The 72,089-nt window shown below is 32.3% G+C and overlaps 7 protein-coding genes across 7 annotated transcripts in view; 3 read left to right on the top strand and 4 right to left on the bottom strand.

Moving 5' to 3' along the window:
- Window positions 1–13,681: 13,681 nt before the first annotated feature.
- HELRODRAFT_158318 (hypothetical protein) lies at window positions 13,682–20,142 on the bottom strand (the record flags this gene model as incomplete). The annotated part of the gene is made up of 4 exons (XM_009010426.1): window positions 13,682–13,753; window positions 16,350–16,691; window positions 18,532–18,666; window positions 20,098–20,142. The coding sequence occupies 4 exons, from the start codon at window positions 20,140–20,142 to the stop codon at window positions 13,682–13,684; spliced, it is 594 nt and encodes a 197-aa protein (XP_009008674.1).
- A 19,483-nt stretch (window positions 20,143–39,625) lies between these two features.
- HELRODRAFT_158317 (hypothetical protein) lies at window positions 39,626–41,930 on the bottom strand (the record flags this gene model as incomplete). Its single annotated transcript, XM_009010425.1, has 3 exons — window positions 39,626–39,888; window positions 40,399–40,447; window positions 41,250–41,930. 3 exons carry the CDS (start codon window positions 41,928–41,930, stop codon window positions 39,626–39,628), a joined length of 993 nt encoding a protein of 330 aa, XP_009008673.1.
- Window positions 41,931–48,515: 6,585 nt separating this feature from the next.
- On the top strand, window positions 48,516–49,577 carry HELRODRAFT_158316 (hypothetical protein; the record flags this gene model as incomplete). Its single annotated transcript, XM_009010424.1, has 3 exons — window positions 48,516–48,692; window positions 48,763–48,930; window positions 49,035–49,577. 3 exons carry the CDS (start codon window positions 48,516–48,518, stop codon window positions 49,575–49,577), a joined length of 888 nt encoding a protein of 295 aa, XP_009008672.1.
- Window positions 49,578–53,709: 4,132 nt separating this feature from the next.
- On the bottom strand, window positions 53,710–58,240 carry HELRODRAFT_158315 (hypothetical protein; the record flags this gene model as incomplete). The annotated part of the gene is made up of 5 exons (XM_009010423.1): window positions 53,710–56,515; window positions 56,733–56,767; window positions 57,105–57,137; window positions 58,139–58,140; window positions 58,198–58,240. The coding sequence occupies 5 exons, from the start codon at window positions 58,238–58,240 to the stop codon at window positions 53,710–53,712; spliced, it is 2,919 nt and encodes a 972-aa protein (XP_009008671.1).
- A 2,513-nt stretch (window positions 58,241–60,753) lies between these two features.
- On the bottom strand, window positions 60,754–62,594 carry HELRODRAFT_158314 (hypothetical protein; the record flags this gene model as incomplete). Its single annotated transcript, XM_009010422.1, has 2 exons — window positions 60,754–61,326; window positions 61,494–62,594. 2 exons carry the CDS (start codon window positions 62,592–62,594, stop codon window positions 60,754–60,756), a joined length of 1,674 nt encoding a protein of 557 aa, XP_009008670.1.
- A 2,878-nt stretch (window positions 62,595–65,472) lies between these two features.
- HELRODRAFT_158313 (hypothetical protein) lies at window positions 65,473–66,772 on the top strand (the record flags this gene model as incomplete). The annotated part of the gene is made up of 2 exons (XM_009010421.1): window positions 65,473–65,551; window positions 65,691–66,772. The coding sequence occupies 2 exons, from the start codon at window positions 65,473–65,475 to the stop codon at window positions 66,770–66,772; spliced, it is 1,161 nt and encodes a 386-aa protein (XP_009008669.1).
- Window positions 66,773–68,892: 2,120 nt separating this feature from the next.
- Window positions 68,893–72,089, top strand: part of HELRODRAFT_62692 (hypothetical protein) — a gene marked incomplete at both ends in the record, with an annotated part of 14,366 nt that continues 11,169 nt past the window's right edge. The window contains 6 exons of the mRNA XM_009010420.1: window positions 68,893–68,994; window positions 69,340–69,534; window positions 69,675–69,761; window positions 70,765–70,862; window positions 71,369–71,495; window positions 71,739–71,819. Of these exons, the coding sequence (XP_009008668.1) occupies window positions 68,893–68,994; window positions 69,340–69,534; window positions 69,675–69,761; window positions 70,765–70,862; window positions 71,369–71,495; window positions 71,739–71,819 (690 nt within the window). The remainder of the gene's footprint in view (window positions 68,995–69,339; window positions 69,535–69,674; window positions 69,762–70,764; window positions 70,863–71,368; window positions 71,496–71,738; window positions 71,820–72,089) is intronic.

The following is a 72,089-nucleotide window of genomic DNA, read 5'->3' as shown; positions in this document are numbered from 1 at the left end:
AAGACTTCCAGACGAACATGTGGACCGAATTTACTGTCATTTGAAAAGTCTCATGCCAACGTGATTACTCATCAAGCTACTTCTTAAGCAATGCACATAAACGCGGTATATAATGCTCCTCTTTACACCGACACACGTTCACCAATCTTAATCTCACACACATATAAACACATATACACACATGTTCACACATATACACAAAAGTGGAAATAATATATATTTACGCAAATGTGAATACACAGCTCATGTGATCAGATCGCACATACATTAGCTGAACGAATGAAGGAATCAACTACTCAGAAACTCAGAAGGAAGATTCATTTTGGAAAATGATCAAGTTGTCGCACGATGATTGGACTGAACCTTAAATGATCAAATTTGCATCTTCAATAAACATACGCTTTTCAAATTAACACAATTAGTAATTCATGAAAGCTCTCTCATATCCATAAAAACGAAGGCAGAATAATTATCATTGGAATAAATTTATAAACTCATCATGCTTACTTAATTGTACAACCATTTAAAAGCATTCTAAATATTTGAATACAAAAATAATTGAGGCAAACAAAACAAAAACAACTATACAGATACACAGTAAAAATATGCAAGGGAGTCATAGAAGAACAAACTCAGAAGAAGTCAGAAGAAGTGAAGCGTACAGTCGGTGGTTCACGTGCCTGGCTAGGATTAATACATAATCATCTGCTACAAGTTTCTCTGCTTGTACATCTAATCCAGAAAGATATGAAATATGGAGTTTTGCTGGAGTCGACGACTTTTTTAACATTCAAGTCATAGGATCTTGCATTAATTTATGGATCCATGCAAATGTCCAACTCTGAGAGGCATCAGATATTCGAGCGTTTGCAGGCAGGCATCAAATATTCCGAGAGCGTCGACGCCACGTTCTTCGCGCTATTTGTATTCGATGCGTAAAGAGGTCTGCATGTCGTCTGCTCGAAGGCCGGCTCATGCTCTCATTCGCGTCGTTTAAACTTGAGGTGAACTTTTCTGTTCAGCATTTCAAGTTTTAAGAAGCACACAATTTATACAATGCTACAGTGCAAGCAATAATTATTTCATTTAACAAACTGAAAAATGTCACCAATGTGCAATTTTGTTGTTTGTAATATTAAACTGCGGCGTGTTCAGCTTTGAAATGTAATAATCAGTCACACGTCTGAATCATTGTTATTTTTACGTACATGTATTATATTATGCATGTGGTTAAAAGAACACAAAACCACAACGCAATCACGTGCACAAATATAATGATATATAAGAGTTCAGACCATTTATACATGAGTACAAGAGTTTCCCTCTGCGTATGTGTGTGCGTGTACCTGCGTGTAGGTATGATGTGGTGGTGTGTGTGTGTGTGTGTGTGTGTGTGTGTGTGTGAAGGTAGGTAGGTAAGAAGAACATGTGTGTGCGTATGCATGCGTAAATAAACACGAGCAGGATTTGATGGAAAGGAATCGACCGTAATATTGGCGAAAAAATAAAATAAAGAAATGAATAGTGGGAATGAGGTGAAGACCATGTGTGTGTACTGAGAATGTGCAACATTAAACTCAAATTCGTTGATTTTACAAAGGGTAGTATGACATGAATCTTAAGACATTTATAATGTCAAGTAATATGAAGTTTTGATTGAAATTAAATGCAAAATAACGTATTTGCAACGTTATTTGCTGTGGTGGTTCCAGAATTTCGGGTGGGTGATGATTACAAAATTCTCAGTTGGTGGCCATTTTTTGCTTAATTTCTTTGTTTATGTTATTACTACATTAAGCGCAGAATATTTATTTTTTTCTTTCACTGTCTGGGTGGGAGGCATTCCCGTATCCCCCCTGAATCTGCCAACGATTAGTTAAACAATCTATTGAATACATAATACTAAAAATATGATGTATAAACTTATAAATATCTTGCTACATATTGCTTTGCATTTGTTACATTTCAATGATCATTTTCAATATTGAGAGTCTGAGGATTTCATTTTCATGTCCTTTCATTCACCAATGGAAGTATTGAAGTAAAAACAAAACAGCCATTCAGTTGAAACAAATTTTTAAAAAATTTCTAGGATAGAATGCAATAGACAAAAAATTTTGGCAAGAGAGAGAGAGAGATGAAAAAATATATTTTATTTGACGTTGGGGCATTGAGAAATGGAGGAAGGAGCATGGAAGAAGTTGCTTGATGTCCTAATATCTGTTATCTGCATCTCCTGGAACATCAATTGCTTCGGCAGCATAATAATTTGAATCCACCTGTCAAACGAACGCACAAATTTGCCGGAACATTTGTAAGTAAAGTTGGCAATGAAGAACACAAAACAGCAATTTAAGCATTAAAAAAATTTACGTTTTTCAACGATAAAAGAACATTTTGTGATGTGTCAATATTCATATGAAATGTGCTTGTTGACAGTCGTGTTTTGTGTCTCTCAGTTTATGCTAGGCGACCGAAAATAAAGTTTTTTTATTATTTATGTACTTGCTGTACTATTATTAAATAAAAAAAATTGTTCACGATATCAGGTTATCAACACTTCATATTTTTTTTAATTCTCAGGACTCTTACTATTTGCTCTTAATCAAGCCAAACCAAGCGTATGAAATAAAGTCAATTCTTTAAAGCGCCTTCAGTTCATGTACATTTAAGCATAAGTAAGACTGAACATTTTTATATAAAATCAAACAAGAAGCGTTCACACACACACACACACACATCACATAGAAACACACACAGGCCAGGCACAAACCCCAAAACACAACACACACACCGTACACACGCGCACACACATCAATATACTTAAACACATGTGCAGAAGATAGTTGTCCTGAGAAATAAAAGATAAGAGACGATTAGCAAGTGAGCAGCATACAGCAATGAAAGCTGTTCAAGCAAGAAATGAGATGTTGTTACGTTAAATTACGGAGGGATCATCAACCGCAACACTCATACAACGACAAGCAGCATTCAACATCAATAGATCGTACCAATCTGCAAAACTGCAAAAAATACAAGAAACGAGAAAGACAGACAAAATAATGAATAAACAGATTTACAGACAGACAAAAAAATAAACAGAGAGACAGAGACTAGCAGACAAATAAACAGAAAAAATAGGCAGACAGATAAACAGACAGACAGACAGACAGACAAGACAAGACTCATTGACGACTTGAGTTTATAACGTTTATTATGATTACACAGACAGTCAGTCGTTTGTCGTGTTCTATAAAATCTCATCGCTCCTCAGATGAGGACATCATAAATTAAGATTACTTTCTGAACATGTAGATAGATAGCTCTTCTACGCTTGTGTACTCTCTGAACATGAACGTCTGACTGAACGTGAACCTCAGTGCTACATGAACATAGTTTAATGAGCGAGTGCTTCTTGCAAACTTATACATATACATGTGTATAAAAGAATGCCTATCTCTCTCTCTCTCTCTCTCTCTATATATATATATATATATATAATATATATATATGTATTTATATATTATAAATATTTATTAATTTATTTCGTTATTTAATTCTTATATTTTTGCATCATAAACGAATGAATGAGTAATTTATCCAGTATATCAGTATTTCCCGCGTAGACAAATTGCAGACGTGTGTGTAAAGTTCTAGGAATGTTACATATGCATGCATGTTATCTCGTTGCACGCACACACACACGCTCACACGCACACACACACACACACACAGACATTATGCATACGTGAAATGGTGGAATAGCAAGAAAGGAGCACTAGGAAGGCATGTTATGATGACTTTGCAAGAAATCCAGCAGACCATGTTATGCAGTTATGTGGGCTTTGGGAATTGGTTGTGTATGTATATGATTGTATGTGCATGTCTTATTGCATGTGCATATGTTTATGTGATTGTATGTGCATGCGTGTATATTATTGTATGTGCATACATGTATATCGTTGTATGTGAATGAATGTATATGATTGTATGCAGATTTGGTGTGCATGAGTAAATGATTGTATGTGCATGAATGTATGTGATTGTATGTGCATGTTTGTGTGCATTGTGTTCAGACATATCTCCGCATGTAAACATACATTCACACATGCATCTGTGCCTGCAATGTTTGTTTTCAGATGTTTATCCACATATGCGAATACTTGTTAGTGTGAGTTTGCATAATGTTGATATTATATTCGCATAATGATTGTAAAATGGTTGCGTGTCGTTCGTACAATGCGTATCAAAGTTATTTTGTGTGATGTTTGTGTGGTGTTTGTAGGATATTTGTGTGACATTTGTATGATGTTTGCGTGATGTTTGCGTGATATTTGTGTGATGTTTGTGTGATGTTTGTACGGTGTTTGTGTGATGTTTGTATGATGTTTGTATGATGTTTGTATGATGTTTGCGTGATGTTTGTGTGATGTTTGTATGATGTTTGTACGGTGTTTGTGTGATGTTTGTATGATGTATGTGTGGTGTTTGTATGATGTTTGTATGATGTTTGTGTGATGTTTGTATGATTCTGTATCCTCTCCACGGGATTTCACGTTCCATGACTTTCAGATCTTTTATTTACATTTCAAGTGCAAAACACATCTCAGATGACTTCTTATTTTATTCAAATTGTCGTTGTTAGCGCTTGAGAGATGTCTTCCACGGAATGATGAAATACATTTCTTACGTCAGAGAATCAGGTGATGGTCCACCCAATGGCACTCCGGATGGCTCACCCAATGGCACTCCCGATTTAAAATTTTAAATCAGAACCGACCAACACTCGGCAAACACTCATTAATAATAATAGAACACTAATCTAATTTTTGTCCAACTTTTAATATTTAATAATTAATATTTTAATATTAACATTTTCTCTAATATTATCGCCAATTGTAGAGGTTTCCTTTGAAGTCACATGAAGTGAGTCTGATTCGCTTACAATAGTATTCAACGTTGTCCCATTACATCAACACAATTTTAAATTTTAAACTCAGCATCTCACCGCATTACCTTTTTTAAAAATTTATTCTTTATGGTTCAATTTTGTATTAATTCTTCCTCGAAAGTGTACGCTTTGGCATAAATATACAGCAAATGAAAATGTTTGTTTCTCTGTAATTTAGTGGCATATTTTTTGTTTCCTTTATATTAAAGTTTTCAGAATTTATTTCAATTTTTACTTTCGTGCTTTGTTGTTTTTTTTATTTACATTCAATATTTTTGTTTTACTTTTTACAAAAATTTTGTATTGAAATAATTTAAACTTTAGAATTCTACTTGACTTCTTGAGTCCAGAAAATTTTTTTTTTAAATGATATTATTTCATATTAATGTTTTGTTAGCAAACTTTACTGAAATATTTTTCTCAGCTGATTCTAAAATTGATAAACAGAACTAACAACAACTCGATAAGTATCAACATCAACAACATCCGGATAAAAAATGAAGTTCTGTCATCCAATCCGTGTCAATCCAACTTTACAGCAATACACTTAACGGCGTCTTACTAGATATGAATGGAAATGGCAATTGATCGCAAAGACTTCTGTCAATACCGCCACTCCCGATGTATGTCACGGTGTTTGTTACGTCATATTTTTGTTCATGTTTCTGTTAAGTTTCTGTTAGCTTATTTGTCCTATAAGTATAAGCTGTTTGATTTATTTTCACTCATTTTCCTTAAAAAATTGCATCTCATGAAAGTGTAATACAAAATTTTACTTTCCAACCTCCCTATTGTGAATATGCGAAACTAACATCTTTGTTGCAAATTTTCTTCCTGGAAAATTTTAATGAACTTCATTTAATTTCAACATCAAACACTTTAATACTTTAATTTTAACTTTAATAAACTTCAACCAACAAAACTACACAACACATGCAAACCAGCACCTAACAATCATAATAACATGTAGCGCCTCATATTACAAAATTGAAACAGAAAGAAGAACCAACACGTTCAAACAATTGTTTTAATATATAATTAAACATAATCAATACATCGTCAGTTGAGGGTGGAAAATACAATAATGCACACAAACATGTGCTTATTGTAGGCACTAATTCACATTCATTGGCACACGCATGCAAACAAACACACACACACACAAATCTATGTTACAAATGAAAAAAAAATCAACGCTCAAGCTATTAAACACACACACACAGAGACACTCACACACACGCACACACACGCACACACACGTATCTTTTGCTTTGTACAATCAAGCACAAAACAGTTTCGTTGCGCAAGACGATTGTGCTTGTGATGTGCCAGCACGTGTGTGCAGTGCGCTCATCTCGCTGGACATCTGCTCAGGAGCCCACCAACATATTAAACTGCCAATATTCATTTCTGAAGATCAAATTTTCCGCAAGTTTCAAATAAATCAAAAGATTCGTGTATATTTTATTTAGACCATGTTTGAATTTGTATGCAAATTAATATCTACCTAAATCAACAAGGGGATCAAACATGAGAGATGTATATTTATTGAAAATATTCATTATTCATGTTTCAATCCGGGCACACACATATATGTTACATTTTTATTTTGCAAAAAAATATATGCAAATATGAAAAATACATTCAAGAATGTACGTGTGTGAGTTTGTGTGCGTGCGTGTGTGTGTATGTGTGCGTGTGTGTGTGTGTATAATTTGCTTCAGAAGGAGATTTCCGACAGTGCACATTATGCATCATAAATCATTGTTTAAATGGATGAGGTCAGGAGCAGACTGATTCAGTGGTGGTGGTGATGTGCGTGTGTGTTCAACAAATCAGGTGGTGGAAAGGTGTTGCAAAATATATTCAGTGATAATGACAGCCTGTAAATAGCACAAAGTGTACATACCCTATGAAATTATGTATAACAGAATGTAGAGCAAAGAAAATTGACAAAATGTGTTCTTTCATGCCAAACTCAAGTTACTAAAGATGATAAAATTTGCCCTTTACACGTATCAGAATGCTCACCAAGTAGTCAAAATATATGCTATACAACTTTAATATGTAACCAAAAGGTATTAGATTACTTAACAAAACATGCAAAACAATATATAATACTTTTAATTTTAAAATCCCGAAAAAGCATGTAGCTACTATTATGACAAAGTAGGTAAGCTGTTACAAATTGCAATAAATTTGGTATCGGATGTAACTTCTCCATCACATTTCGATGAATTACAACCGCCAGGAATATAATACAAGTCCTTGTCCGTAAGAAATATCAATCCATTGTGTCTTTAATGTGCCACATCTGCTTACAATACATGCAGACATAGAAAAAAAACACGAACAACCACTCAAACAAACAAACACAAACAGACAAACATACAAATGAATTCAAATGCAGACACATTAACAACAGCATCGATCTACAGACAACAAAGAAACAAACCACAAAAAACAAAGCAACAATTAGTGATACAAATGTTTGAAAAGTTTTTTTTTTGTTGAACCGATATCCAAAATAAGCAACTCAAAACACAACAATAGTTTTCTAACATTTTTTTCTATTCATCTTAAATTTTGAACAAATGTTATCTCTAATGAACGTTTAAAATAATATAAGTTATCTGTGCGTGTATTCAATGGATCACTTTTAAAGCAACCATTTGACATGCTTGTAACGACAAAAGATAAAAACGAATAATTAGAAACATAATACATTTGAATGAAATTTGTAACATTCATTAAAGTTTTGCACTATCTTCATATCACTTGCCATATATTTACATAAACCTCTTCCTTATGCTCTTTGTGATTGTTGTATAAAAATGTTGAAATCGTTCAAAACGTATTTGTCAGTTGTGTCCTATCATTAAAAACTTTCTTTTTCAGTTTCATTGAATATAATTTAACTGCTGTGCAAAGCATATTCACAATAATTTCTTATATTATAACTTATGTCCAATGTATTTATTAATTGGATATTTAATTTTCATTTAAACAAATATTTTAGTTATTAATAACAACTATTTGTTTATTGTCCTTGATGTTGTTTTGTTATCACGTTCGTTCATTTTGGGCATAGTTTAACGCAACTTTTAGAGCGACAAAATTATTTGATGCATCTTTTACAAATTCCTAAACTCGTACATTCACGTGTAAGTTAGCATAACTTCCAAAATCAAACGCCTGAGCTAACTTGTGCCTATGTGCGTGTGCATGTGAGAGGTGTATGTGTGAAGAAAGTGATGAGCGAGCAATGAGGGTAGTCATTTGTAGGAAGGAAGAGCATCAATTTGTTTGACAGAACGTGTTATTACCGTAATGTGTGTCTCTCTGCTTGTGTGTGTGTGTGTGTACGTGCATGGTTGCACGTGCGTGTAAGTGTGTACGTCTGTACGTGTGCGTATGTTCATGTCTCTGTGCGTGGTGCATGTCTGCAAATCTACATTCGTAAGTTAAGTTTGTTAAAATGTTGGCAAATGTTAAAACGCGCTTATGAATGCATATAAATATGTGTATAGGTTCGTTCTCTTTAAAAATTATAAATTTTGCGATATTAGATGAGTTTCGTTAACTTGAAAATAAAAAAACCAAATGAAATAATAAACAACATTTTATTAGCAGCTGTACTCAACTCTACGTGCCCTGTTTTTTTTAGACCTGGGCTTCCCCAAACTCACAAAACTACTGAAAATTTTTGATACTGATAAACAATATTTATTGTTTTTCTTTTTTTCAAACCCGACAAAACAATACAATAATTTCAAGTTTACACTCCCGTCCAATCGAAATCGATTTTTTAGTTTAGCGCCGAATGACTTTGGTGCTGTTTTTATTAATGCTTTTTTAAATGTTAATAATATAAAAAACAATTTGCGTTTCGAAACAGTGAAGCTCTGGATGAATTGGGACTGAAGAGGTACTGCTGCAGAAGAATGCTGCTCAGCCACGTCGACCTCATCGAGAAGTTGCTCAATTATGCCCCACTGGATCCATGAATTCCACATTACTCCATTCATTTTTTTTATTCTCTTTCAACTTTGTGATTGAAAGTTTTTCTAAATAAATATGTTTTGAAGTTGATTTTAGTCTCACTCTCAAAACAATGTTTTGAATTAATTTCAAACACAAATTACTATACCAACAAAGACCGAAATGTGATATAAATAATGTACACGGAAACAAATTTATTTTATAATCCCACCAGACGTCTAAAGCTAAATGATTTTCAAATTAAAAGTAATTCCACACATTTGACTCAAAAATATTTTCTGATTGCATCATTCAACCACGGCATATTTTAACAACTTCATAAAAACTAAATGGATGGAAAACGACAAGCCTGATGAGAAATGAGACAAACTTGCAGTACATTTTTTTTTCTAGAAACACATCACCACTTGGATGCAACTTGAAAGTACATTAGTTTCCTCAGTATGTAGTTTACAAACATTCCGTGTCGGTTCTACATTTCTGTATTATTCATTCTGTGAATAATCTTAAATTTGCTAGTAAACTAAATCATAAAATAAAAAATAAACGCGAAAGAAAAAGAAGACACTAGATTGCAGACCAACAGAGAATGGAGTAAAGTGGAGAAAGGTTTCACCCGTTGTTACCAACACTACAGATACAGAACGGGACTAGATGACGATATATGTTTACATACATCTGTCTAGTATATATACATATATGTGTATGTTTGTGTGTGCGTGTATGTGTGTGTATGTGTGTTTGTGTGTGTGCTTGTGTGCAAGTATGTGTGTGTACGTGTGTTCATCTGAACGTTAATGCCTCATACAAGCTGTCACTGATCTTCTGATGGAAAATTATTGGGGAAATGTAATAGTGAGAATGACAATTATGAGGCATGATAATGAAAATGATTGAGCCAGCGACGTTCTTCCTATAGATCTGATGAGGAAAATTAGTGAAAGATTGTAGATGATGAGGATGAGTGAGAGATTGTGAATGATGAAGATGAGTGAGTGATTGTCGATGATGAAGATGAGTGAGTGATTGTCGATGATGAAGATGAGTGAGTGATTGTCGATGATGAAGATGAGTGAGTGATTGTCGATGATAATTATGATCAAATTTATTTAAAATAAATTTCAAGAGTTTTTGTAGTTCATATAACCAAAAAGCAGAATTCCTTTTATTTTCCGGTCGTGATTGTTGACAAATATAATGAAATATAAATAAAATTATTGAATTAATTAATTAAAAGAAAATTAAAAAATGCATTTTTTACGTATTGACCTTACATTTTAACAAAAATATTATTAAAAATTAAAGTTTGAATTCACTCTTATACTCTAACAGACGTAAAATGAAAGAAAAACTTAAAGAGTCAATAAACAGACTTTGATTACATTGGAAAAAAAAGGATCATTAATGATTGACATTAATAACATCATCATCAACAACAACATCATCATCATCATCTTAATAAGAATAATAATCACCATCAAATGTTTTATCATCATCGTCATAATCATAAACTTAGTCGTCGTGATCATCACTGAAAATTATCAAAATCATCATCATTACTCCGAAATTTCATCATCATTATCACCACCACCATCATTGCCATCATCATCATCACCCCAAACAACTGATGACCACTTTATTGAATCTCTCACAACATTTCATCTAATATGTCTGCACACACTCATTCATTCATTCAATGATTCATTCATTCAATCAAACTTTTATGTATTCAGCGATTCGTTCGTTCGTTCGTTCGTTCACTCGTTCATTCATTCATTCATTCATTCATTCATTCATTCATTCATTCATTCATTCATTCATTCATCCACTCACTCACTCACTTACACACTCACACACTCATTCACTCACTCACTCACTCATTCACTCACTCACTCACTCACTCACCCACTCATTCATTCATTCATTTTCTATTTTAATAATTAATTTAATTAATTATTATATTAGTTTATTTTAATTATGTTAACTTCTGTTTTACATGTTTTATCTATCTCTGACCTAACGACTCAATTCAGTTGCATTTTAAAGTTCATCAATGAGGAAATTTTCAATTCTGTATGAAAAATTTTAAAAGTCGTAAATTTACGATGCCTTGCAATGATATATGTGTAATATGCCTGTGTGAATGTTTGTTTGTGCTGTTGGTGACAAGAAAGGTTTTCATGCAACTCATTTGTTTTGTATGTTGTGTATTGCATGTTTTATGTTTGTTTGCTGTGTGTTTGTATGTTGCTCAGTGCATGATGTATGTGTGAATTTTGTATATTTGAAATTAGTATGTTTGCATGTTTTCTGTTTGAATGTTTTCGGTTTGCATGCCGTACGTTAGTATGTTGTACGTTGTTGTATGTTGTGTAGTGCATGTTGTACATTTGTATGTTGTATATTATGATATTGTATGATTGCATTTTGTATGTCTGTTGCATGTTATTTTTATGTTGTATGTTTGTATGTTGTATATTTGTATGTTATTTGTTAATTTGTTGGTTTGTATGTTTAATGATTGTATGTTGTGTGTTTGTATGTTGTACGTTTTGGCATATTGTATGTTTGTATGTTGGTGTGTTGTATGTGTGTACGTAGTATATTGTACGATGTATGTATGCTGTTATGTATGTAAACTGACGTGGCATTGAAGTGTTCATCTCATTTGAAATGTTCGTCAAACAATCAATCCATCATAGAAGCAAAAATCTAATCTTCCACGCTCTCCACCCACCGCACATGTTAACAATTTCCACTACAACATCTCATTTCTGCTGCTGAATTTATTCATATAATAAACAACTTTAAAGATGTTTGTGTTTTTTAACAAAAATTATTTACCTTCATGACTAAGTACATGTTTGTTGGCTTTATCTCATAAGTGTTGTAATAGCATTTCTGTAGTGACTGCTTCTATCCACAAACAGAGGTTTTTTTTGTATTGTACATTTATTGTACATTGTAATTTTGAAAGATTTCATGGATAAATATTCAATCAATACTGCAATAAATTATTTTATAACCATTCATGCAGAAATAATTCATCAAATAGGACCTTTTATATATTACCTGAAAGATATTAGGCAACAAATTTCAAGTTATTCATCAGGCGAGGTACGTGTGACACTCAAAGACAAACAATTCCATGCAACATCAATCCTAAATGCAGAATTATTATTCTACTAATTTGCAGCTCGAATTATCGCCAGCAGGCAAATTGTCATCGGCAATATTAGTGCATTAGTGGAGTTGCTAACAACAAATGGCTTCGTCTTATTTTTTGCTGGTAAGAGTTTTTCTCTGGTCTGAAATTGCGGAAAATCATTTGAATGCAATTATGTGACGCTGCTTACGTTGGCAATGTGTGTGTGTGTATGTGTGTGTGTATGTGTGTGTATGTGTGTGTGTGTGTGTGTGTGGTGTGGTGTGTGTGTGTGTGGTGTGTGTGGCGTTTGGTGTAAGTTTTAGTATAGGCCTCGTACGCAATGTTTTATCAATTTTTATAAACATTTTATTGATTTATATGTGATGAGTTTGACTGAACTTGGAAATTTTGGAAGGTGTAATAAACAGTTATTTTATTGTTTAAATGTTTTTTTATAGTTGTGAGAAAATTTGAAAATACATACAAGAAAGCTAGAACATTACAATTTAATGTGTAATGGACCATTGAAGTTTCAGTAATAACTGGTCAGCATTTGCTTTGTGAAGTGCCTGTAAGTTAATTTGGGATTGCAGATGTTTGCAGACAGCTGTTTGCAGGTTCACAAACTTGTTTGTCGAACAAACGTTCTTCAACGTTCATAGAATCTGTTCAAATATTTGAATGTTTGTTAGCGTGAATCAGGGTATGTGCATTTCAAGTTTTTCCTGCTCACAAAATATATTTGCTTTATAAATCAATATTATTTGCACTTCACTTGGAAATAATTTCAAAAATAAATACAAAAATGAACAAATAACAATAAAAAAAATAAAAAAATCGTAAAACCGAATGAAAAATTAAAACAAGCGGCAAAACGGGATGACCGATTGGATGAGCCTTCCTTGTTTGTACTTGCTCCACCACTCAAAGTTTTCATCTTTTCATTTTTTTTAGGATTTTTTTTTCTTCTTCTCATCACATCATGATTTTTATTTACATGTATTCTTTACCGGTCTTTTAATCTCCACCATCATCATTACAATCATCCTGTTCGTCATTTGTCTCTTCAGGCTCCCCAACATTCCTTTTATTACTTTCAACCACTTCATCATCATCATCATCACCATCATCATCACCACCATCATCATTTTCTTTATCATCATCACCACCATCATCATACTCTTCATCATCATCGCCACCAGCAGCCCCATTTATCACATGTGTTCTGCTTCATTGGCCGCTTAGCTCCTTTTTTCCATCTTTGAATTTCTTTAAACTGATGTCTGCCAGTATATGCAAATGTAACATACGTGTATGCATACATACAAACAAACATACATACATACAAACAAACAAACATACATGCATACATACATATAAACATATATACATACATTAGAAACATAAATACCTACAAGTACAAACACAAATGTCTGTGTGGTGTTGATGTTTTCCCACTGGGATACCATGGTTATACTCTAATGCAGGTTAGATTTTGGCAGACAGGCACGGCATTTGGCAATGAAAGATCACTTTTTTGGATTGTTTCAAAAATCCAATACACCAGCCGCAAAATGCCTTCAGACATGATTCCGGAATGTGATGCCAAACCCGACGAGTATATTCTCATCCCTTAGTCTAAGGGTCGATGCCTGACGTAGGACGTGACATTCCACACATGTTGGCTAAAAGGTAAATTGGTTATACATTGGTAGAACCCAGCTCCGCCGTGACAAAGGCAGCCGATTCGATCAATTCCTAGTACACCATGCACGATGACGGCACATAGCTTTCTGTTCCGGTTTGCGTCGAAACATTTCGTCAAATTGGTAAAGTCGCACAACATTTCTTTGACAATTCAAATACTAAAATAATTGACATCTCAGGTTACTCTAACGATAAAATCTATAAAACAAATTATCTCACTAGTGCTACAGAAATTTAATTTTTTTGTGTCTTATAAAATAATGCTAAATGCCCGGTCGTGCAAGATCCTGAAACTAAGATTAATTAGCGAATCGGGACCAAATGTTAGTTTTTATGGCTAGTGATTTTAACCATGGACTCGCACGTACATACACCACATACAGCACACACACACATACACATATATATACATACGTACATTCATACAAACATACACACGCACACACATACATACATACATTCATACATACATATAATGTTGTTAAATGTTTGTCTGGGGTCAATATATGGATACAGAACAACGGTTTACAACTAAACCAAAACAAGACTGTTCTTTTACCAATGGGAACATGGATAAATATAAATTCGATAACTATTAATAATTAGGTCATCCCATTTTGTCAGATAGCATCTAAACTCGGTTTCCCGATTGATTCAAGTTAGTCGATGAAACGACACATCCGAATGCATGTTTCAAATCAGGAAAATCAGCCAAATCCGACGATCCTTAGACGCATCCGCATTACAGACGCTGGTTCATGCATTTGTGCATTCATGCGTCAATTATTGCAACAGTTGGTTTAATGATTTGCCTGATCGCTTCATGGCGGTACTACAATCAATACAGAATCGAGCGGCAAAAGTTGTTGTTGGAGTTCTAAAATATAATCATGTGCCTCCATTATTAAAGATCCCCACTGGCTAACCGTCGACAAAAGAGTATTGTTCAAAGCTTCTACACTTGTCTACAAGTTCATCAACGGTCCAGTTCCATCATATTTGCCTGATAAGTTCAAAAAAAGATCTACAAAAGCACATTTGAGATCCAATGTTTCAAACCTGCTGTTGATTGCAACAACGAGTCTCCGTATAGGCTCTCGTCACATTGCTGTCTCTGGACCCACTGTTTGGAACAAGCTGCCTACTTCTCTCAGAAATTTTGACCTAGACATGCTAGATTTTAAGTAAAAACTGGAAACTTTTTTATTTTCATTATAATGCATTAATGATCAATTCTTTTTGTTTAATTGACATGTTCTAAATATTATTTTATTTACGCTATAACGCATCTACTACTTTTTCTGTTCACTAGAAAATTTTAATTTTATTTCTGTGCAACACATTGACATTCTTTCATCTGTTATTTCAATTATGTTATGTTAAGCACAGTTTTGTTAGATAACGCTTTGGAGATTCGTTTAATTAGCGCTTCATAAATATTCCATAATAATAATAATACATGCATACATATATGCATACACGCATGCATACATACATACATACATACATACAAACCTACATACATACATACATATATACATACAAATCAATCAAAGTGTTAATCCATTTGTTACTTGATGTTTGACGGTTCAGTGTCACTCATCATGTTTTGGTTTTAACATACATACATACATACATACATACATACATACATACATACATACATACATACATACATACATACATACATACATACATTAATTCAAAATATGCGGCTCTTGCAGAAAGCAAAATTTTTCAGCCAGTCTGCATTGAGACCTTTGGTCCAACCGATGCTCAGACTCAGAGTTTTCTGAATGAACTCTGTAGCAGGATTGTAGAAGTATCGGGTGACCCATTAGATAAGAGTTATGTAAAGCAATCCTTTTCTATTTTACTTCAAAAATATAATTCTTTCTGTATTTTGGAGGGAGCGTTAAAATACCTGTCTGTGCGAAGCGTTTAACATAGATTAAAGCTGAACCCGGATATGATTATTACTTCCCTATTGTTCTAATCAATTATGGGTTCATACATACATACATACATACATACATACATACATACATACATACATACATACATACATACATACATACATACATACATACATACATACATACATACATACATACATACATACATACATACATACATACATACATACATACATACATACATAAATATAAGTGCATACATAAAAATCCTTCGTACGTGAAAGAATAGAAAGAGAAAAACATATTGTTTGCATGTGTTGGATGTTTAGGAGCCGGTCTACAGAGAGTTGTACTGTTGTTCAGCCTGCATACAGCAAACAACAATGATTTCGTTCGTTCCTCTCCAAACATTCTTCACTATTGCATCAGTGCGTGCATTAGTGTGTATGCTTGTCTGTGTGTTTGTATTTATGCCTGTATGAATGTATGTATGTATGTATGTTAAAACCAAAACATGATGAGTGACACTGAACCGTCAAACATCAAGTAACAAATGGATTAACACTTTGATTTGTCGTTAATTGCACATGTCGGCATTCAGTTGGATATTTTCAAGCACACAGACACGCAGGAACCGCTGCAACAAGCACGAAATGTTGTTAGTTGCGAAAAACAGTTCCCTGCTTTCGCCTGATCTGACGCTGATCGTTTTGCATATTTCCTTAAGAAATTTAAGGGTGCTGGGGTCCATCGGGCCAAGAACCTCGATGCATATTGGCAAGAATTCCATCGAGGGGAGGGCGTTCTCATATTTTTTCATTTTCTCGTCCGCTGCCCTGGCCGCGGCCAAACCGCATTCTTTACTTGTCAGGTTTGTCATCGTTCGGCGAGGGTGCCAGGAACCATAACATCCCACGCCAAACATCTGCCGGCTCTCCAAGATATTAGCGTGCATCCGTCCGGGCGCCTACCATCATGCGCAGAAATGCCGGATGGTTCCTTGAGAACCGGGATTGAAGCCTTGGAGAAGAGCCGACAAATGTAATCGTTTAGCGCTGAGTGACGTAGTTGACGGCCCCCACCCAGGCGAAAAACCAAACCGTGGTGCCCCAACTCGTCCGCCCCTGCGCCACATCGGCACGTGTATTTATTCTGAATGACCAGGCCAAGTCTGAAGCCAATGGCAAATCTCACAGACTCGTCGTCAAGCCTGGTGCCCACAGAGGTGTTAGGCCACGATCTCAACCACCCACAGCTGGCAACGCTGGACATGGCCAACAAACGAGCGGTGGAAAAGTCGTCGCCGCATGAAGACAACAAATTTTGAAAGATTTTTTTATATTCTTCGTTCAAAATTTGGACGTGCGTACGGTCCCCCGGGGCGGACACTGGGGGAAGAATATCGCGGCAACGAAAAAACCGTTGGAGCAGGGAAGACTGCAGGTCGAGAGTGGCAGCGGCAGAAGAATTTTAAACAACGGGAGCCAGCTGAACCACGCTAAGCAACCCCAGTCCACCAAATCGCACCGACAGCTGAGCCTGGGACCAACCACTGTCAGTCACTTGAACATTGCAAATCGACGACAGGGCGGTGCGCAGGGCTCCGTCAAATTTTTGTATGTATGTATGTATCTTTATTTGTTTGTATGTATGTTAGTATGTATGTTTGTATGTATGTTTATATGTATGTTTGTTTGTATGTATGCATGTATGTTTATATGTATAAATGTTTGTATGTATGTTTGTATGTAAGTTTGTATGTACGTTCATGTGAATGTTTTCATATCAATGTTTTGCAAAATTTTTCATATTTGGTTTTTCAAAATTTTCAATTTTGATCATTCTAATATCTACTTGTTTGTTTTTTCCGTGAGGTTTGCGTTCGAACTAATCCAGCATCTTCTCTTTTGTTTCGAAACATCTTTTCATCGTCTGCATATTTTTTACCGCTGTTACGATTAAATTTTACTGCTAGCAAAGGTACTTAAACTGTAATATAAAAACTTCAAATTCTATAACGTATAGTTATACTTTTTATTATTATTATTATTATTTTTATTATAACATGATTGTTTTGTTGCTATTATTAAACATTTTATCCTTGATGATAATGATGAATGAATGGATGAATGATTACAATATTGATAGCAAAAGATTACTAAATTGTGGTAAAAATTTGTTTGTGATGATGATGGTGATGACGACGACGATGACAATGATGATAGTGACGTCATGCATCAAGAACCAGTGTCGACTGAAGAACATGGTGTGAAGAATTGTAGCTATGAGGGCAGCAGGTAGAGGAACAGAGGCTCCCTCCAACATGCATCAAAATATCCCGACTTGTGCACTTGCTAGGAAATCCTTCTCATTCATCAGTTTCGAAATGATTGTTAATTTAACTTTCGACAAATAAGAACAGTTTCATTTTTTTATTATCATTTTCTCATCATCAGTGCATTATCGCCATCCTTCGTTCATGCCATGCCATTCATCATCATCCACGTTTATGTGATACGTGAATTTTAAGTGGTTTATACTCATAATTTAGTCAGTCTATGTAATGCATGTACAATACTTTTACAGAAGTTATAATTAAGTAAATATAAACTTGGACACGTACGACACAAACACACACACACACATACAAGCACCCACACACAAACACACACAAACACAATCACATATTCGCAAGTTGATATGTGCATGTTCGTTCATGGCTGTAATATTAAAGATATTTAAATCTATGTAAATGCATGGAGGTGCGTGTGAATACGAAATGGGATGGTTGCATTAGTGAGGCTCACGTGACATCTGATTAGATTATCTCTGGAGGCGACAAGAAATGCAATGATACAAAAAATTGTCGTTCTGCATCTTTGCATGACGCGTATGACGTCACATGTGCTGCACTCATCACGTCGGCTGCCTGCCTCTGTCCACTGTGAGTATGTGCGCGTGTGTGTGTGAAGTGTGTGTGTGTGTGTGTGTGTTAGTGTGTGTGTGTGTGTAATGTGTATAGAATGTGCGTGTTTAGTTCATGTACGTGAAGTGTGCGTGCAAGCCATACGTGCTTAATGAATGTGCGTGTATGAATATTGGTATGAATATTGGGTGACACAAAATTAGGCACGCAGTTAAGGCTAAGATTGGGGTTAATATTAATCTAATTGTTCAATAAATTTACGTGACAACCGTATTTTATCCTCCTACATGAAAGTTGTTCTGCGTTGGAACAAGGTACAAACATGGTAGATTTACAAAACAAAAGTTAAAATGAACAAGCCTACAATTGTCCTATGCATTGGTGAGTCTATGACGTCTTTCTGTTATTTGAGATCTGAAATTTTTTTTTTTAATTTTTTTTATTAGTCTTTATTATTGCAGCTCTGACATACGCAGAACCACTTACAATGTTACAGATATATTATGTTATACTATATATCTATACTGTGAAATGCATACTGTGAAATCATGTTTTATTGTACGGAAAAAAACTAAAACCTTCAATTAGAATTTGTAAAAATGCCACAACCCATTTATTGGGCTGATGTTAAACTATCCACTCCACCCAGCCATTGTGTGAGTCACTTGCATGCGAACTAAATGTATCAAGCATTGAAAATATTCACCTAATTGATCGAACGACTCGGTTGGTTGGTTGGTTGGTTGGTTGGTTGGTTGGTTGGTTGGTTGGTTGGTTGGTTGGTTGGTTGGTTAGTTGGCTGGTTGGTTGGTATTTTAATGTTAATTTTTTGTAAACAATAGAACAATACGTCCGAGGGAAATTTATTTTTTATGAAACATTCTTTTCTTTCAAACACTTTTGAGTTGCCGTAGAACTCAATCGAGGGAAAAGTATATATATTCAGAATTTTTGATTATAAATTATTGAAAAATTAACCTTTTAAACTAATTACACATACACACACATGCACACACACATACACACACACACACACACAAACACAACTCAAGCGCTATCGTACAAACTCATACAAGACATCAAGCCACACAAACACACCACCAAAGCATGTAGGATAAAAGCAAAACATACAAGTATATAAACCCATACATTGAAGCACGCACGCACGCACACACGCACACGCACACACACCCACATGACCAATGCATGCGAGTAAACATTGAACGCGGATAAACTCAGCCAGTTATTTCAAAAATTAAAATATTTATTTTTTATTGTTTTTTAAAATGAAAAAAATTTTGTTTATAATTGTTAGCTAAAAACATTTTTGGAAATTTTAGTATTGAAAACATCCCAGTAGCGGCAGTTTCAATGGCAGACTCACAAGCAATAATAACAATAATTACGTGTTCTCGCTTCTCTTGAATGTTGAAAACTTAACTGTTACTTTTTGCAGTTGCAGATGTAGGCGCTTAAGTTCGCTCCATTTCATCGTTATGTTATGTTGTATTATGATATGTTGCATTCGGCTGCGTTACGTTATGTTACGCTGTCTCTCAATCTATCAATCTGTATGTCTATATATATCTATCCATCCATCTATTCCTTTTTTCATTCATCCGTCTGCCCAATTATATATCAATGCGTTCATTCATTAATCCATCCATCTATCTAGCCCTTGATCAACTCAACCATCTATCTATCTATCTATCTATCTATCTATCTATCTATCTATCTATCTATCTATCTATCTATCTATCTATCTATCTATCTATCTATCTATCTATCTATCTATCTATCTATCTATCTATCTATCTATCTATCTATCTATCTATCTATCTATCTATCTATCTATCTATCTATCTATCTATCTATCTATCTATCTATCTATCTATCTATCTATCTATCTATCTATCTATCTATCTATCTATCTATCTATCTATCTATCTATCTATCTATCTATCTATCTATTCACCCATCTAACAATCCAAGCATCCTTACATCTTTTTATCCATCCATCTATCCGTTCATTTATCCATCCAGTCATCTATTCGTCCATCCATATGCCCATCCATCCATTCATCCATCCATTCATCCATCCATCCATTCACCCACCAAGCAAGCGAACCTCAGTTATTGGAGGTCATGGTAATGATCATCGGCGGTAACATAAGTCACGCGGTAGCAATCTCGAGATGGTTGTAAGAATGTATTTTTACATGCATTTGTGCATCATGTTTGTGTATCTGTTGGTTTGCACCATTGTGTACTTGTATGTTCGGTTGTTTGTATCTTTTTATGTTTTTATTTTTTTGTGTGTTTATTGTATGTTTATATGTCCATTGGTTTGGTTGATCTTTGTTTCAGCGCTGGCGTTCGCATCATATGATTTATCTCTGAAGACGTTTGTTTCTGTTTCCAGGCAAGTGTTGGTTGGTGTGCAGCCACTGTGTAGGAATGTTTAAATTTATTTTTTTCATTGTTAACAACTTTCATTGAACAAAAATAATTTCTAGTTTTGAACTTCAAAACTTTTCAGTGAAGAGCACTCTCACAAAAGTATGATCCCTCCTCGTAAAAATTGTCTGCCTAGTGTTGGCCATTTTTTTAAACAATAAAACAAACTTATTTTTTTTACTTTCTAATTTCTGCATTTGATTAATTGTTCTCCAAACAATTTTTTTTATTTTCATAAATGTTGCAGTCAAAACAATTTCTTAATTGTAAACATGACCGTCTTTTTTCATTGCACAAATTTGGTTCAATTTTTCGGTTCATAATTTAATAAATATTTGAATCGAGCATTAGCGGCTATGTTGTTGTAAATCAATGGATATTATTTCTTAATTATAACAAAAGCCGATTAGATGACTTTTAAAAATAATTTGCCTGCTTTCATTTTTACTGACGTTAGCGAACAGCTTAGCTGAAACGTGGACTCCGAAATAGTAATCTGGTAGCGGAATCCATGGCTGAAATATTTCAAAAACAAAGCAATGACCAGAAAAAAAACATCAAAGATCACAAAAGCATTAATTAGAAGAGTAAAGTTTTAATGTGAAGAGCCTCATCAATTGAAACAACAAACTTTAGCGTAGGCTATGTCGAAGTATACAATCTGGCCTGGTACTAAAGGACCAATGAAAAATAAACTAATTCAACGGACATTTTATTAACATAAATGTTCGTTCAGCGTTGAATGAATTAAATTGTTCAAACTTGTGATGAATAATGAACATACACATGCAGATACACATGCACACGTACGTTGCACACAATTTGGGAGAATTCATTTGATGAAAATCCTCATCGTACTGGCTTGAAGTTTTGCAGAAAACATGAAGCATATTAAACTCGCACGCACAACACATAAAATCACACACATCGAACACATGAAAGCACATACAACAATACAAAAATATACTCACACACACACATTGAACACACGATCACGTACAACACTTGAATACACGCGTGCACACACCAACAACAACACACCAACAACAACACACCAACAACAACACACAAACGCAGCTCTAAATAGAGAGACAACATTCATTGAAAACGTAAATAAAGCCTTTAATGCCTGCTTGACAAATTAGTTCATATCGTCACTGCGCTCGTTTCTGTCTGTGTTAAGTATTTTTGTGTGTGTGTGCGTGCGTGTGTGTGTGAGTGTGTGTGTGTGTGTTGCATCATTCATTTACATGAATTTTTCACGCACACATACATATACACGCACATACATTCATACATATACATTTTCACATACATCCACCAACAAAACACACACATAACATTAACATAGCTTTGATACTCTTCATTGTGAGGAGGTAGTTAGCGGTCTGTTGATGAGTTGTCGCTGTAGCATTCAAGTTATGTCTCTCGTTATTTATATGATGAGGATATAGAATATTTTGAGGACAATGTTAATTTATCTATTATTATAATTATTATTATTGTTATTTTTATTGTTATTAATACAAAAATCCTAGCAAAAGTAGTGACGATGGCATGTGCTTATTAAATAGAATGTAACAATTTCTGAAGTCTAAGCATGAAAATTAAACTCACTTTGGAGTTACCCTCCCAAGAGCAGTAAGTTGGCTATCAACTGAAATTTTGCATTGCATGCACACATCCCTTGCATCCAATCTTTGTTCAATATCAAATGAAATCCGAACAAAATATCAATGACTAACAGAGTTGAAAAATACAGTCCTACACTGATGGTTCAAAGCTTAGAAGAGTCCAAAGTGATTTGAATGATTATGCTCTACTAGATCCTTGCTTGAAGTAAATTTGATAGAAACTCTCAAAAGAGGGATCTTTTTTAAATTAGGTGTCCAAAGATTCAATAATAAAACCAAAATTTTTTGGCAGATATTGTTGAAATTGGCATTGCTGTTAAATTTAAAATTAGACTTTGATAAATTATTTATGACTACTCAATCCTTATATTATTATATCCTCGATCTCCTTAATCCTTATATGATGTTATGTCATGTAGGGCGTGTTTGCCTTTTTTGTTCAAAAAGTAAATTCATTCATTTATTAAAAGTTTGTTTAGGTTAATTTTGTATTAGAACTATTTTCAATAACAGATCATTTTTTCCTGATTACATTTTTGATTAATTGGAAAAATGATTGAAGAATCTTGTTGAAACTTGTTTTTTTATATAAATGAATACTTTTTTTATAAGTGAACGCATACATCTCTCGACAATCTTTTAATAAAATTTTGATCATCAATTGTTTCACAGCAATGTTCCCAAAACCTTTCGTTCTACAGACCAATTCAACCGGCACGCTGTTTTTGTACTTGTGCTCATGTCGGCTGTTTGTTTTGTGTGAATAGGAGTAGTACAGAATAGGAGACCCTGCAACCAGCATGCATGCAGGGAAAGAAATAGAATCATTAATTAACAGGTATGATGTAAAAGTAGGTAGAATCATACATTTCCAATACAGCGAAATGTTTAAACGTACAGCAACTTTACAAATTGTTAAACCTAATAACATTTAAATCAAACTCAAAATCGTTGCAAGCACAAACAACAAGAAATTTCCATTCGGCCTTGAGCGCGCTTGTTAATTTTGAAAGAAACATCTCTTGAAATATGGACTTGAACTTTGAACTTTGATCGATGTTGTCCAAGAAAGTTTTGTCAATATATTTATCTCTACATTCAATTTCAGCGATTTGTAATTTGCATAACTCCAAACATTCAAATGGCAACATGTCGCCATATAAAAAAAATGTCAATGCACATAACACGCATACACTGGTATTCAACATGGAAACGTGCCACTTATTTGTGATGTGAAGTGTATTAGAACAAATAAGAAACAAACGCGGGCCCACTCAAAAACCTGGCAAACAATAAGCTCTGCTAACAATATTAGCAGATTTTTACGAAAATGGATAATAAATGGTAGTCGTAAAATTATTAAAACAAGTGCACACAAGTACACACAAACACGCGAAGTTATTTTTATGAATATCAACTTGAAGGAAGTTTGAAATACAAATTGTTGAATTGTTACAACATAGATTCTAACGTGATAGGGTAGTTATCTGAATGAACTCTTTCTGTTACTCAATTGCTTGAGTCAACTCTCAAACTATTACATACATACATACATACATATGAAGTGCAACTCAGTAGACATATTCAGATTACATACATAATTCTGAGCAAACATATTCAACCGTGATGACGTGACGGTGACGAACGTGATGATATACTTACTATCTTACAAATGTTAATTTATCTTATATCGGTTATATTTATATTTGAAATTATACAAGCAGTTAATAATCACCTCTGAACTGCTGCATAGTATTTAGATAAGCCAAGGTACCAGCTCTTGGTACAAACAAACAAAGAGAGCTATGAAAGGAATGACAATGATGATGAAACAGAAAATGATGATGATGACGATGATGTTGATGGTGATGATGATGGTGGTAATGATGGGGATGATGATGATGGTAGTGATGTTGATGATAATGTTGGTGATTGGGATGATGATGCGATGATAAGGAAGAGACAGGAAGGATGATTTTGCATTGTCGTCACGCAAGCAACTCCCCGAAGAACATGACGTAACACATTGAAAATCAGCCCAGAACACAACACAACAGAAGACGACACCGCACAAAACAAACACAACAACATCGCTTGAAACACGCAACATCACACACACCAAACCACACAGTCTGAATCACACAGCGCATCAAATTTGAACACCACACATAACACAACGTGCAACTGTTCTATTGACAGTGCAATAGAAATCAACACGCAACTTCTCGCAACAACACTGGACAACGTTTTACAATTGAGTGACGTAATGTTACTCTATTAACCAACAACGACACTACATGATGACTCAACAACCAAATGACAAACAATATATAACAAAAAGTTACGAGCTGATTATTAATTAATTAATTAATTAATATACAATTCTTGCATTGTTTTTGCAGAAGTCAACATGGATGATGTTGTTTTTTCAATATTAAATTGCCACTGTAAACGTTTTTAATGATCACAAATAACGTCTCCTAGTTATTGCAGTTGTAGCTATTTGGAAAATTATAGTTTCCAACAAAATTAAGATTGACAATTTTTTTAAATTAGTTTTTTACTGATCATGTTATTATTTTTGCTAATTGTGCTATCATTCAGACGAAACATCAACCCAAAAAGTCCAACGTTATGGCAACAAAAAACAAGAAACATGTTTTAATGTTTTAAACAGAAAATAACGCACATGTGTGAAGGTGATGTAAGGCGGGTTGGAAGGCTTCGCCAACCAGCCAGCGTACGTACGCCATCCGAGTCGTAATGAAATGGCATGTGTTCCATTGAATGCTAACAAGAAGAATTATTTGCTTCAATGCATCTTGCAGCCCCTTCTTACTGCTGCACTTCTGTCTGTGCTGGAAATATTTTTTCCATTGTCGATATTTTATCTTCTTATCATTGACAAGTTTATTTTTTTTTTATTTCTGTTTTGTTCCATTCGAATTGAAAAACGTGTTAAGCTGTTATTTTAATTCATAGCTGAAAAAGTATTTGAAAATACCATGCATATTCATAAACATAATATAACAGTATATTTGGGCTAATATATTTTACTTTAATTTTTATAAAATAATAAAAAACACTTTCTATGATTTTATTTATTGGATCAGTTTATTTGAAATTTGTAATCATTATTAATGGTTTTCTAATTTCTAATTCTTAATTTCTAATTTCTTATGACAACTCCTCAAACACCTGCCCGTCAATCTCATCAACGAGCACTTTCCGATGGTCCCAGCACTACCCAATGGAACTTCCTCAGCCACCGATGTTGTTGATGACATCACAGGTGGGGTTGCATGTGCAAAAATATTCATCCCAACCTCACTCAGTCACATTGATGTTTGATCTTTGAGGCATCACCTACAACAATGTCACATTTATTTCATGGTGTTTAAGTTTCCAGAAGGTGATGCGAGCTGTGTCCCCCCCCACCAAAAGATGAAAGAAAAAATATTTTTTAAATTCTGTGTAAAAGGGTCATTTTGAAAATTACCCTCAACCACAAAAATCCGGATCATAAAAATATTATCACAAGTATGCAACCTTCAACAATTTTGTAAGACTTTTTCAGAAGTTTATATTTCTCTCAATCTGATTATAAAAGCGTGTCTTCGGGAAAAAGAACTGCTTTGACCATTAATACTCGATAATTACTCAGTCCCAGTGATTATTTTTCGTCGATCTCTTTGTAACCAATTGCTCTTACGTTTTGCAACAATCTGTAAAATATTAATTTGTTCCTTCATCGATGTAATGTAAGAACGACTTTATTCATTCTATTCATTCTGTGTAAACAAATATATACCAATATTATTGCCGAAAAATATTTCCAAATAAATTATTAAAAATATTCCCAAAAACTTGAAAAGAATTGTAAAATCTGCAACACCTAAAGACCAACAATTAAACAACGCAGAAACAAATGGAAATTCAAGGACACAAACACGGAGGAGGGGTATTTGTTTTTCAAAAGCAGGTCGAAGCATCACGGTAAAAATGAATGATAACTCGTCTGTCGAAGGAGTGAGTCAATATCGTTGAACGTGCTCTTCTACATCCATCCATCCATCCATCGATTCATGCAACTTCGCAATGAATTTGTGTGTGTGTGCGCGCGCGTGTGTGCGTGTTGTGTGTGTGCGTGTGTGTCTTTGTATTTCCTACATCATACGATGATGTACGTGTATCGATAATTATAATTAATAAGCATGTATGAATGAGTACATTGTTGCCGTTGATAATTGTTTGAACACTCGTTGATGTTTAAGATCAATTGCTAGTGCTGCAGTTATTATCAGGTGTGAGTTCTTCTTAAGACAAGAAATGTATACGTTCAATGTTAGAGTTTTAATACTTCAAACGTAATTTCTTTTTCTTCGTTGGCAGTGTTCGTTGGTGAAAAAGTTAAATTTGCTTTTATAAAAATTATCTATTTTTGTTTAATTAAAAGTAACTTACATTTTATTCCAATTTTAATGGAATTTTTTTTAATTGCGTTCACAAACATTTTAAAAACTCGCTTTTAAAACATTTTTGAATTGTTGAATTGGGTATATACAGCCATGTGTTGTAAAAACATGTGAAAATAAATGCGACTTGCAGTGACACAACTTTGAAATTTACAATCTGCTTGGAACTCTGAAGTACTGCCATTTAGAAGTTTATGGCATAACTCAATAAACTTCTAACATTACTTCATAATTTGGTAAACTTCAAAAATTAATTTAAGAATAATTTTTATAAATTGAAAAATGTGGAAATTTGAAAAAATTAAAAAAAAACAAAAAAATTGATGATTTGCTGGGCAAAAAAAAGAAATAATCATAAATAGTTAAAAAACACTTTAAAAAACACTTTGCAAAAATTCAAAATTTTTAATTGGAGTAATTAAAATCAATTAACAACAAAAAAACTTATTAGAAAAAAATTGAACATAAGTTTTAAAAGGTGTTTCAGAAAAAAATAGATAAATTCGTGAAAGGTGTTGAAAAACTTTAAATCTATTTCTGAAAAGTAATTGAAGAAATTTGGTTTGAAATGGTTAAAATTAGGCTAAGCCAAGACAAATTATCTACTTATTATTTATCAAGGATAATTTGCTACCAAAAATTCAACTACAACAGCTTGACATATTTTTATTATCATCTAGTTTCATTAATGGCTTTCAAAGTTTGTTAGTAAAGATAAAAAATGTTTGATTGTTTTATATCAATGAGATTGCCCGTTGTAACTTGATACTAAAGATGATCTTTATTATAAAAATTTGCTGTGAACAATTTTCAACCTCAACTCTGAATGATATTTTATATTCTGTGAACATTCATTGGTACAGTAAAAACTATCTTTTATGTTATTGTCTAATTTTTATTTTGAAATTGTTTTCTCCTAGCATACGTAGGAAGATCACGTGAGCAATATAAAGTCATTTGTATGACGATATGTCATTTGATCCTGCAGGGTTTGTTTACATTCTACAAGTGAATTAACGTGCTTTCATTTCTTTCATGTCGTTCTTGTTCCATTCTTTTGTTTCAATTTATTTCTAGCTTATGAATGTTGTAGTTGCAGTTCTTTTTGTTATTACATCAAGACTGTAACTCTGATTACATCTAAATATTTTCTAATAAATTAAAAGAACTTTATTGCTCCATTTAACAAATCTCTTCAGCAAACTAACACATCGCAGTTTTGCTTTCTCATTTCAAGTTTCCATTTTATCACAAGCCACTGGAAATAATTTTCATTTACGCGAAATACAAATTGTATGGCTTTCCATAATGACCCTACATGTCTCAATTTAAATGGTCTACTAATATTTAATCCATCGCTACAAACTTCTTAATTTTGGACTATGGTTTTCAACTCCGCAGCTTGCTTAGTCACTCTTTTCCCTGCATTTTTTCATCTATCAGCACACATCTTATTCATTCTTTTACGCTAGTTTAACAAAAAACATTTTGTTTTGAAACTTATATATGAATATATGAACTTCATTAAATTAGTATCCCAGATGCTGTTTGAAAATTATGGCTAAGCCCAAATTATATGGTTTAAAATTGTCTACTCGTTTTTACATTATTTTATATTTCCATTGAACTCTCTCGGGCTAAGTTTTTTCTTACTTTTTTTACTACTTACTTCTCAGTCAGTAAATGTTCAGAGTAGATCTAGATAACTAGTATATCTGAAAGTTCATAAAGAACTCTGTTGAATACCAAAGATATGCCAAAAGTTTAACTTAGACGCTATTTACTACTATTAGCAATACAAAAACTTAGTCCGCTACAAACTTCTTAATTTTGACTATAATTTAACTGGTTTTATTTATTTAATTATTTTATTCAATTTATTCTATCTATTATTATTTAAGATCAATAACTTTTAAATTATTGTGTCAAAAAATATTTTTAACTTAATTTTTCTGCTTTTTTTATTATTATCGTTATAAGTTCCTGTTTATTTTTAATAAAATAAAATAATTCAACTATGACGGCGTTTGAAACAATAAATGAACAAAAGAACAGACAAAAGAATAAATAAATAAAAATAAACTTGAAAAAGTAAAAAAAGTTTCTGTAAATTATGTATATTTGTGTATTATATCATGTATATTATTATGGATATTTATATATTACATTATATATTATATGTATATTTAATATATATATATATATATATACATATATATATATATATATATATATATATATATATATTAAATATTATTATATATTCTGTTTGGAACTAGAAATAAACATTACAAGTTACTTAAAATGATCACAAAGGGCTTCAAATAATTAATAAACATAAACCCCAAGATGACAGCCGAAAATGTTCAACTATTCTGAAAGGCAATAAAAGACAAAGAAACAATGCTGCATCTCGTTTCTCGCTGCTGTCCTGTTGTTGAAATTATCATCATCGTCATAGTTCTCACCAGACTTCATGGTTGAGTCTTGTTATAAACATTATACACATTGCTGTAAGGATAAATTCACATATATCATTACTATTTCACCAAATAATCATCCGCACTATAACCATGTTTATCACTCCACAAATCATTTTCCTGCCTTCTTCTTCCTCATTCTTATCATGACCCGTCACCATAGAATCTTAACACACATACAAACACACACACGCACACACACCACGCACACACATAGACACACGCACACGCAAACAGAACAGACGAGCCAACATCGGTTAATGTGTTGATTGCAATGGAGTGTTGTATTGAGACGCGCCCACAACACATGTGTGCTGGGATATTTCTGATGAGACTTTCAATTAAGTACCATCCGTCCTTCTTTGGCAAATTCATGCATTTATTCATTCGTCGATGCATTCATTCATTCATTCATTCATTTTATATTGTTAGTTTGTTTGTTCTTTAGGTGAGCATGGGAACGGGAACTGAAGAAATCCCATAGTTCCCATGGAATTTCCATGAAAATTGGTAAAACTTAATTTTCTGAATTGGGAGTTTTAGTAGGGATTCACTGTTTGGAAATCTGGAATGATGAACTAAAATGGGTTAGAAAATTGGAAAATCGACATATACATGCAAAAATTTAAAGAAATACATTTTATCAAAATTTCAATCACCCATGCGATTCAGCACGGGTGCAATAACACAAATAAATAACCAAGTACTAGCAATGGAACTATGAAGAAATTTCATATAAAAATATGATTAGAAATTCACGTGGTATGTATATTCATAATTCATAAATGTGTAGGAAATTGTTTTAATTGTACTAAATGTAATTTATCATTGTCGTTTTAATACTTAGAAGAGCTTTTGAATTTTTATTTCGTTCAATTCTAAAGACATGTTCATGATTTTTGCATTTTCTTTTAGAAAGTTTTTTTTTATAATATATAAAAATGGAAAGAAGAGGAAAAGAAAAGAATGGAAGAGGGACGTAAGAGTGAGTTGAAAAAATGAGGAATGGGGGGTTTTAGGGGACGTTGTCGTCAATCAACGGAATCGAGAGGCAATCGGGAATGACAAAAAGTGGAATGAAACTTGGAACAACTCTATTCGTTCCTTACTTCAACGTTTATGTGGTGTGTTCTATTTAAAATACATAAATATATTAAACTTACTAATAGAAATATTAATGGAGAATAACTGAAATTTTTTTTTCGTAATTAATAAAAGTTATGCCTAGTTTGATGTACATATCCAACTTGGCGTATAATGTGAAGTACAATATGGAATTATTATATTTGACAAACAGTTCGATTCCCAACGTATTTGATGTATATTGATTTCATATACGTTTGTGTTTGTATTTTATTTTGCCAAATGAAGCAAAAATGAGCAATATTAACAAACGAATAAAAAGGAGCAACATGGAAATCATGAAGTGGCAGACGACCCTCCGTCTTTCTAATTTGACATTTTTAGAAAAATTATAAATTAACAGATCAAATTTAAATCACCGTCCAAACACCAAATGAAACGAATTAAAACCAATAAAAACTAATAAAAAAACGGTTAGACTAAACTAAATGAATTTTACATCTATTCAGACGCGCGCTAGCACACACTCACATACACACCAGCAAAACAAAACCATCTAAACATGAATATATACGCATGATTAAACATTTACACATAAACAAGCACGCACACACACTCATCCACACGCGCACATCCACGCATACACGAAGTTCTTCCTCAACAACACGCCTCCCCGCATGAATCGTTTCTCTGAACTTCTCTCTCCTAAGTGTGCGGTTTAAACGGTGACACACAAATGCATTGACAAATTAGGTAGCAACTTCTTTGGTAATTCTTATCATCAGATTTGCATTCTATTTTGGAAAAGTTCACACTTCTAAGAGAATTTTTAATTGCCAATTTTTTAAAATTAAGTCATTCAATTATCGACAACGAGTGAATAAGACATTTGAATTAATTGGATCTGTAAACCGGGCCAATTCTTACGTGGCATCTTCCACTCTGTCACACATCAATTTCAAAATCTTCAGCTCAGATCACGTGAAAAAGTTACTAAGCAGCTGCTGAAACTGCCAAAAAATACATTTGCACGGATAAATTGCAAGCTCTGTGTTACAAATTTTGGTTAAAAATTTGTAATAAGCTTGCAACTTAAACTCTTAATCACGTTGCATTTCAGTTTTCTGAACAAAAATTTTTGGCTCTGTAAAGAAAAATTCAGAAAACTAAATTAGTAAGATAGATTCCACAATGAGCTTAGACTTGATACACCTACATAAGATGAGATGTTCATTTTTTTCATCTGATATTTCGAAGTCAACAATGGACATCCACAGCGTACCAGTCTGTAAACATGGACGCGATAAAAATATTTTCGTCTTTAAAAATTAGCTTACAGTAAAAACGTGTAGATGTGTATGTATATTGTATATATATACATATATATATTTATAATGTATTTATGTAAATATATGTAAAGTATTGTATAAATAAAGTCACAGATGTTCACACGTGAATGGTGAATAGCAGCTTCTTTGGTTGCAATATGTTTTGTGCAGAATTCAATTTTGATTCTACGTCTTATACAAACGCTTCGGGACAGATTGCCGTTCAGTCGTGTTTCATGGAACAACTCGTGCATGTTCGTCTCTGCATTTGTATGTGTTGTATGCATTTACGAATGTGTATACATAAATTTATATGTACATGTGTGTGTGTATGTGTGTGTTTGTGTGTATGTGTATGTGTTTCTGTTTATGATATTCTGTTTATGAACGTTTATAATACGGTATTTGTGCTTGGATTTTAGTTTGATTTTACTTCTTGACAAGTTTACTCTTTGCAGAGGACTTAACGTTCAAATCGATTTGTAATTTTGTGAAGTGTTTGTAGTGCTACCTTGAAGACATTTATGGTTGTGTAACTTCTCATTGAAACTGTCTCACATCATCACCGTGAGTTGCACGTTGCAAACGCTAATAAGTTCTTTGCAGCAAAAACAATCATAAGCCAATTCACTTGCATTTTCAACAAAACTGAAAATGACGTTCAACTCGTAAGAGAGATGGAATGTCTTCATTTCAACTGATGACTCGTTCGCGGTATTTAAAATACTCCATAGTAAATTTTCTCGTCATCAGATTTTCATCTTCATAAGCTGCAGTTGAACGATTTCATTTGGGATTCGTCTAGCAATGAAATATGAACCATTAGTCATCTCATTCATTTCATACAATCATGAGGGTCATTATCACATTTTAATTATGTTTTGCTTGATTATGTAACATTTTTTCTATGTTCAATTAGCCCACTTCAGCTTGGAGACTAACTAAAACAATTTTGCTTCGTCATGTTATCATCTATCTTGTTATCTACCTGCGTACCATTTAAGATTGTGTTCATTTAGTTATCTACGTATAATTCCGTCTGAATAGCCGTCTTGAAAAATTGAAACGTAAAACGATCATACCACTTTCAGTTAACTTTAAACCTTGGTAAACGTTTGAAAAATAAAAAGTATTGGCTGCTATGTGCATGAAGATAATGATGACGACCAGAGATGATGAATGCAATTATGCTGCAATTAAAACACCGACGATGAAGATGAGAACGCTGCGGCTGATGACGGTCATGATGATGATAATCATAGATTGCCTGAGATTTATAAACGTAAAGATGAAAAAGTGAAAGTTGGTAGCAAGGGAGAAAATAAATATGGAACAACTTAACCCCTCTTCATCCTACCTCGTCTCGGCCTGAGACTTTTAGTTGCCTAATAACGTACGAATGTCTTTTTGGTGAATGTTTAGTCTACGCATGCGATTTTTTGATACTTTTATAATGTGCCGTTTTAATGTTAGTTTTTATTTTAATTTGATTTAATATAAATTTAATTGAAATTTAGTTTTTATTTTATTTTACTTCTAATTTTATGTTAATTTGTCAATTGATCTTTTACTATGTGTTTTCTCAAAAACGACTTTTGTTATTTGTTTGTATGTTCATTCATCTATTCACTTAGCGTTCGTTCTTTCAATTTTCGTTTATTACATCTATCGCTCATTAGGTGGCTGATTGGTTTTCAACAAAATGTTTTTTTTTCATTCATTCATTCATTCATTCATTCATTCATTCATTCATTCATTCATTCATTCATTCATTCATTCATTCATTCATTCATTCATTCATTCATTCATTCATTCATTCATTCATTCATTCATTCATTCATTCATTCATTCATTCATTCATTCATTCATTCATTCATTCATTCTTTGTTTCTTTGCGTGTTAGTTTATCTATCTCTCAATTTGTTTGTTCGTCTTTTTTCAACTTCTTCTCATCAAATTTTATTTTATTTGTTTGTTTGTTTGTTTATTGTTATCCAACATTTGCTGTTAAAATTTTTCATTCATTTTATTCGTCCATTCAATCACTCATTGATCGAATTCTTCAGCCATTTTACGTCTGTTTGTTTATTTATACATAATTTCAGAGAGTGAACGAAAGAAAGAAAGAGAGAACATTTTAAGGTGCAGCAGTGCAAGGTGGGGGGAGTTGGAGAGCAGAAGATTATAAAACCGGCAGGAGGAGGAGGGGTTGCTGTGTAATTTCAACGCCGCGTTGCTACTTGTTCGCTCGTTTCTATGAACATGCTCCTCGCCTGCAAGTGCACCGCGTAGCAAACAGTCTATCTTTCCAGAGTTAATTATTACCCCGCCATCCTTTTTCTTGCTGTTTTATATTTTAAATCGCGGTTTTTAAAACTAAGTGGAAAAAATTGTTAGACTTTATGCTTAATAATTTATTTGCATGTTTCTTTGATTAAAAAATTTTTAATAATACCAAACAGTTAATTTATGGATAATGAGTTAACGAACGCTTTCATACGCAGACAAACTTAAAATCTAACGGTTTATATGTTATTAGCTGGCTTTTGAAACATCCAAATTTCTTGGCTCAAGCCAAATTATTCAGCACCGAAATATTCACATATTCAAAAAACATTCCGCTTTTTCAATCCACTGTTTAATAATTAGGAGAGCAGCAGTGTTCAACTGAAAATGCACTGGCCCAACAGAACAATTATTTCATAACCTCTGAGGAATATCTAAGAGAAAATAATAATAATACTGAAACGGATTGTGTACATACATGAACACACACTTATGTTGTAACAGATTCTACTTTTGTTAGAACCTGATTTATTAAAAATAGTTGTAATAAAATATGGGTTGTGTCAAGTTTAAAAGTTGCCAATAAATGTTGAAGAGTGAATAAATAAACCTGTCCTAATGAAATGGGATCAAGGCTTCCACTTGACAACCAGTACATGCATCTGCTTCGTCATTCCGATTTCATTATATAACAATTGTTCATTTGTTTTTTTTCTGTTTCAAAATTGCTTATTTTAAAATTTTTATTCGAGTTTGCTTCTATTTAACATTTTAAAGAATGTTTCCAACAAAAAACGTTCTAAGTATTTTAAAAGAAATTTTATTTTAAGAAATTTTTGGCTAGGTTAACTTGAATTTTACAAGCCTAACAGCTGTGTATCATGGGCATTGAATGAAAAAAAAAAACATAAGAAATGTTATGCAACAAATATTATGCTGCCAAACCAATTTCTAAAAAATTTATTTGAAAAAAATATATTGCCATGGTGAACAGTTTTAAGAATAAAAAAAAAATAACATCGAAATTTAAAACGAAATCATCATTTGTCGAAACGACCGCCGCTTAATTTTATGTAGAGATTTCTTAGCTGAGCAGAAGAATGAATAGGGAACAATTAGGCTGATGTGCTTGCAAAAAGATACGAGGAGATGCAAGAAGAGGCAAGAAGATACGAGAAGATACAAGGAGGTACGAGAAGTTACGAAAGTACACTCGTTTGCAAAGTTGAGCCGGATGATGATACTTAGAATCCAATGACACTGATTTGTATCAAACTACAGGGGAATTCTCTCTCTCTCTCTCTCTCTCTCTTTCTCTTCTTTCTCTTTCTTTTTCTCTTTTTTTTTCACTTACTTTTTCTATGTGTTTAATAATTGTTTCGTTTGTAAAATTGTTGTCTGTATATGAGTTATTGCTGCGAGTGTGTTGAGTTGTGCATGCGCATGTCCATCGCTCATTCTTGTTCACTTGTTCCTGCCTACCTGATGTCATCGCACTCCATTGTCATTTGCTTCCCATGCTGGCTGGCGTTCGTTTGTTTGCTCAGGAACTCTCTTCAATATTATTTATTGGTCTGTTATGTTTCAATGATTTGTTGATGTTTTTGTTGTTGATTTTGTTGATGCTATTATTTCTATGTATGCGTACATAGGTTTGCTTATGCTACAGATAGCGTTCATATTTGATAGGTTTATTTTTAAAAGTACTTTTATTATTCTTTCATTCACAGTTTCGTGCACAGGTAGGCAGGCAGCATTTATAGATTCGGCATGGGAACACAAATATCAGAACAATTAAACACATTTCAAGTTTGCAGAGGATTTTGTTGGTCCGTGTTAGTGCGTTGTTGTGCACCTCAACAAAATAACACAAGATGGAAATCTCTTGTGTTTTGAAATTTATTAACGCTGACATTTTAAATAAAATTATTTATTTTATTAATTTATTTTGCAAATTATTTAAGATTAAAAAATAATTATTTTTGAGACTTTTATATGTTATAGGTTCTTAGCCAAACAAGCAACTTAGCTCGTCGTACATTTTGTTAATTTGCAAATCATTTAAGATTATAAAAAACCTTTGCCAGTATATGAACCAATGCAGACGTACCTAGCAAACGTTCTAATATATTCGAAGAAATATTTAAACAATCGACAATACAGAGTTGAAGCATCATGGAAGTAGCGGGAATGGGCTAAAAATGAGAAATGTCTCTGATTGGAATGATAAATAATGATTTTTTAGAATGAACAGGATGATAAATTCCAGAAGCCTCTCAATTAATCAAGCAAGAGAAGATTTGAAATATCTGATTCCCTAAATTAAAACATCTGTCAACGTTTTATTAAAAGAAAGCAGGCAGCCAACCAAGCATTGAAGACACGATTCATTTTATTCTTACTTACTTGTGTGTACTCGGAGCTTGCTAGCACTTCAGTCAGTTTCATATGTATTGCAAATATCAATATTTGTTTATTTTTATGTGCTTTTTTCAATTAAAAAACTTTAAGATTAGCTAAATAAAATTAAAAAATGCATTAGTAATTGGTGAGTTAGCACGGACCGTGGAAGTAGTGGGTTGGGTTCAAAACCTCTCGAATGAATCTCTAAAAACATCCGTACGCACGTAATGAAAAGCATCTTTCAACTTTTGTGCAACAAAAAGTTTACCCCAAAACAAGTGGGTAACCAATGATTTGTTATCAGCCAGCTCTGGGTGGTCGGTTGCCAATGAAAGAATACAGCACCAACGTGGTTTAGAAATGATTATCATTTATTAATTTATTGGTTTGTAAGTAATAAAATTATCACGGCCATTATCGTTACAATTACATTATCAAGAATTTTTTTGCTCGTATGCTTACATTTTTTATATGCATATATTACAAATAAGTAAATAAACATAGAAATAAATTAATTACTATGTTTTTGTAAGTTGTTTAATTTTATGTTCATAATCATTTATTAATATTTATTTACCTACTTACTCATTCATTCATTCATTTGTTCGTTCGTTCGTTCATTTATTCATTCATTTATCCATTCATTCATTCATTTATATATTTAAATATGTTTTTATTTATATTTCTGTTAAATTTATACATGAAGTGCCAAAGCAAACTCAAATAGGACATTTTCAGCGTTTGTTGCTCAGGTAAAAGTTTTGTTGCGCTAATCGATAAAGCAAAAAAGTAAAAACTTTGTCATTTTAAAAAAGCGGACAGACATTTGTGAATTTGAACGTTCAACTTCTTCGATACAGTGTCTCGAATGTTTCCATAAAAATGTTATAAATATTTTCTGCTAAACATTTCTTGGTTCACTTCATTGTCATCCTTATTGATATGATTAGTTGACTCAGGCTCTCTTCGTGGTGTTAGTCGACATGGAGCCCTATACAGTAGTCCTGGCACTCACTCAGTCTTCTTGGATCGCTATAAAATTATTTGTTACATTATGTTGTCATGTTAAGTAGTGAAAAATGGTTTGCGTTACAGATACGTTTATATCAATTTCTATCTTTGTAGATAAGTTAGTTTCACTTGAAAATTATTTTCCAATGAAACAACTTTTAAATTTGGCGTCAGTTTATTAAAATAGCAAATTTCTAGTACAACAATGTTATGAAAAATTCATTTTAACTCTTTTTTAATTCAAATTATTTCATTAATATTATTTTCTCAAAATTTGCAAGAAATTTATTTATGTCTGTCCCCTGCATGCGATTTTAAATTTTGTTGAGAGGTCTTAAAAATACGCTGCCTATTTATGTAGGAACACGACGACACACAATGAACAAACATACATTCATCTGCATTGCATTATTGACACGGGAAGGCGAGGAATAATTTTGCAGACTTACGTAAGCTACTCAATCACTTTTTAAAATAATTTCGTTCTATGACATGAGATGTCGAATTAATTTTTATACTTAACTTTGCAAACAACTATTAGCAATAGTTATGCAATGAATAAAACAAACAAATAAACAATTGTAAAATGAATTAACATATTAATGAACGCATAAGACAATGGAAAAATGTATAATACACGCAACCAGACACTCAGATACATAAATAGATAAATAAATAAATAAACATAGGCACACATACACAAATACGTACATGGAGGAGTAATGAGTTTGTGTTGTGTGTGGCCTGGCTAATGATGGCCATTGTTTTGATCAAGGCACTCTGGACAAATGAAGCGGGATGTATAGGATAAAACTAATTGACCTCCAGTGCCCCGCCTTTTGTTACGTGCGTTTGTATGCGTATTTGTGATTTTTTGTAAGTGATTTTGTGTGTGTGTATGTGTGTGTGTGTATGTGTGTGTGTGTGTGTGTGTGTGGTGTGTGTGTGTTGACTGCCCGGCAAATGTTGTTTCTACTGTTTATATGTTTATTTTGCATTTTTGAAAAATATGTTAGTGTTTGTGTGCATACATATTTAAAAAATATGTTATCAATATTTTGAATGGTTATTCAAATAATTTTTTCGTCTTTTCTTGAGCCGGCCTGACAAGTTTTCTGTCGTGCATTAAAGATTTATTTTGAAATCTCATTCGTGTTTTGCTTACTGTTGGTTCATTGATTGTTTAGTGGTTGTTGAACTATGTGAGGTAAACGTAAGTACATGTGATTAATAAGGTGCTGTAAATGTAAATACATTTGATTAATTGGGATTAAGTTGTCCGAGTCATTGTCATTATTTTTTTTTATTTTCTGTAAGTCATGTTTAAAATTTTTTGGTAGTATTTATAGAAAAAATATTGAACGCTAAATAAATTAATCCAGTTTGTTTCTCGGCCTGACTTGTGCAAACGTGACAAACTCTTCCCAGAAAGAAGCAAGCGGCGGGCAGTCGACAGTTAATCAGAGGCGAGATTGACGGCGAAGACCAAAAGGATGAGGAAGGATTGCGGCGGGAGAGGGATTCGTCTTAATTAGATCTCATGTCATACTCAATTAGCATTGAACTCTTCAGTTTATTGAGCGAGGTGATTAGTGGTCAACGTGGGAGCGGCTTCGTGCTGAGCCTCTTGCTCCTCCCAACTGTAATTTGCTCGTGTTAATTGGATGGGCTCTTGCTTAATTAGATGATAAGGCAATGATTTGAAGTGATGTTATAATTAGTAACTGAATTAATTTATTTTTCAATAGCGGACAATTTTTAAATTTTGTTATGCCTAAAAACGACGTCTATTTGAAAGTTGAATGAGGATTTTGTTCTTTAGAGCTTTTTTGCATGAGCTATGTTTAATCTCAGCTGAATAACTTGAAAATTGAAACTGTTGATATAAAGTTTTATATTAACTAAAGCATCAAAAATTTTAATTTTCAAAAGTTCTTTTCGGATGAAGTTATGTATAATACGTTTTGACAAGGGGTTGGATACGGTAAAGTTGAAAAATATCTTGAAGTTGCTGAAGTTGAAGTTGCTGAAGTTGAAGTTGCTGAAGTTGAAGTTGCTGTAGGGAGGAGCAGATAAAAAAACTAACAAGAATAACGATGGTGTGGTAGTGATTATGATGATGATAACTGAAGATGAAAGCTGTATGTGATGATAGTTTTTTGATCATGAAGCTCCGGGTGTTGGGAAGATTGAAGTGAAAGGTTACGTCATGATATTAACGTAGTTGAAGTTGTTATGAAACCCATCATCAACAGTGAGGCTGAAACTAAGAGCCTTTTTAAAAATAAAAAAAAACAATGTTTCAAAATATAAGTGTTTATGGATGTTCATAAAAAAAACTCAAGAGTCCTGTAAAATAGATCAAATCACAAAATTTATGCATTTTTGAATTTATCAAAAAAAAATTTAAAAATAACTTTACGACAACTTGGAAAATTGGCTTCATTCGAATAAGAGAGAGAATAAACTTTAATAATAGATGAGATGACAGCAGCATCTTGCATGGAACAATGCAATGTGCTAAATACATTTTTCCATTCAAAACACAAAACACTTGTAAAGAGAAGTCAAGATAGAAGAAAAATAGTTACTCTCCGATGAATTGAAGATGGTCCGAACAAAATTGCTGGTTTTGTTGCACTGTGTGTGCGCGTACGTGTGTGAGAGTGTGTGTGTGTGTGTCTGTGTGTGTGTATGTGCATGCGTGTGTGTTTGTGTGTGTGTATGTGTGTGCACTGCCGCTTGTTGTTGCGAGGCTTGCTTTCTATTTTATTGATTTTGATAACTTTCTGTTTCATTTTGAGCAGTATAAATCGTGCCCATACAAAATTAACTCGATAATTCCTTCAAATTTATCAAATACACTTCTTACACTAAAATCAAATTTATTGACTTTCTTCGTTTATAAGAACAACCTTTCATCAATCTTATTAATAGAAAATGAATAGTTCTTAAACTATTGACAGTTGAATTTACGAAACTAAAAAGACGATCAGCTTTTTGTACAACAAGATAGATAATTTATAGAGAATTAAAAATTGACAAATGTAATAATGCATTTTTTAGCTGGAATACTTTTCCAAAAAATTAAAAGTAAAATAAATTTTTTTACTGGTTCATCGACATATTTTTGATATTTCTCAGGGGAAATATTTTGAAATGCGCGCATCAAACTTTTGTTTCTGCAATTTCTGAAAGTTTGTTAAGTAATTGCGCTCTACGAAAGAAACTCCAGACAACCGAAAGTCGTAAATTTCGCATAACCATAAAAATAAAAAACACAATTATCTCAAAAGATAAATTTTTTTATTAAATTTAAAGAACATAACAACATTTTTTCTAACGCAATTTCGTTCAGCAACAAATTGAATGTTCGTGCAATAAAATATACTGGTCAGATAATTTCAGTAGCAAATTTAAAAAAATTAGAGCATCAACTAACCTGATCGATGACGGACTGTTCGTTGAAGAGTTTCTGCAACATGGCAACATCGAAGTGCTTCAGATGGTTGGGCATGGCGAGTTGTTGCTGGTACTGCTCATTCATGGAGTCAATGACCAACTGTTGAGAGTCGATCTTGTTGTTGAGGAGATCCAGTCTGCAGCCGAGGTGCTGGTTCAACGCTGAAAAAAAATCGCTTCTCCTGTTCAGGTTGGAAGGTTTGTCGTTGTTCGTGCTGCTCAGTTTTAGGAGCATGAAATTTTCTTGTTGAATTTCATTTAGCCTGCAACGCTGTCTTCTGTTCTGATGTTGCAACAACCTTAGAGCTACTTCCGGATCTGACGTCAGATCATCTGATTGGTCACGATCTTCGTGGAAACTATTGGATCTCGTTTTACGAACCGTTGCTGAAGTTGGAAAACTTTGTTGAGTTTGTTGGGCCAACTTTTTCTGGGCTGACATAATTTGGTGTCGATACAATTTGTTATCGTTAACTCCAACCACACTCGCATGATTGTCATCATGAAAGTATCGGTACTTGTTGCGTTGTTTGTGTTGGGAAAAGTTGCTTCCACTGTTCAAAAACTTGTCATCTTCGTCCAAAATGTCAACACTTCTTTTTGAATCTCCGGAATTTCTAGGCAGTGATGCAGTAATCTGGTGACGTTTCATTCCATCCATCCCTTGGTCAACTTTTCTTCCCACGTTCAACAGTTTTTTTTCAAAAATTTAAAGTTGACAAGTGGTAGGAAATGTTTAAATTATGTGTTCAGACGATGAGTGCTTTCAGTTGATCAAAAGCTGAAATAAAACTTGCTAAAGTTGTTTTATCAAGTTTTTTAAGCAAAATTAATTGAAATTTTTTAAAAATATTTTACAAAACTTTTACAGAACAGCTCAACAATGAACAAATCAAACAGAATGAACTAAGTGAAGTGTGGAGTTCGTCAACTAAAAGGCCAATACTATCCGACATATTGGTACATACATCGCCTTGCATACGTAAATACATCTATCCATACATACATACATACATATATACATACATACACACATACACACATACATACATAAATACATACATACATTCATCCATCCATCCATCCATACATACATACATACACACATACACACACATACACACACACACACATACATACATACATACATACATACATACATACATACATACATACATACATACATACATACATACATACATACATAAATACATACATATATACATACATACATACAACTGAAACTGCACTTGTAGAGGTTTTTTCTAACTTTTACTCAGAATAAACAACCAGAAAGTTACTATGTTCTCATTACTTAACATGAGTTCAACTTTCGACTCTGTTGACCATCGCATATTATTGTATAGACTGAATCATTTGTACGGAGTATCAGGCATTTTGTTAAAAGGATTAGATTCATTTTCAATAGACGAACGCTGCAAGTGAAGTTTTATATTAATCCTTCTGATGTAGTTGTTCTCAGATTTAAAGTCCCTCAGGGTTTTGTCTTGAAACCAATTCTGTTTCTTTTGTACACAGCTGAGATTATTAATATCCACTGCTTCCACTTCTACTTATATGCTGACGATATTCAGATACCAGGTGCTTCATCTCAGCTAACGATACCTCTAACTATGAGTTCATTGGTTGAATGCATAAATGATGTTAGTATTTGGCTTGGCCCAAACAGACTAAAGCTAAACCCAACAAAAGCACAGATTATATTGATTAATATCACAGGTAAAATCTTCCTCAGTTAACATTGGTTAATTTAGAATTAAATATTCAAGCTCTGTTACAAATTTAAGCTATAAAATCGATTCAAAACTGGCAATGGGTCAACATTTTTTAGAATTGTTTAAGAATTGTTTTTTCCAACTGTTCCAGAATCGTCAGATAAGAAAGGTTTTGAACAAAAACGCTCTCACGTCACTGGTGAACGCATTTGTCAACACTGGATTGGATTATTGCAACTGTTTTCTATATGGAATATCAGATAAATGGATTTCGAAGTCACAGGTAGCACAGAATCAGGCTGCAAAAATTATTGTTAGTGGTTTACGGTTTGACCATGCCTTTCCAATCTTATAAAGCAAAAAATTCTGTACAAATTGGGGGTAATGGTGTTTAAGCGCCTAAATGATCTGGCTTCTAGGTACCTGTCGGATAAATGCGTAGAAATGTCCTCCCTGGGAACTCATGGACAGTTGAGGTCTTCCAGTTCAAATAAATTATTTGTACAAAAACAAATTTGATAATTGGTAATAGAAATTTTGTAGTTTCAGTACCAACTTTTTAGAGTGTACTGCCAGATGAATTGTATTTATTTATATATGTATATATATATATATATATATATATATATATATATATATATATTTATATATATATATGTATGTATATATAGGTATATTGATGAAAATCACAGTACGCTGTGATTTTCATCAATAATTGCATTTTTGACAGTCTTAATTCAATATATATGTAAATATATAAACTGTTGTCTAAACTTCAGATGGTTCAGAATCAGGCTGCTAGAATGACATACCGCAAATTAAAATTTGATCATGCATCACCAATTCTAAAGGAGTTGCATTGGTTGCGTTTTATACAAAAATCATGTTCAAGTTGGGTGTAATGGTGTTTAAAAGTTTGAATGGTCTGACTCCGAAATATTTAGAAGATAAATGTATTAGAGTTTCATCTACGTCATCACATGGGTGTCTAAGCCTGAATCTGGAAACAACAGATAGAGATTTTGCATTTGCTGAGCTTGTTTTTTTGGAACAGCCTATCTATCAAATTACGTATATCTGGGTTATCATTAGCTGAGTTTAGAAAAGGTTCTGAAGACATACCTATTTGGTAACTCCTAGTGATCTCAACCGATGATAGCTTCGCTTTCAACATGCTTCATACAAGGAGAGCGCTGGTGAGAAGCAATTATAATTGGCGCTATATAAATACAATATTTGATTTGATTTGATTTGACATATAAATATATATATATATCTATTTATATTTGGATTTATATATATATAAATATATACATATATCTTAACTAAATTTGTTAAATTTCCTAACCCGTTTCTTCATAGCATTATATACATTTTTGAATAATTTGCAGGTCTGACTGGGACGATGTGTTGTGTAATAATAATTATTGGTTTGACAGATGTATAAACGTATTCCTCATACTTACATGGTGAAATGCCAACCTCTGCCATTAAAAGATTGTTAAAATGGAAACACTCAAGTTTATCTGACTGTGAGTGTGCAAATGATAAATATGACTTGTTTAACATCTTCACACTGGAGAACTTCTTTTTCTCAACCAACAGATATCTCGTCAGATGGTGACACAATTTTTGTTAAGTCAGTGAAATTTTTCATAAAATACTTGACGGTTGTTACTTTTTGAACGGCAGATATGTACAAAAACCAAGATATTAAAATCACATTTTGCATCACGTCGGTTAATCACGTCACTGCATTGTAACAACTCGTTTTTCTGTTTCCTTTCGTCATGCTCGTCTCATTAGCAGGCATGATATCTTTTCGATCTTCGTACATTAATAACGTCATACTCACGGAGGTCTGTGGCCTGCGAGATTTGCTTCAACACGAAAGCAACAACTTTCAGTCATTCCAACGCCAGCAACACAAATACTTTGTAATTGGTACTAAAACTGTTAGAGATATTAATAGTAAAATAGCAGTTTACAGCCATATAACCATGTTTATACAATGAAGTTTTTACAGCAACATTGTCATACTTCTGTTTTCATAACAATAAGCCAAAATTTATTTTGCCTCTAATTTTTCATTTGAATAATAATAATTATAACGGTTCTTTTTATTTTTATTATTATTATCATTATTATTATTAAAGTTATTGTTGTTATTGTATTTTGCTGATGTTATGTTAAACAAAAACTTTGAAAAAATTCAATAATAACAGAACACGTTCTTATGTATATTATTAAATAAATCTCTAAACAAACGTTTATATATATATATATATATATATATATATATATATATATATATATATATATATATATATACACACACGTGTGTGTTTATACTTATAACATTATTCTTTAATCGTTATCATTTTTTTTAGATATATTCGTAATAAAAATGATACACAGACACGCACGCACACACATTGATAATGTTGTTTTTGGGGTATTGTACTGGCATAGAAGTTCAACAGTGATGTTTGTGTTTATATCTCTTTGTTTGTTTGCTGGTTGGTTAGTTTGTGTGTTTGCTTGTGTTTGTTTGTTTGTTTGCTGGTTGGTTTGTATGATTGTTTTTGTACGTTTGTTTGTATGTTTGTTTGTTTGTTGGTTTGTTTGTTGGTTTGTTTGTTCGCTCGTTTGTTTGTTGGTTTGTTTTTTTTTGTTTGTTTGTTAGTCTGTTTGTCTGTTTGTTTGTTTGCAAGAAAAACATTTTCGCGCATACAAAGACATAAGATGAGACGCAATCAAGAGAGTCTCATAAAATCGATGTATCGATATGCTGAGGAAATCAATACATCCGGCCAGGCAGGCACCTCCATGTCTCAACGTCGCATCTACAAACTGTTACATCGCTTCTTCAATATTTCGCTATCCATGTTCATGCGTGCCAACTGTTGCCGAGAAATATCTCATATTAGACACTATTAAATTTTTGCCACAAATTATGTAATTAACCGATTGTAACATCAGATTTTGCAAATTTTTTACTTCATAGCTCAAAAAATGTCTATTGAATATTGTTTGAAAATTGAGTATATTAAAGCGTTAAGTATCGAGGTGGTTGTCGTTCAATGGCAGGTCAACTAGAAACAGTGACAGAATACGAAACAATCCTTTTTTTATTTGAAAAAATTTTTAAAAAATTTATCATGAACGTGAAAATTAAAACTAAATGTTTTAAAAATTTACATTAGTAACAAAAACTAAACCATAAAAAATAAGAAAGCATTTGGTATTTAATTTCATGAATTTTTTTCAATTCGTTTGGTAGCTTCTATGTTTAAAAATTTCTCGCTTGAATTATTTTCATGTTATTTATGGTGTTTTATATTTTCATTTTTACCAAAATTTGTTTTCTAGTTTTGTTTTATTTTTAAAAACGAATTTTTTTAAAGAATAAGCTGTTTTTAAAATATTCAATATCAAATGACTCTGTGTTTAAACGTTTGTTTGTAACTTGGAGGATAGCAAGCAAGGCAGGAATGTGATTTTCAATTTTTGAACTTATCATTAGTCTATGCAAATTAGCTGTAAATAATAAATGGAAAGTTAGATGCATGGATGGGCACCAATCAAACACCAGGCAAGCAATTTCTTTCTTCCTTCAATAAACTCGTCGAAACATTAACTCAACACAATCTCTTTTTCAGGATATAAAAAGTTTTTTTAATTTTTTAAAAAATTATTTACTATGCGATTCTAAAAATAATATAAAAATAATATAATACTTTTTTTTAATTTAAAAAAGTTTGGCAAAAATGTTCCGTCAACAGATTGACTCGAAGATACGTTCAGAGAACAATGCACAGCACATCCTGCCAAGTGAATCAACTGTTGAGTGAAAGTTATCACGTATTTCATTCTACATTTTCATGTAAATGAAGCTTTTAAGTTACCAGCGCAAGAAACGAGCATCGATTGAACCGTTTTTGAAGTCATTTCATATAGCTCAATCATTTTCATTAAAAATCTGATGAATTTTCAGTTTTTTTTAAATTGCTTTCCACTCATTTCTCCAGCCGATCGAACTCTTGTTTTAATGACCTTAGAAGTATTTTTTAACGACCATTTAGTCTCTCAAAGCTTTTTGAACCAAAGCCAGCTTTCAATAAAACACATGAAATAAATAATGTATATAAACAAATGTACATTGAAGACGCACGCATTAACCGAGTACAAAAATAAAGAAATAAATTACCTAAATGTTAATAAGTTTGATGTTGAAAAAACACAAAATAATAAACTAAATTAACGAACTAAATGAATTACAATTTAGAATTTATATAAAAAAAGCCAATCAGGTGAGAAAGAATACGGTGAGACGTGGGAGATAGTTTTTATAAACTGTGGTATCTTTTTGAAATGGTCAAGTAGCAAGCAGTTCAGTTTTGGTTCCATTGATGCTTACCGCAGAATGTTTCCATATCAAATCTAGCCTCGTAGATCAGAACAAACTGATAACTTGCACGCGCTAATAACAAGACGGGTAGACAATATTTTGAACAGCCGAAGAAATCAAAAGGCTAAGCAAATTATAATTTTTTTCTGAGAACTGATTAACCACAATTTTAACAGTATTTGAGGTTTGGTTTTCATTTATCAGTTAATAATTATACTGACAATTTTTTAACACTAGCAATTGCAGTTGATTCTGAAAACAGTCGAACGCAGATGCTACTGAAAGTGCTCAGCCACACTTGAACGCCAGCATAAAGTTGTTGCTGTCAGTGAGTCGGGAATTTCTGCTTCAACTCAACGAGAGAAAACTGATGTCGGATCTACTTCTATGACAGAATTAATTCAAAGAATGGAGTGTACAAGGCAAGAAATTGTTATAATGTTGACATTAAATTAATTACACATTTTTTCAGTTTTATTTATTTTCTGTTATAAACTAATTGAAAGCAAATTGAAAATAAAATGGTTGGCAAATTAATCATTCAAACTATTTCATTTCAATCTACTTTTTTTTAAATTTTGTCGACAAGGTGTGTGTGTAATTTAGTTTTGAATGATACATTTGAAATTGATATAAAAATTAGGTTAATTAAAGTGTCAGTTTCATTACATACTTAGTACATACTTAGAAATTATAGTTAACAGATTATGGGGTCAAAGAATTTCTAATTTTAATTTTCATTACTCCATTCGATAATAACAGCGTTACGTGAGAAGTAAATTTGCATGCAGTGACCAGCGATGACCAGAAAAATTGCTGCTTTCTCCCAACTTCTCAAATTACTCCATAGAAATTTCTTTTAAATACGGGCAAACGAAGTCAAATTTTTCAGTGTTTCGATAAAACTTTTATAAAACTTTTATTAAATAAAAGTTTTTGCTAAGATGAAGTTTTACTCATTGGGTGAGCAATTTCTAGATGTTAATTACAAATTAAAAAATGTTTAATTAAACAATTATTTATTTGGTAAATGAAATGTATGACACCATATAAAACGTATAAAAAACTTAATAAAGTGCTGCTGCAGATCGCCCTGCACATGAAGGGCGGCACGTCCTTCGACTACCAGCAGTGCCCTCAGTGGGAGTGTAGTTGCAACGACTACAACGACAACCAGGGACCCGTCACCCACGTTCATTACGTCAACTCCTTCAAGACACTCCACAAAAACATCCAAGACGCAAAGAATGCTGTCAACAGACTGGCTACTAAAATTGTACTAAATATTTGGTTTCATAACAATGAATCCACGTGTTATTTGTATGATTTTATATTTTCCAAATTAGGTTTTGGATCGTTTTGGCAACAGTGACACACATGCCAAAAGTTTGAAAAATTGTGCTTTCGCTGAGAGGACCTCTGAATGCTTGTTAAGATTATTCAATGGCTGTCCATTGAGTGACATTCCAACACAGGCCGAGATGGAGACATGGAAACACGGTACGTCAAACAGAGTAAGTCTTATGTTCTATCTTTCTTATTTTTAATGAAATAGTACAATTTAGTATTTTATTGTTCATCATCATGAATAACCTTAACATTCGATTGAAAACTGCAGATGCTGTCGGTACTGGAGACCGCTGCACCCATGCTGGCACACATCAATTCCTATTTGGAGCAGGCAAAAGTCGACGAGGCAGACGTTCAAGACTGGAACAAAGAACTGACAAGAGACTTTTCTAGCATACAGGAACAAGCCATTTACAAAATCTACTGCAATCTCATAGTTGTTTTTCCTAGCTCTGATGTGTACACCGAATATTTTATGGAGTCCATTGACGAAATTTTTGATTCGGAATGCAGAGATTCGTTAGAATTATCAGCAAGAGATAACAGAAATTATGTAACTCTCCATGTTTTAAAATTTGTTCTAGAGTATTTAAAACAGCAGGTAGATCATTTCAAAACCTTGTTAACGAGTTCGAACTCATGGTCGCGTAATCAAGAAGATATAAGCAACTTCCTCAGACTGGAACAAAATCTTCCTGGAAAAAGAAGCACTGCCAACTATTCCTCACCTATTTACCAATATGCTAATAAGAAAATTTTATTGAAGAATGTTTTTCCTGGTATGAGATACAATGAGAAAAAACATTTTTAATTAAAATCATTTTCAAATGAATGTTAAAAAGTGTTCATAATAAAATACGTTTGCATTTAAATTGTTATGATAATGATCCAACTACTAGTGAAATCATCCAACTTTTATTATTATTAGATTATTCTATATTTAAATTTTTTCAATACTTAGAAACATGAAAGTGTAAAAACACTTCTACGAACAGAAAACATAGAAGATAGCAGCAATTATAATTAGTAAAAATGCACTTAAAATTGATTACTCCATTTAAAAATTAATAATATTTTAAAATAATTTTTAATAATACATATCTTTTAAAATGTTAGCACATGCTAACACATATACAACTCATTTTGGCTGTTCACGGCCCAGTTTATTTATCTTTGAGATGTAAACAATTTTGCGCGGCTGCGTTCAAACCAGCTAACTGCAAACTGCGTGAAACTAAGTGCAATATATTTTTCTAATTACTACGCTAACTTATTAATTACTTTGAATTTATAAATAAACCAATGGTTTATTAATAATTTTAACTTTATTTTGTGTAAACTTTTATCAAATTGGTGCATATGAGTGTTAGGTGGATAGGAATAAGGAAATAATGAAACAATAACAAGACAGTTCTTGGTAAGGTCACTTGCGTAAAAGATTAGTATGAAAAAAGGTTAACGTTTTGAAGTGTACGAAATATTAGCATGTTGTCCTAATATGTTTACATCGCTGGATTTTCGTATGTTTCTTCCTTTTTTTCAAAATCTCACTAACAAAAAAACCTGGAGAAATAAATATCAGAAGATCGAAATGAGATAATGAGCATTCTGGTTTTTATTGAACATTATTACATTTTTAATTAATATTTTCTTTAATTTTAACGATTTTGGTTGAAATGAAAAAGTTTCTATTATTATTATTATTATTATTATTATCCCAGTATTTACAGCTTGGTTTTTAATACTGGTCATTGACGAATACGGGATTCAACTGGATCCCAAAGAGCTTCATCCGAGGATTTTTCTTATTATGCTCGCTGTCCCTAATAATGCTATTTTTGAGCTTCGGTCAGAGCTAGTTTTCCCGGAAATTCATTTGAAGTTTTTTCTAAATTTTTAGAGACTGCTCCTAGTGCTCCCACTACTATAGGAATAACTAAAAAATATTTTTTCGTTTTTATCTTGGACAATGATATCTGGTCTCTTTGCTTCTATTTTCTATCTATTATAATTGGCGTGTCCCATAAAATTTGACCATTGACATAGTTTGTTCCATTCTTCGGTTCATGTTTATATTCTACACATGTCTCTAATCCAACCTGCCTACATATCACCTAGTGGATATAGCTTGCAACTCGATTGTGTCTTTTAGTATATTCAGTTGGTGCCAATACCGTACATCCAGATATGACATGGCTAATGCTTTCAATATGCTTGTGACACATTCTACAGAGGCCATCAACATTTTCGCTTCTTCCATCCTCAAATATCTGAACGTTTCTTCCGCATCTACACCTCTAAAGTTGATATTATAATTGCATTTTATAAAGTGGATATTATAACTGCATATTTAAATTGGATATTATAATTAATAATAATAATTATTATTATTTTTATTATTAGTTTGTTTTTAAGCGCCCAATAAAATAATCTCAGAAACGCTAATGCAGTACATTATGTAGCACTTTAGCTGGGCAATGCAAAGAATGGAGAGAGAAAGACATTAGCACGTGTAAGCTTGGACAAAAAGATGGTGTTTCAACCTTTTACGAAATTGAATAACAGACAACGCAGGATCACGAAGGTCCTTAACCAAATCATTCCAGGCAGCAAGACCCATTACGGATAAATTCTTTTCAACCAAAAGCCAAGCTTGTGTCAGGTACAAACAGTAAACCTGAATTGTCAGAGTGCAATGTTTGACTCAGCAGTGGCATTGTTCTAGGAATGCCAGTTAAATATTTAGGGGCAACTCTCTTAATACATTTAAAAACCGTTAAACATATCTTGAAAATAACTCTTTGAATCCAGTGAAAAGCAAAAAGAGTTGGCTTAACTTGATCGTATTCAAGGCCACCTGAAACCAACTTTGCAACCCAATTTTGAACCAACTACAGTCTAGACATATTTACACCAGACTGGTCGTAATATAAACTATTGCAGTGGTCTATTTTTGAGTGGATAAAGGAATGAACAAGACATTGAAAAGTATTCTTGTTTAAAGATCGTTTGATGAGCCTAAGCCTAGTCAATTGTCCAGAGCATTCTTTCGAAACTGCCCTGGTTGTTGTGACATGTTATTACCAAAAGACATGTTATTACTAAAAACAAATCCCAGGTTATGTGTGTGTGTTGTGTGAATATATGTGTATAAATGTAGGTATGTTTATATATGTATAGATCTGTTTCTATACAGTCGTGAATTCATGGATTAATTAACTATTTCATTTATACGTATTCATTTATGTGACTTCATGCATATACTTCAATAATTATATAGATGTAATTTGATTTATTTGGGTTTATTTTAATGCAGTTTATTTTAATGTAGTTAATTTATTAATTATTATTTTTCTTTTTTGTTATTACTATTACTCTATTAATTATTCTTTTTTTTAATTTGAGAGGTATAACTTGTTGGAGGCATAGAAACGACATGTTATGCTATTTAAAATTTATTCGCCAGAGCCAGAACATTTTAGTTGAAACACATATAAGATTTCAAGTTTCTTTAAAACAATCCTATTTGTTAAGAAATTATCGTATCAAATTATTCTGAAACTAAGTTTCAAAAGCATTTTATTTTAAAAAATCTTAACTACCACCGTAAAATAGCCACAACTTTTATTAATTAAACATATATTCACTTTTCTGGGTTGTAAGCCTTTTGGAATATGAATCACGTCATTAAATTTTTAAAACGGAGGATTGTTCAGTTGTATTGCGTGGAGGCTGATAGCGTGTTGTTGCATAGCTGCACTTCCTGGGAAGTTAACGACTCCTCATCGAAAAACAAAGCATTAACTTTCAATTATAGATCATTCTTCATTGCGGTAAGTTAGGTTCTTATCGCTTTAGAAGGTAGCTCATATGCGTAACATAAAACTAACAATTATAACAACGTTAACATATTACACTTGTAATATTTTCATTATTTTGTCATAATCATTTTTATCATTGTCAATCCATAACCATCTTCATTTTTTATTTTATCATTTTAATCACAGAAACAACTTGCTACGCAATGTATTTCTCTAACATAGCATAGCATAGCATAACATAACATAGCACAGCATAACATAACATATAACATAACATAACATGACATAACATGGTTTATAGTGATTCAGTAGACTAGCGTCTGTGTGAGAGCCACAGTCAATTAACTCTGCCCTAATATCCTGTTTCTCCAAGGTTGATCTTAAAACTGTTAGTTGATTGCTCATCGTCACCGTCTCGTCATTCCAGGTGTTCTGTTCACCTCTGTATTTCAGGTCTTTTTTTACAAAAAGTTTTATTGCGACGAACAACTAAGTATAACCGATATATAAAAATATAAAAATATATTTCAGGCGTTGTTAGCAACTATAAATACTAATTACCCGACATTAACTTACCCACCTCTGAATTAAAAAAAAAAATACAAAATTTCGGTCCGTTGAAAAAAATATTAATTAAATATCTTTGAAATATCAAATAACTGTTTAATATTAAAGTAGCACAACTTCCATAGCAGTATTAAAAGTTTTCGAATTCTGAAAATAAAAATTAATGCACGCAGGCGGGTTGTGTCATTTGCTGAAAAAAAAATAAAATTTTTATGCTTTGAAAACAATTAAAAAGTTTTTATTAGAAGCATATAAAAATAAAAAGTTCAATTGTTAAGTGAAAAAACGTTATCGTTTACTAAAAAAACTAATTTTAATCAAGTTCATACTATTTGTTCATTAAAAATATCAATTTTTAGTTTTCGATCATCAAAGCAACGATCAACAATTCTTCAACTTTATTTTGTTTCTTTAAGATATACAGATCTCAGGTGCAAGTGCAATTATCATTTATATTGAACAAAAAATTAATTAAATAATTACGTTAGTGGTTGAGTCATCTTTGATGCCACCGTTGATGAGAAACAAGATCTCAAGAGAAGTTTGACGAAATAGTTAACGAAATAGCAAATGCCCATATTTCATGAAAATGATGGATAAAATTACTGAAACAACAGCAATGATTACGTACAACAGTGTGTACAAAGATGAAGAAGTATGTAAAACACAGCTTCCATATTCGTTTGAGTATTTCCCTTCGACACAACTCACAGAAGACTTTCCACTCAACATGTAGCCAGGCTCACATACGATTGAGTAGTCAACTTGAGTGTAGTCACTATTGTGTTCGGCGTTGACATTGGCATGGGCAACGTGTATGTTGGGACTGCAGGTTATTTGCATATGCTGGTATTCCGTAATTTGGCTATTAATAGTTTCTTCAATATGAACGTTCGTCAGTCCAACATCCACATCTCCCGTAACGAACGCGTCAAATATACATTCAGAATTGTTGCCACACTGAGAGAACGAGTTTGATGGCTGACCAAAGAATGGAACAAAGTATGAATTCTGGTAATCACTCCATTTCAAACCATCAGGATAGCTGAAAATACTTGTCTTCTCGGTTGTAGCCCACGACATACCAAATATGTAATGAATGTCCTCTGGTGAGGATGTATTTGGAATCCACGTTCCATTGGGCAACATGAAATCATTCGACGGATCATCATCCCAGTTGCCAATTAAACCAGAGACTTGTCCTTTAATGTTGGGTTGTAAAGCTGCTATAACATGAAGCATATCATTCAAACTATAAAACTGAAAACTGAGTCCAGTTATTGTGTAAAGGCTGATGAGGGTGGGGTTGATTACTGCATTCACTTCTGGTAAAGATAACGATTCCTCGTCCCAAATCACACCATCAACTTTCAATTGTAAATTATTTTTTGCGGTAAATTCAATCTGTAAAGACAAGTCGTAAATTTTTATGGCAAACGCTGCAAAATAGCTCGCTGGTTTGAGTACATTGTTCTTGTCTACGTATTGTTTAATTCTCGTTTGCACGGTGGTGTTTGGTACTTGCAAGTAAATGAATTCTCCAACCGGATTGAACTCGTAAGAAGTTCCATCCATCGTAGTGAAATGCGGATCACCTCGGGCCGGCACAGGACGTGGTGGAACGTAATGCCTGGAATCAACGGAAGGTCTTTTTTCATAATATTTGTCACACTCATCAGAAAATATGCAACATTGTAAGTATGGCCAGACATCAATTTTGAAATGTTCCCATTTAGATTTTTGAGAATCAAATAAATCTAATGTTCCTCCACCTGTTGGACCAACAATTAACATGTTGTCACTATTGTAGCAACATTGGACAGCTATGTTGTTTGGATTGTTCAAACTTCTATAACACCCTTTAGCACCTTTGTGAAAAATTCGGCAACCGATATTACCAAAGAAAGATGGATTGCATGAACTATCTCTTATGAAACCTCCTGAAAGTTGATCTGGAAAATTGTCTGGTACAGTTGGTTGGCAAGGATTTCGTTTTGATTCTCGTTCTTTTATTTCATTTATTTCAGTTGTATGGTTTTCTTTCTTAAACCAGTCGCTGCACAAACTTTCATCTTTCAATGTGGATGATGAAAATTCTTTCACAATTTCAAAAACATGTCTTTCAATATTTACTAAATAACGAACTGATTCGTCGTTAAATTCGCTTGACACAGTTGTTAGTTTATAACTCCCAGTGTTACTGATTTTTTCAAGAATTTTTACTTTTTCATAAATTAAAAAGCCATTTGCATTGCGTTTAACTATTTGTTTTATTCCTCTTAATATTACTATTTCGTCACTAAATAATGTTTGGTCCCAGTTTAAATAGGCATCATCTCCAGCAGCCTTGTTCAACGTGGCATACGTTGAACTTTGCACGAGTGAATCTCCAGTATCATATGATAGAAAAAAGCTTTTGTATACCACATTGTTGTGTTCTAGTATGACAGGAATTTTTACATTAGAATCAAAATACGGAGTCAAGCATTTGAGTTTATTTTCTTCCTTTTGACATTTAATTGTATCTTCATTTCCAATTTTTACATCAACTTCTTTTGTGTTCTCATCGAAACAAGGTCCACTTATGAACACTTCTTGTTGTCCATAATAAAGCACCTTTTTAGGATATATTTCCAACATTCCCAATAAATTGCATGCTGCAGTAATTTCGTCACTTATGGAAAACAACCATTCTCCAGGAAAACCAACATTGCTATTTTCTAAAGCATATTTTGATATTTTGTCCGTATTTGAGTAATCAGCTAAAACAAATCTTTTTCCATCTCCTGCATTAAATCCAATTTGAGCACCAAAATAATCCAATCTGTTATAAAGAAAGATTACAAACGAATGTATTCCATTGCTTGTTAGGATAGTTTGATGTTTGACAACGTTGAGGCATTCATTTCCACTACATCTAAATCTAGGTACGTCGTTAAATGTCACTATCAGAGCCCAAGTACTTGTAAATTTTTTGAACCGAACAAATTTGTTTCTTATATAATCAGTTATTTGATTCAAAATAACGGGATCAAATTCTTCTCTGTAATAAATATTACCACCCATCCTTGGATCACTGTCAACCCAGTAAGCTGCAACTGAGAGCATACCAACAAGTGGAAAAGGTATTGGCTTGTAGTCTCTGCTACCTTCTCCGAAAAATATAATTCCGTTCGTGCTGATGTGGATCTGCGAAAAGCTTCTACCGAAAAAAGGAAATTCGAAATTGATGTTGATCGTTGTGAAGGCATCATCTTCTTTCGCCAGAGCAGAATCTCGCGCTTGTGGTCCGAAGTTATAAAAGTTCGGCAAAGCCCTAACGATGTATAAATGCAACGCAATCATGGCCACCAAATTGGCTCTGTTATGGGATAATTTTATGATTATTACGTAATTAAGAAGATTTAAAAACAAAAAATGTACAATTATAGTTTACGAATATTTTAATATTTTCCAATCTTTCTATTCATTAAAAAATAAGATCTAATAAATTTGTTTCTAACAAAATTTATTCACCAGCATACGCATAAAAATTTAAAAATTTTTGAGTTTTACGCTGTGGGTTAAATAATTCTAACAGCTTCTCTGCATCAAAATCATTTATTAAAACTTGCTGTTAAACATTAAAATGTTAAAAAATGGTTATTATATTGTAAATTCGTAGAGAGCCTCTATCGAGTTATCTTCAGGTCGTAAAAGTCTTAAAAACTTTTCCAAGGTTCAGTGGAATGCACTATACATATAAACAAACAACGTATAAGAATGCATGTTAAACGACTCATCATACACAAAGCATGTGATACGCGTGGATGTGACGCATTCAAACCCGGTTACAGCGTGCACTGTGAAACTGGACCAGGCCAACCAACATTTGAATAATGTTAGAGTAAGAAGCAAGCTGGGATAAATTTTGAGTATTGTAATTTTCAATTAAAATTTTAAAAACTCACTTGAACATATTTGCTTGATAACCGTTGCTGAACCTGAGATGAAAAATTTTTTAATTTCATTGTTAATTTCCGAAACTCAATTGAAATAATATTATAATTGGAAGACTTTACATCATCTTTTAACGTTTGGCAGGTTGTAAATTTTTGAAATTATTTTCACTAAGCAATCAATTAATTCTTTTTTATAGCGCCTATTAATTTTTTTTTCGCACATAGATGAATTTTTGCTAATGGATGAGTTTTAACTTCTTCAGATCTGCAGGAACTTTATATATGACTAATGAAAAAAATAATGAAGGTGAAGATTTCCAAAGTTGAAAACGAGAAATAACTTTTAGCAAAAACCAAAAATTGAAAATAAATAAACGATCGCTTTGCGTTGTCTAAAATATCAGACAGAAATAATATTACATTTATGATTTGCATTTACATAATATTACCGTTATGATTTGCATTTATGTTCAAATTTAAAAAAAATTCTTTATTTTATAAGTAGCCAGTGTAATCAGTCAATGTGAATGCTTCTTTTAATAAAATTATTTTATATCGGTGTTTTAAAAAATACTGAAAAAACTTGCAAGATTTCATTCACAATTTTAGAATTTATTTTCAGTATGAAAAAAGATTGATATCTTCTAAAAGACATTATAAATATTTTCAAAATAAAAAATATAAAAAAATTTCAATTCGAAACACTTTCTGAAGTCGGATGATAAATATTATATCGAACCACAGTCCCTCAAAACATTTCTACTCCAGCAAAAATAACCAACACCAACTTTGCGAACGACATTATGTGTATTTAGTTCAAAATTTTAAATGTATTTACTTTACTGTCTAGCTTTAACTGAAAAGTTTAAAGTTTTCTAATTCTTGCTATCATTTATGCAGAGTTTGTTGCAGCATATTGCAAACATTTTATTTCCTGTTTAATTTTTTACATTTTAGCCTTTTCACCTCGGTCACCATCAAGAAATTAACGTAATTTAATTATTTTTTCTATCAATATGGCAAACATATGACCTAATTAGTACCTCTGTGAAGTTTGAATATTAATAATATTTTTAACAAAGAACAAAAAACGGCTACAAACCTTTCCATTTTTCGCAAAAAATTTTTGGTGTAAAACCTGCCATCCTGGGAAATTTCGGTGAACAATAACAAAGAAAAGATAGTTTTATAAGATAGCTACAAGTGTCTACAATTATGGAAAACCAATTTTATGACTGTAACTTGTTCTTGAAATTTTTAAGAGCGGATTGTCGCATTGTCCACGCATGTGGACTCGAGCTGCGGAGGATATTAGTTTTGAAAATTTTTGCAACAATTTATTCTTTCTCTTTTGTTTTAACGTGTTTTGGCATTGTTTCAAAAATTGTATAAGATGAGTTAGTGAACAACTACGATTTTGTTATTCAGCGTAAAATACCGTTGCTCTTTAATTATTTTCTCAATGAAAACTATAAGGAACAACTTTATTTGTGCAAATGGGACACGATAATATTTTTGGTAAACCGTTTAATAAAATGTATAGATCGAAATAAATAAAAATATAAATTTGCCACAAGCAGGTAAGAGGCCCTAGTTTAAAACACCTAAAAATTACGAATTTTTGTCAATCGACTCTGTCCCAAAATCAAACTTTAAAAATAAAAATACATAGTAAACTGCTAATTAATAACCGTTTATAAACATACCTCTTCAGCTGCTCCATATCATATCATAGGAGTTATGGGGCGGATCCTGACCACTTTGATAGAGCACAAAACTGGATTTTTAGGATTAGTTTTTCCGATTCACTTTTAATTTAGTTGAACCTTATATTTTAACTCTTAATTGAATACTTTTGTTTTATTTATTTTTTTTGTAAAGCCTTGCCAGCTGTAAATATATTGTTCAAATGAACAAGAAGGTCTTATCAATAAACTTCTGAATAAATAATGAGGGCTGAATTTTTAAAAATTTTTATTCAAAACAAAAATGATTCAAACTTCTTAAAATTGTGTTCAAATGATTTTACAAATAAGAGCTAGTCGACGCTATCACTTCCTTTCCTAATTTACTAAATTTATCTTCTGAAGTATAATGCATCCTGCTTGTATTTATATAGGAGAGAGATGATAATAAAAAAGAGAAGATGAACAACAACACGCATGCCATATATGATTCACAAACGCATACCCACATATAAAACGAATTTGAAATAAGGTTTTTCCAAGCTTAAACTGTGATGAAAACGAAACCAAGTTTATGCCCATGAAAGCGAAATTGTTGGTTCCTAAAAATAGTTTGCAACAACAAAATTTATTTCTAAATTGGGCTATTCGGTAATTATACGTAAATGAACGTAAGTAACATCAAAACACTATTAATATACAAATTATATTAATAAAAATATATAAAAACTGTGATTAATTATAATAATAATAGTTTTTTATTCTTATAACGCATTATTCTACACTTGTAATTAAACTAAACGACGTATATACACATTACGTATGCACGCGCAAGCACCACATCACAGGCGTTTAATAAATCTTTGAGCATCAGACAGACAGTGTTCGAACTATATGCCATCGCGTCATAGCAGCGTGAGACATGGTACTTCTACCTACTGAGCTAACTCGGTGACCAATCATAATAAGTCATAATATTTACAAACAAAAAAGTAAGTCAAGTACGTTATGTTGTCAAGCGTTGCGTCTTATCGCGAACCGTTGCTATTCCATGCTCACAATGTCAGACTATATTAATAATTATTTTTTTGTTTAAAGAATGATTCTTTTAAAAAACAAAAAAATATATTACATTGGAAGTGTTATTTACAATAGTCACACACGCAAAGCTGAAACAAAAAGTTTTTTAAGTTTTTTTTATTTAAAATAATTGAAAATTTTATAAATACATGCCCAAAATTATATTCTGAATCAAAAATATGTTTCAAACATTTGTTCGTCCGCATGACACATAGCAGCTCAACCAGTTCATAGTTGCCAACATAACGCACGGTTGTTGGTTCGTTGATGTTACTGTTTATCTTATTAATATTAATAATAATATTATTATTATTTTCGGTAACATGAAAATGATTTTGCGATTATAAAAATCATATATTATCAATATTACACGAATAATGATTAAGCAATGGGATCTAGAAACAAGAAGACAAAAGTTGGAATATTTAGAATGATCTAGTGGGAACATTACACTTGATAAAACTGGCCTAATATGGAAAAATATTTTGGAAACCAAAAAAAGTGTCCCACAAAAGCTAAAAAGATTGTTGACTGATTGGTTTGAATGAAACTTTAAAAAATTTTAATTTTTACGAACATTTGGAGGCAAATATCAATTGATTTTTAATTAATTTCAATTAACATTAGATAATGGACATAAAAACATGCAATGCGACAAGTTAAATTCAACAAAAAAAAATCAAAGTAATATTAAATGTTTAAAAAATCAATTTATACATTTTCAAATATTCTTGTTAAAAACTATAAAAACTGTTTAAATATTCTTTTCAACGAAACATTTAACCATCCGGTTCAATCAAAGTTAACCACCAAATTTTATTACAATGATTTAATTAATTGTTTTATAAAAAATGAAAAATTTAAAAGTAATAAAAAATTTTAAATAAATTCAATCAATGCAATAATCGTTTTCCTTCTTTTTGTACCAAATTGATACATTTTCTAAGCATCAAAATTTCATAAAACTTTTTGTCCAGTTTACGAAAGGTTTGGTTCTTCAATACAAATTCTCCTTCCTTGTCTGGCTGTCTTTGATTTTTGCGCTTCAACAAAATCTTGTCAAATTCATCCAGTTCTCGTTCAACTCCGTTCTCATTAAAATCATTTTGGTTTAACTTTTCAGTTAACTTCGTCAGCTCGCGATCTTCAGCAAAAAATTTGTTTTCGAGTCTTCTCACCCCTAATGGATCATCATCCTCAAGTAGACGTTCTCCATTCTGAAGTTCGTATTCGAACATACTTGAATCTAATGAAGTATTCACAAGTTGACAATCAAGTTCTCTCGCATCGAGTTTGAAATCCGACATTTCTAAAAGATATGGATCATGTTCAGGGGAACAAATACGTTTCTTGTTTTGTGGCTTTTGATTGTTGCGAATCTGGTCAAATTCATTCAGTTCTCCTTCAACTCCATTCTCATGAAAATTATTCTGAACCAATTTTTCAAATATTTTTGGTTCATACTGCTGAATCAAGTTATTTTAAAATTAATATTTTCATTTTTACATAAAATGAATTCATAAATATATTACAATATATTCATTTATATCTAAATAATTTTGTAGTAGGCTTAAAAGATAATGACGTTTAGTTATACTTTTTAAATAGTAAAATATTTATCAAAATAGTTTACCTTCGTTTGCTGGCAATCAAATTTTTTAGTAAAAAATTTGCTTTCGAGCCTCCCCATCCTCAGTGGATCATCTGCAAGTAGAAGATTATGCTCTCCATTTGGAAGTTTATAATCGAGCATTTCCAAATCTAATGAAGAATTCACGTATTGATAATTAGATTTTCTTGCACCAAGTCTGAAATCCAGCATTTTTGAAGGATTGTGGACGAGGGAACAATTAAGTTCTTCGGTATGATGTTTGTAATCAGATATTCCCGAATGTAAAGGGTTATTTGCCAGGGAATGGTTAAGTTCTCCAACATGAAGTTTATAATTTGGCATCTCTAAAGAACATGGATCATTTAAAAGGGGACGATGAAATTCTGCAGTATGAAATTTGTAATCCAGCATCCCAAGGCCTGGTGGAAGTTTTTTACTATTAGTATTATAATCTGGCATTCCCAAACCTAATGAATTATTTGTCAGAAAATGGTTAAGTTCTCCAGTGTCAAATTTGTAATCCAGCTTTTTCTTACTTGATGGGTCATTTACCAGAAAAAGTTCTCCATTATTAGCATTGTAATCTGGCATTTCCAAACCTAATGAATTATTCACAATTGGACAATTAAGTTCTCCATTGTGAGTATTGTAATCCAGCATTCCAAAGCATAATTGATTATTCACAAGTGGATAGCTTAGTTCTCCAGCAGGAAGTTTTTGGGGCGGCATTTCCAAATTTAATGGATGCTTTGCAAGTGGGAATTTTCCTTTATTAAATTTGTGATTCGGCATTTCCGAACATAATGAAATATTCATAAGTGGGCGATTAGGTTCCTCAGTAAGATGTTTGTATTGCAGCATTCCCAATTTTAATAGCTTATTTACAAGTGGATGGTTCAGTTCTCCAGTAAGAATTTTGTTATGCAGCATTCCCAAACTTAATGATTCATCCGCGAGTTGGCGATTAAGTTCTCCAATGAAAAGTTCGCAATCCACCGTTTCCAAATCTAATGGATTATTTACAAAAGGACGATTAACTTCTTTATTCAGATGACTGTAGCCCGGCATGTTCAAAGCTTTTGGATCATAAGTACGATGTATTTCATTTTCATTAAACTCCATTTTGAGAAAAATTTTTAAGCTTAATAATGTTCTATTTTTAAGTTCACCTATATATATATTATTAGAACAAAGTTTTACAATAACTAAACATGTAACGGCTACCTCGCAAAGTATACAGCCGCTCAATAGTTTACGATTTCATGACAAATTAATTTAATAGTTTGTTAGATAATTTCAATTTAAATTATTTTAACAGCAGTTTAATCTTTTTATTTGATTTGTTTTGAAATCTTAAACAAACAAAACGCTGAACAAGCTTTTTAGCTACCACAACGAGAAATAAAATTCCCGTTTTTTCTTTCTCGTAAATATGTTTTTGTCTATAATACAATCGAAACTTGTTAATGTATGTATATCATATCTTAATAATATTAAGATATACGCATGGAGTTATATAATTCATGAATTATAGAATTCAATGGTTATACGAGACACCTTAAATATATTAGCGCTCAATTAAACTTTATCATTTACTCAATTTAGTTCTCTTTTTTCTTATCGATCACTTAACTAAATCACTAAGTCATTAATAGTCTATTAATAATTTTTTTTATTTATTTGTCATATTTAACCATTATTTTATTTTATTTTCCATACTTTTCATGCTTAAACATTTTCCCCGTTAATTATTTTTCGTCATCATTTTATACTATTGCCTTGCAAACTGTAACAGTTTCTGCGTTTGTCAGATTTTGTTTTTTTTTAAATAATAATAAAAAAGAATGCAAAAAAGTGAAACAGCACTAGCGCCATAGGGAAATTAAATCGCCACACCCCTTTATGGTGGGCATTGTTAACAGCAATTTAACAATTCTGTGTCAAACAATTACTTAAATACAATTTTTATTTTAACCAAATATGATAAGTTAATAGTTTTTTTACGATAAAATTATTAATTGCTGATGACAAAAAATAATTAAATGACCAAGACACGCGTATAACACGCGTTAATACAAGCAAGAGTGAAGTAACAAATTTTAAAAATTTCATCAAAAAAGTAAAATAACTAAGCAAGTACAGTCGGACCTCAGTACAAAGAACTTGATGGTTCTAGGAAATGAATGTCGTTATTTATATAGAATTTGTTTGGGGGATAATTCTATATTGCTTAAAAGGTATATATATGCTGTGGGTCGGACATTTCTTTCAACTTTTATAAATTTCCTTTTCACCATTAGCTTGTTTTCACAGAATGATCCTCAACCGGCGCAAGCATGCAGTAGTACTTCGCCTCTTGTGGTTAATAATTGTTGTACCAGTAAGAAAATAAAAATGAAAAAAATAAATGACGAGAAGTCGGCTGAAGTGCTAACAAATGATAAAAACGGCAACGTAGCGTATAAATTACGTACCATGTATAAACTCTCCAAGCTGAGGTAACGTTAAGAACAATTATATATATTGTATTGTTCGATTAACGTGCTCTATTTCACAGATACAGCTGAAAAGATGTGCCGTGGGCTTTTGAAACTTTTCTCATAAAGCATGGTGTCAGACTCGGATCTATCCAGCGGCATGATGAAAGAGAAAGAAAGATATTTCATCATAAATCTATAGGTCTCGTTGGGAAAGTTGTTACTGGTCCATGTGTGACATTCTTCTACAAAAATTCTATTGCAATATTCAAATCTTAAGATGGTATAAAAAATTTTTAACCGTATTGTTATTCTTTTTTGTTTCTAATCTTAGTTGTACCATCTTTTTGGGACAAAATTTTGAAATTCTTAAACATCAAAAATTTATAATTATTAGTTCAATCTTTAGGTTGCAACTTTCAAAGCCGTTATTAAAAACTTAACAAGTTCAAACGACCAGAATTGTTCATGGACGAGAACATCGTTAAAAACAGCTTGGAGGGGAACGAAACGTTCAAATCTTTGATTGATTGTAAATGCCAGGATGATGATTTATGTCTCTAAAATCATAATAGAAATTGTTCGAATTGTAATCGATGCTGCAAACAATCAAATGGCTGACATGCTCACTGGTGAGTTATCAAGTCCATGTGATGCCACACTGGAGTTTGCCAAATCTTCTTATAATATTCAAGCTGAGCGGATCTTGAGCATTGATGTATTGCATACGTTTTGTAGTCTAGGCTTTATCTTTGATTCTAGCATGTCTCTTCCTTCTCCGATTAATAGTGTTGCTAGAAGTTAATACTTTCATCTACGTAGAATAAAAAATCTTTTGCCTTCTTTTGACGATCTTACTTTATTCCTTCTTTAGTCTCATTCTAAATTATTTCCTAAGAATTTATCAGATATACTAATTAAACCTAAACGTCCCGGTTTACGATTTTCTTGTTCTCATTTCTTTACTCGTGTTTAAACACTCTGTTGCTAATTCTGCGTTTGTTTTTTCTGGCCCTTTTCTCTGGAAGTCTTTACCTCCTTCTCTATTTCTCCATCACTTACGAAGTTTAGAGCGGATCTCAAGACCCATCTGTTTACAAAATTCACTGAGGAGTGCTGTTGAACATCGCGGAAATAGCGTTTTAGAAATTGATTGAATGATTGGTTGATTGATTGATTGATTTATGGATTGATTTATTTATTTAAAGTTTTTCTTTTCAATTTTCCTTACTAAAATTCTCTGGAAAGTGTTCAATTTATTGAAAATAGAATTATTATCCAAATTTATTAAAAATAGGACTGTTGCTATCCAAAATTATTGGATAACAGTTCTATTTATTGGTACTAAATTTCAATTCCCGTCCACCTGAAAGTTTGGTGTAATCGCATTCATGTTTTCGTGTACACTGAAGATAATCTTATAAAAAACCATGCCGTTTTACATCGGAAAAGGTGAAAAAATCTTGTTTTCTATAAAAATGTAATATTGCTTGCATTTGCATCTGTGTTTTCAAATATCACAAATGCGCGTCAAACCATGGATATATTCATGCGTCAAACAGTCATTAACGGCATTTTCTATTCTATGCTTCACCTGTCAAGGTACAATGTTTGGTTATCAATCAGCCAGCGACTGAAGATGTGTTTATTATTCATTTTTGTTGACAAATGCATGTGTTTCTACTTGGTCAAACATCAACCACAAAAATTTTCTTTTTTGCTGTTTTTGGAATATTTGCAGTTTTCAACGTTTACAAATGTTTTCAACTGAAAGTTTCTTCGGGTGCATTTCGTTATTTGAGCGATGATTGGAAGAGCTCAAGCAATTTTGCTAGCAATTCCTCAGTCGAAAAAACTTGGAATGAAGAACACACTGTTATTTCGTTAAAAGATCGGTTGCTGCTTCTTGGAAAGCCTAGAAACACAACATTCATCGACAACCAAAAAACTGTTTACATCGAGGGCAAGTTGAGAAAGCTTCCAATATGGCAACATTTTTTACGATATAAAAAATTCGAACCGCAAGAAGACGAGTTTGGTGAAACAACAGAAGATTATTATTTTCTAGTTGTGGTGCTGCAAGTTCGATTGTATGCTTATGATAAGGCAAAATGGTCAATAAATGAACTCAAGCAATGGTTCCATTATTTACTTTTGGCTGGAGTAGAACATATTCTTATTTGCGATCATTATGCATCCAAGGATGAAATGTTCAAAAACCATATAAAAAAATATATAGATTATCAGCTTGTTACTTATGTAGAATGGAGTGGAGTGAGAAATCCTATGGCCTCTCAGACCAAATGCTATCAAAGATTTATTAGAAGGTTTAAAAAATATCACCTGTGGCACATGGCAATAGATATCGATGAATATCCTTTCTCACCGACAGATGGTCAAGAAAATTTCCTTGTTCGGTATTTGCAAAACGTTTCAGAAGAAATTAGTGAATTATCAATGGACAACTACTTAATGTTAGGCCGGGGGAAAAGATCTGAAAATCTTGTCATAAAACGGATAACAAGAATGACGAAGAAACCAGCAAATTATTTGAGTAAACCTATCTATAGGCCTGCAAGTGTCCTGAGTGCAGCCGTACACCACAACCATTTAAAACATGGACTCTCTAGAAATGCTGGAAACACGTTGAAAATGCTGCATTATTGGGGTGGTAGGGATCAACATTGGGGTCCTGATACAGCAAAGACGTTAAATATCACTGAGGAAATGCATCTCATGAGTAAATTTTGGGCCTCAAAATTAGAAAATTCTCTTTTAACTTTTGATGAAAAGTCTGCACTTTCCAACAGTACTGGCCCTTAGCCGGCTTTATTTAAAAGACTAGTTAAATGTGAAAACGTTTTAGAACTGATTGAATAAAATTCATCCTATAGAAAAACACTGCGTAAATTAAATTTACTACTTCAATTTTTTTATTATAAATAACTTTAGTTTTTTTTATTAAATAAATGTTTTCATTGCATTATTTTTAAAATTTCTATTAACGTGCGTAAAATCAATCTGTCGAAAGTCTCAGTTTTGTCCGTTTTTATTCGATTTTTTTTCATTGGCATGAAAATTTTTAACGAATTGAGCCACTTGATTTTCGAAGTTGGCCGGAGAGCTCATACTTGAATATTCCTTCGTTCTCCTGCGGGTCGCCTACAAATAGCATGCTGGTTGGAAGTTGACTGCGGCCAACGCAAATTACAACGAATGCGCGTTTTCAATCCAGTCACTGAACTAAACAGTAACATATAAATATTTTAGTGCGTCCAGTAAATTTTACAGTTGAAAGAATTCGAGTTCAAAGAATACAGTATTGAAATTTTATAATTTAAAAGTACAAAAAAGCTAGTGAGGTGAGTTTAAGGAATGCAAACAATATACAGCTTAATCGAATTTTTTTACGTTCTAAGAAAACTAAAGCTTGTACTTGTATATTTATATCAAAATTGAGAACCTAAGATGTTGTCCCATCACAACACATATTTGGTCTATTAGGATTATTAACAACTGAAGTTATGTTATTAAATTTATATTATCCAACAAGAGTATAAAGGCCAATTTAATTATTTAGAATCGCGTACGCAAAAAGTTTATGAGCAAAAAGCTTTTTTGGCAAAATAGGGTAACTATGCCCTAACCCTCACCTTAACACAAAGTTTTTAGTTTTGTAACGTGTCGTGTTGTAATTATGTGGATGAAAAAATTTCGGTTGTGAACGTGGAGTTTTAAATTGGAATTACCCATTGCATCTCTCCCATTGTACGCTTTACTGGAAACCAGAGAAGCAACGACGTCACGTATTATTATAATTGATGCAGGAAAACTCCAGCTGATGATCGTTCACAGCGTAAAATTACAGTGTAATGACGTAATTGCTTCCAAGTCTACGCTCTGTAAGTAATTCAATGGTCAAAATTCGATTGTTGTGAGATTTTAAAAACCAGTGCAAACTTTTCATTTCGGGCGATTTTCCGACTTGAACGTTTTTTTAGGCTCATGTGGTTGGGCACAACGTGCTGAACGGCAATCAAAAACCATGAGGGTAATTTTGACATCAGATGTTCGCGATTATGACCATATTTGATAAAGTGTCTTTGGCGCCGATTGTTTTTGAAAGTCGATGTTTTTGTAGCGATAATTTATCGAATTAAGTTAATAAATAAAATTTCTAAAAACTGTTTTTAAATCGATATTGTTAGTATTTTTCTATTTCAAAAGTGAGAAAAGTATTTGGGAGCTTTAAACATGCATTCAAAAATATTGTAAAATGGCGGATCTGTGATTCACTGTTTTGTTTAAAATAGAAATAGTCATAAAGATAATAAAACTAGCCAGAGTATAATCAGATCTTGGGCTGTTTTCTGTTTATTTATTATTTTCATTTTATCTTATTTCAATTTTCGTTCGAATCCTGTGTTGTGTACAAAAAAGTATTGAGTTTTGAGAAAATGAGAGAAACTTTCTCATTTGTGATTGTGATAAATATTGTAATTAATAATTTTAATTTTTAATAATTTTAAAATTAGTTATTTTACTTTATATTACTTTTTAAATCAATTATTATTGATTATTGACTTCAGTTTTCGTAAAAAAAATTAAATATTTTTTTGTTTTATTTAAATTAAAGTGGATTTGTAAAAAAGATTAAAAAGACTCCAAAAATTTAACAAGCACATTAATCATCTTTTAATTTGATTAAATTACTATTTTGTCATTGAACTAAACTCTAAAAGGTTGAAGTAGCTGATTACATTACCTATAAAAACAGGACAGAATAATATTTAAATATAAAAATAATATAAACTGAACAGACTTATCTTATAAAATAAAAATAAAAGTAGAGTTGTCAGTTAATTCATTAAAGATTAATAAAGTAAAAATTGAAAAAGTACAGGCAGGTTTATAGTGGGTATTAAAACCAAGGTTACCAAGGTATGTCTCGAAAAGTTGAAAAACATCTGAAACTGACCTACCCAGCTGGGTGTAAAGAGATCACTGAAGAATTGAGTAATGATGAACTTGTGAAAAGACTCAAAGTGATATATTTTTTAAAACTCTTTCTTTAAAAATTGATTAACTGTTTATTTAATTTTTAGTTATGAATATTGTCAAAACATTGCTAAAAACAACCATTTGAAGGTTTAAACATCATAAAGTTATTGTCATATTGAGCCCAAATGTTACTTGAATAATTATACTTGGTTAACATTTTGTTAATTTAGCATTATTTTTAATTGGAAGAAATTGTCATTCATGGTCATATTTCTATTTCTACAAATCAACTCACTTATAATATGGCTTTTTATATATATTACGACTTATATTTTAATAATAAATGATTAAACCATTATATTTTAATTTTGTTCATTGTTGCCGGCAAGTTGTTGACCCGTGCCTTCCAAGACATGTCTCAAGATGACAATGACGAGTTCAAACAGTTGGCCATCTATCTGGCCTCTGAGTACTTTCTGGAGCACAACAGCAAGGATGTCAAACTGTTAGTTGCTTGTTGCATTGCTGACATCTTTCGGGTCTTCGTACCTGATGCACCGTACACTGAACCTGAACAATTGAAGGTTGTCTCTTCATTATAAGATCTTCTTAATGTTTTCATTTCTGGCTTGCATTTAATTATTTAATAGTCAATTTTTTTTATACAAAAATGAAAATAATTTTTTAGTGAATAATTTATGGATGAATAACATAATGTGTCTAGGAAATATTTCTCTTCTTGATCGATCAACTGAAAGGTTTAAAGGACCCAGAATCTCCCTTATTCAAGAGGTACTTCTACCTGCTCGAGGTGGGTTGCTGTCATTAGTCTCATTGTTGTTGTTGCTGCAGCGGTTGTCATTGCTGTTGAATTCTTATTGTTATTGTGTTTTAGGTTATAATCATTTTGGTCATTTGTCGCTTGATGCCATAAACCGCAACACAGTGATCTGTTTTTATTGGAAATTCAAATTTTATATTCTCAACAAAACAATTATATTGTAATTAAATTTTTTAATTTAACATGTTAATTATATTGTAAATTGCATTAAAATGTATCAGTTCTGGCTTTATGCTGTTGATAAAATTGTATTTTTGTCCTGCTGAACTGTAATTGAATGCTATCATGTAATTATATTTTCTCTTTTTCAGATACTTTTTTAATTAAAAATTCTTTTTAATCCCATGCAAACTGTTTAAAATAATCACTTGTTTCATTTGTAAATGAAACAAATGAATGTTTGCGTATTATTTATTTTGAATCGTGGATTGTGATTATGTATATAATCATATCACTATCTGGCTATGCCTCAAACGGAAATAAAACAAATTGAAAAATTTGCATATTACAGCGAGGAATTTTCGATAGAATGACACTTGTCACAATTTTGACTTTGTTAGCTGATCTTGCCTTCGACAAGTTTTTTCCATTTATTAATTTTATGAAGAATCATTTGAAGCTCCATTGTTGGATCAAAGTTTTCCTAGCATTTTAATCTTTTCATTCTTGCCAGCTATGCATTCACTCCTAACAATAAAATTGTAACAGCCACATATTTGCTGTTAATTACAAAAGTTTTCAAGTCTTTGTAGTCATGCAGTCTTACAGCAAGCAGTTGAGTCAAACCATAAGATGATGTCATTATTGTACATTAAATGCATTTATATTCATATATTCGTAAACATGCACACACATTCGTACATCCGCCACTTAACACACAGACACAAAAACACACAGACACAAAAACACACACACACACACACACACACACACACACACACACACACACACACACACACATGATCGATCATAGAATCTTGCCTGGGTGAAATCCTTCAACATTAGCCTAGAACTACCTGACAGTTCAGAAATTCTCTTCAGATTGTTCAAGACAACATTAGAACTCATCAAGTTTGCTCACATTTGCTCAATTTTTTATCACAAGATTAATACATTTGATATTAAATATTTTTTTTAGCTTAATTTTTTGTTATTCTTTTCATAATTTTTTCTTAATTCTCATTGATGGAATACTTTTTGTGGAATTGTGTATTTAATAAACATAAAATGATACTATTTAGATTTACAATAGAAGGAAAAGTTTTTCAAGAATTATTTTTTCATTTTAATGTTTTCCACTCATTTTCTATAAAACTTTACTAAACACATTAATAACAAACAGGAAATATAATTTACGGTAATAATATAAAAATAATATATAATTATAATTTATTATTATGAAATAATTATGTCCTGGGCATGACATAAAACTGCATAATAATTATAATTTACAAAAAATTTTAAGAAACAAAATTTGTTAACATCTTCTTTTTTAAATTAAATTATCTGTCCATATAGAACAATTATGATTTGAATGGCAATTGAAATGAAATATGAACTGAATGAACACCACCCAGTGACCGCCACAACAACAAAGTGTCGGTACTGATGTTGGACATCCTCTGCCCACTCCTCTCGGAAGCCGATGCCATCCCACAGGAAGTACTCGACATCTTTCTTGCATGCATCATCGAACCTTTCAAAGTAGAGGCTTTTCTTTATTGTAATGATTAAATAAATATAATTAAATATTTACATACATTTTAATGCCCGTTAACAATTAAAGAATAAAAAATAACATTACAGTAGTTATTCTAGATGATGACACTTGAAACGTTCTCATAAACTTCTGTTTTAGGCAAACACATCGATCATCCTATTGTATTAAAATTTGACAAATTTGTCATTCCGTTCATATAATTCAACACCCTCTTTCATTCTCTGCAGACACAAAACAGACCAGCGTTTGAAATGGCCAGGGACCTGATTAGGAGGACAACTTCTGTTCTTGAGCCGTACATCGAATTGGTAGGAAGAAATTCAGTGTATATTCTAATTCAAGATTTAAAATTATTTTTATCAGTAAAGGCTGTAAGACGGACATTATAATGATGGCGATATATATATATATATATATAAAATATATATATATATATATATAAATATATATATATATATGGATATATATATATATTTATTGGTATATATATTATATATATATGTATGTATTATTGATGAAAATCACAGCATGTTCTGCATTAGAATGTTCTAATGCGGAACGTACTTTTCATCAATGAT

The sequence above is a fragment of the Helobdella robusta genome, assembly GCF_000326865.2.
Source record: "Helobdella robusta unplaced genomic scaffold HELROscaffold_1, whole genome shotgun sequence".
Lineage (NCBI taxonomy): Eukaryota > Metazoa > Annelida > Clitellata > Rhynchobdellida > Glossiphoniidae > Helobdella > Helobdella robusta.
The sequence above is the reverse complement of the archived record's forward strand: the minus strand, read 5'-3'. Positions and strand labels throughout refer to the sequence as shown.